The following is a 56,172-nucleotide window of genomic DNA, read 5'->3' as shown; positions in this document are numbered from 1 at the left end:
TCATTCATTTCTATCTTATAAAGGACATTCTGAAGATTGTCAAGTTTTAAGGTCAAGTGATACACATGCTGTGTATTATTATTTATACATACCTTTCAAGGCAGAGCTCTAGAAATCTCTAACCTAGATGCCATCTGGCCCAAGACTGAAGTTAAGTAGTAACATTTATCTATAGAAAATTTAGATTTAATGCTCCGAAGCCAGAATGTCCACAGCAACAGCACATTATTTCATGCAATCGTGACATGAAAAGAGGAACATATATTACCTATCTCCCACAATTATTAGTCTGTACTTAAGTCAAATTTTTTGACTACTCTAGTTTGTAACTTAACTTAACCACAGACTAGCCTGCTTCTATGTCTGTAGAAGCATCCCAGAGCCTAGTCTGCCTTCACTGTGCTCGGCCTCTGAGTCCCAACCAGTGACATCGCCAAAAATGAATGAGCAAATAACCTTAAGTGGGACAGTCTTTACAAGAGAAGTAGCAGTTAATATCACCTTGTTCAAGAGATGCTCCACAGCCAAAGAATTACACTGCTCAGAGCCAACAACTCCACAGCTGTCTTGCTCACCAAAGAGAGGCATTTATGTCGGTTGCAGACATAGTTGCACAGCCTGTGGAACAGCTGAGTAAGATTGGGAAATCAACAGATTAAGGCAAAAAAATGGTAAACAACACACTTGGACAAGATTAGCCTTTGAGAAGGGCTCTGACTGGGTTAACTGCTTAAGCTGTAGTCACTACTGACATCCCATTTAGAATAATCAGACCTTGTCTGTAAATAGAGACCTTGTCATATTTTACCATAGGGTAGCCTCATGGCTGAGATTTTTAATGTGTAAAGACAAGGGCTTTCCACCAAGCGACAAATGCAGGGGTTCATTCCTTAAGATGAACAGTTTGCATTCTCATAAAAGTTAGTGAAAGGTGATTGAGTTCCCTACCCTCTAATGGCTGTCCAGCTGGAAATCAAATATCCTATGTGCACTTTTCAAAGAGAATAGAGAGTAACATTCCAGTTCTCTTGGTGATGTTGATCTGATTGCCAAAGTGTACTATAGCACATTGGTGTAGCTGCCTATATAAAGTCATTGCACTATCAATATGTAAATGTGTTATTACTGTGAGGTGCCTGGAGTATGAAAAGTCCTATATTTGCTCCAAATTCTCTTCCAAATGGACCCTTCCATCATTTGGTAACACGTAGGTAGCTCAGATTCTCTCTTTTGCCAAAATTAGTATACATTCTATCAACTTTTATCATAAAATTCTGTTGCGCCCGTACAAATAGTGAAAGTATCGAAGTTTCAAACATTAATGGCATTTCTAAACCAGTTTCTCAAAACACAAAGGTACTTTTTCTCATTGGGGACTGAATCCAGGAAAAGTTATAAAGAAGCTGTTTGAATTACTCTAAATTATATATGCAGCAGTGAAATAGTTTTTCCATTATGAGATCAAACAGAATTTTACTCAAATGTAAAGAATCCCACACCCTTTTGTGAGACAGAATGAGAGATTATTGGAGAGGTGCAGAGTGAACCTGAACTGAATTCATGGTAAGTAGACATTACTCATTCTTGTGCAGTTCAAAAGGGGTTATATCCTGATCCAATGTTGTAGCATTCAGCTATCACTGTACTTTCAAAGTTGGCAAAGCTACATACGGAGAAAAAACATCTATGTAAGAGGTTCTGGCCTCTAGCCTCAGCAAGGACACAATGTCACTTCCTTTCCACCACCCAAAGGAGGATGCACAAACTGGAATAATTGAAGGATGGCCGATAGCTTTGTATTCAGTAATATGCACTATGCATGATGACACTAACAGGTTACATAGAGCCATGGAGTTTAAAGCCAGAAGGGACCATCCGATCATCTAATCTGACCTCCTGTATATCACAAGCCGCTAGCAACAATTTACAATGCTAAGGAACTAGAACAAGTGGGTTCAACTGTATATTTTCGCCTATTTCAAATGTAGGCAGTTTTCCAGAAAGGATGGTATTTTAAATCCTTCACACTCAAAATATTTGCATCTAGCACCATTGGTGTGCATCTCCCCTAGTAATGAAAAACAAAACAAAACACACCCCACACCAGAACAAAACAAAATAAACATAAAGCCCATTCTTCATAAGCCTTGAAGAACTGGTAGCTTTCTTGAACCATCCACACTTTACATTCTAGGAAGCATATTTTCCAATTCCATTAATACCTTATATGATAAGACTCAGTCAATACATGAAGGGAGAACCCATTTAGAATACATAAAAGAATGGACAACTGTTCAAATCAGTTGATGCATTTTTGAAAATTTAATTAATCAACTGGTTGATTAAGGGAATTTTAAGAGATTTTTTACTGACTGTGGGTAGGGCTCTGCAATAGGACAGCCCTGCCTTGCGCGCGCTCATGTCAGACCCTGCCATGACAGGTGTATCTGCCTTAGTTTCCCCTTGGTCCAGCCACAAAAGAAGCAGTCTCTCTCCATGTCCAATTCTAAAGCTTGCCTTTAGGGATGATTTATTCATTCCTCTGCCTGCTCAATAATCCATAGAACCCTTGTGATAAAACCATTCTCCTGAAATTCTGAGTAAAAAAGGCTCTAAATGGACCCTTTTCTGTTCTCCCACCTGCAGTGTCACTTACAACTCATCTTTTGCAGAGTCATTAACCCAGCGGTCCCCAGATTCTTTCTGTCCTAGTCCCAGGCCTCCACTCTCCAGGCCATTGCTGGAAAGCTCCCAGAGTCGCTTTGTCCTTGTGACACTTTTCCAGTAGCCCCAAGTCAGGTTTCCCATAAGAGAACTTTCCACAATGTACCACTTACCCAGGCCGCCCTGCCTGTGATTCCTTCCCCTGCTTTGGGAAGGGCCTCTTGTTCTGGGCTCCCATTCCCACAGTCCTCCACTCAGGCCTGCTGCAAGGAGACTTTTCACAGTGTTCCACTCATTCAGGCCTTCCTGCCTGTTGAGTCCTATGCAGCTCTTAGGATTCACCCTCCAGCTCCCCGCTCTTGTTTCAGGCTTGGCAGTTTCTAACCAGGTGGGGTCTTCCCCTTGTTCCTAGAGGCTTTTGCACAAGCTCTCCTGTAAACCAAGTCTGGGGAACCCCAGCTGAGAAGTCCTCATCAAAAATGTTCTTTACCTTTTGTTCTTCACAATGTCTTTCTATACTAGATCTCTGCTGATCCTGTTTCACCCTTTCCTCTTCAGGCAGCTCTCTCCTTCTCTTCCCTGTGTTTCTGCCCCTTTCCTGACTGAGTCTTTATATAGCCAGGTGCCTTCTTTTAATCCCAATTGGAAGGCAGCTAATCAATCACAGATGCACTGGACCTGCTTCCTCTGAAAGAGGCCAGTAGTCACCCTAGTCCAGAATCATCCTCAAAGGTATTTAACATACCTAAATACCTTTGAGGATCTGGGCCTCTGTGATAGGCTCATTTTGATGAATACATACTACTTATTTCAATTAAGGTGTTGATTTTAACCAATAAAGCCTCAAATGGGTGGGGTCCTGGTTTCTATATTTGCTTTTGTGGTAGCCATTGAGATGATGGAGCTAACCAGGGTCAGTTTAATTATGAGGGGAGAAGAAGCTGGACACTTTCTGTTGGTGTCCTCAGTTAATTTGTTTTCCTTAACAGTTTGCCAAAACCTAAATAACATCAGCTGACCTCCAGACCACGCTATAGTTCCTATTTAAACTCCTAAAATTTTCCCATGAAGGAGAAATAGGGGTTTGATGAGTGTCAGATTATAATCTACATCTACACATCTAGATTATAATCTACATATAGCATTCTAATCAACTATTGAAATAACCTCTGAATACTTCTTCCATAGAACCCATAAACAATGACTGATGGGAAACTCTGAATGATTTTTGGGATCAAACTCCTATAAATCCCAAAGAAGCTCAGACACTGCCAGGGCATATTCTCAAAAGAGAAGCCAGGATCTATCTAGGCACTGGTATAGCCCCTTTACCATAGAATAAGAGTGCCTCAGATAAGTTAATTGAATTTATGCTGACAGCACCCCGTGAGGCCTCATTTTGTAGAAGAGAAACTGAAAGAGTGACTTACCCAAATTACAAAGGCAGCCTGTGGATAAGCCAGGAGCTGAAGCCAGATCACCCGAGTTCTAAATGAATTTCTTTCATCACAAGACTACATCTTCCTCTCCAGTTGTGTGGTCAAAACTTTCTCTTTGTTCAAACAACTTTTCTGCTGGAGCTCCTGAAAAAGTAATCATCAACCATCTCAGGCATCCCAGAAGAGATGGTGGAGGGTGTCCTGCCAGCACCTGTGGAGGTCTAGGGAAAGAGATTAGCAGTTAATGGCATTAATGCTTCAGAGTCCTTCATTACTAGGAGATGCAGCATACTTTCCAAGTTCCTTGTACATACATGCTAGCTTAGATTTATACTTTCCACAAAGTCTATGATGGCATAAGCCCTCAAATGGAGAAGTCTGAGTTGCATTTCACAGAACTCCATCATACCCGTTACTGACTCAAAGTTGAGATTTTGTGTAATGTATATATAAAAAAGTGACTCCACTCCAATGATTAAGTGCAGAGACATGTGAACTCCTTCAGAGGTGTTTTCAGCGGCTGTCTAAATTAATGTTTACTATTTAAAAACTTTTCTGATTAAAGAGGAATCACAAAAGCTCCTCCTGACCAAAGAAGAAATACAGAAGAAAGTGTCTGTGTTTACTGCACTTCCCTGAAATTCATGACTGCTGTGTCAGGCTGGCCAAATTTACTAAATAAAATAAAGAGGCATCATCAATCTGTTTAGATCCCCAAATTATCCTCCTTCAAAAAGAAGGCAATTCCTATGCAGAATCTTTTGAAAATAAGTTTGTTATGCTTTTAGCTTCTGAAAGTGCCATTAAGCACTCTCCACTGTTGTGAGCAAGAGGTTTGAGACTCACTGACTAGGGACATATCCTAACTTATCTTTAGAAAATATATTTTTATGAAGAAAAAGCAAACGTTTAGCTTGACATTATAACTAAAATATGTATTCACATAGCGTAACACAATTCCCATGACCACAAATAGCACAAAGTTAAAAAGTAACTCAACAAAACCATTAAAACTTTTATTGTGATACCTCAAATACAATATAGTGAAACAACAAATGATATACAGTATTGCTAGGACAAAACAGCAAAGCAGCCTGTCATCTTTAAAAGAAAGCATTTTAAAGAGTTTAAGAAACAATATGAGGCACAACTCAGTTGCCATTTATGACTCATGCTTTAGGCCTTAAATGATTTATAACAGTCCTTCTCAAAATTACCTCTGAAATTCCTGTTCCTTTACAATAGATACTGCTGATTGGCTTACACTAGTGCTAAATGAAGTACAATACAATATCCTACAAGTTTAACAATAATTTGACGGCTTCCTTCCACTCTTGTCCCATTATCATACAACTGGCATGTTAAAATTTGTCTCTCTTTGTGGAACTCTGTTACCTCAATCTAGATACAGGTCTTGCAATCTGACTGTATGATCCTCTTATCTGGAAAAAAAAAATCTGAGAGAGCAATATATAAAGGAAAATGTTCAAGTCCATTGGAAATGGTACCAAGCACCCTACGTTAGCACAAACGTAGTTTACATTAGGGAGCAATATGGATATATTACTATTCCATAATCAAAGGATTAATTGCTTCTGTTTGTTACTTTGAGGTATCATTCACTTGAAATAAAATTAATTTCAATTCATGTCTTCCACAACCTGCTATAAGATTAGATGCATGAAAATTAAGCCAGTTACAGAGAGGCTGCTGATTATTTTTAAACTTGCCAAATATTTAGTTTGCAATAGGGCATCAGGACTTTATTAGTACCCTGTTACATTAGTACTGTTACAATTCAACCTACATCACTATATAGTTTATAGATAATGAAAAAGCTCACATATTCCAGCCGCATTGAACAACAGGCAGAAACTAGTCAGAAGAGGTTATGGATTGTTAGGAGGGTAATGAAATACTGTATATTAAAATGGCAACACAGTGAAAGAAAGAAAGAAAATCCAAAACAGCAAAAGTGGTAAGGCTGATGTGTCAGCAAGCCCTCCCTAATTCTGTCAGACAGTTTACAGGAACTTTTACAACTTAACATTTTGTAAATGACAGTATTGCCTTTCATTGGTTAAAAAGGTGTCCATAGTTATAAACCAAGGAAAGAATACTGGCATTTGAAGCGGACTCTCAATATTGTAACACCAGTGTTACAGCCACTATTTAGGGCCTAGACAATGAAGAATGTGTCACCAGATTCCAAAATCATGTCAAATTATGATGCTTAATTATTTTTGGACAGCCATTGCTTTTATGGGTTCAAAAGAAAATCCTTTCAATACATGTATATTTTTCGCTAGCATATTCTTATGTATCCCAATGAACATTCTTTCCAAGAAGCCAGCTCGTAGTTGGTTCATTTGGTCCAAGAAAGAGCTAGCATGAAACAAGAGTTCACAAAAGCTTTTTGTTACACTTTATAAAAAAAAAATACAAAATAAATGTTAAGACCAACAATAAAAATAACCAGTACAAGTAACAAAAGTGCTCAAGTGGGAGAGGAAGTAAACTTGCCCAGAATGAACACACAAAACCTTTAAATATAATCTTAATATATTAAAAAAAAATAAAGGTTAGAGGGAAAATGCTTTGTAGAATTCTCTTCAAGTAAGTTTTTCTTTTTAATGTACTGCTGGAAGGTTCAGTGACCAGACTGACCTCTTCACATCAACCAGCAGCCATTAATATCTGGAACCAACTTTCACCAAAACCATTAGGCGTAATTCTCCACATCTTTACAATGGGAGAATTGTTTCAAAGAATCACTGCTCAAGTCAAACAATAAGAAAAAAACGTTCACATACTCCCAGATATCACAGCAAGCATAAAGAATTATTACATAGTAGTGTGCAGTAGGAATTTTGTATTAGTTATAGCTCCTTCTCTACTGCCTCTTACGCCCCCCCCAAAAAGACTAATAAGAATATTGCTTTATTTGGTTCTCTTAAAAGCCATAACATTATACATAACTCACATCAACTCCTTATGCCAGTAGCTGAAGTTTTAGGTGCCAAGCACTTAATGAAATCCCAACCTTTGGCATCAAGGGTAATTAAGGTTTTGGTGAAAATGTCCAGTTTGAAATACAAATAAATAATGCACTGAAAAAAGAGGTTGAGCATCTAAATAAGAATATCTTTTCTAGTTTTTAAAAAAAAAAGCTCATTGATATGAAACATCCAAATCCACTATTTAAAATATTACTACAGATTGTTCTCTCTTGTAAAAAGAAAACATTAACCTTAAATTTGTACTCTCATTTTTATAGTGAAATGTCATGGTGTTTTTTCCTTCAACTCAGTGTAATTCTTCTTGAGTCTGTAGCCAGACAAAGAAAATATACATTTTCTATAGACATCTCCATGGGTGTTACATTTAGGCTTTGAAGCCAACACAAACCCCTTGTTGATGGCCGTTTCGGTGCTTTCATTGTTGGCAATGGACATTATACTAGAGGAAAATTGAAAAATAGCCCAAACAAAACAGAATTCCAGGTTCTTTCAGATTGAACAAATGGCAGCAACAGATGACCATCTTGTGCCAATGCCATTCAGATAAAGGGGACTCCTGGGTCCAATCTAATTCTTGATTATGGAGGAGCAATATAAGCCACCCCACAAAATCCATATTGGACCCAGTTTACTAGACCAGTTCTTTGGACTTAAGCCCAAGGGTTTTTCCTGTTTCTACTTTTTAAAATTTAACTTCTGTAGGTTCATTATCACAGCTCCTGATGGACAGCTTCTGTATCGCTCCTAGCCATTGGCATGCTTGTAAATGAATGATGTCTGGTAATAAAGTGCAGTAGAGTTTTGAAAGCCTGTCAGAAATTTACCCAAAATGTAACAGCAGCAGCAATGGCACACATTGCAAACTTCACAAATGCCATGTTAAAATAGTTATTAAAAGAAAACTAACCTCTATTCTATTGTAAGGCTTTCATATTGTTCATTCCATCATAGTACTTATGTAGTGTTAATGTAAAAGACGCTGCCAACCATTTTGTCCTCAAGCATTAAGGGAGCTAAGTACAAAAGGTCCTCCACAAATACTTTTCATTTGATAACAAAGTTAGCAATGAATACAAGACACAAGATTAATTTTTTTAAAAATTTCTCTGAAAGTGCATGCACAAAACCCAATAGTAAATTTTGTGGATACACATCTACAGAAGGCTTTCTTACTAAGTCACTCCAGTTAAGAAGCAGCTGGAAAAAAACAAAAAACAGAAAGGATGCGAGCTTTATATAAATTTTATTATGAAAATGTCTTTGGGGATGATTTATCCAGCAAACCAACAAACCCCTTTTTATTTTTTTTATTGTAAAAATTATCTTGCTATTCTATTTTATGAAGAAATGAAGTCAACTTCACACTTTCCTGCCCATCTACCAACCCCCACTCTTCTGCAGGTACTGTTACTAACTTCCATCTCATAAGCTCTGGCCTCTTGTCACACAAAAAATAACTATATTTTTGTTAAAGTGTAGCAAAAGCAGAATATTTCAATGAATTTTCTTTATAACAACCTCTTTGTCCAGTGCATTAGACTACACAGCTACATGGAACCAGCCATAAAACTTCACTGATGCACAAGTCCCTGTTACTGTTAAAAGGTGCAGTACCAAAAACTTGTTTACACTGACTAATTTTTTATAAATACAAGATGCATATATTTTTGTGCCCTTTGATCTTGCAGGCTGTAATTTTATCAACTTCTCCCTTCAAGACAAGTTTGCTGGGTAAGGAATGCAATTATGTTGATTAAATATATTCTACAGTATCACTGCCTTAGTATCCTTGTAAATGAGTTGCACTAAAAATATTGAACCATTAATGTATTCATTTTTGCAAAACTTAAGATCTACTAAATTGAGTCAGTGCAACTGAAAGATTTCTAAATGAGCACTGTATCTTTAATTTACTTGCCTGCAAGATGTACACAGATTATGGTACTCCCAAATTTTAAAAAGCAATTAATGAATACTTTAATACTGCATCCCTTTTACTGCCAGAGATCAGAAATTGCTACATATAAAAAGACACCCGCAGCCCATACATTCTTCAGGACTACTCATATCAGTCTTCTGCTAGATTTGGTGTAGGTGTTTAGGCAAGAAGCATGCACAGCAAAGGTAGCATTAAAGGCATAGGTCAAATAAAGATGTTAACCGGTAAAATTCATTTGCAGATAGTGAACTGTTTCTCTAGAACTTGAGAGTTTAGAAAAAGGTCATCCAAAATGTTCCAAAACAACTGTTCACACAAGAATACATATACAAAAAGAGGGAACTTACACAAGGAGAAAAAGGCAAACATGGCCTGAAAGAGCCACATAAACTACACTATTCATTTGTGAGGTTGCAAAGTTCAGTGATATTCTCAGAGCCACCTCAGCCAAAATCCTCCTTTCATTTGCATTAGTCTGTATAAAGCATGTTCCACAGAATATTGTCCAAACAGAGTGAAAAAATGCTTTTAATTTACTCCCAGCCATTGTCTTTGATCATATGGGCAAGTTCAATGATAAATTTTCCTTCTTTGTATTTCTGACTGCTCTCAAAAGCATGTTCCTAGAAACAAGAAAATAAAAATATTTAAAATACTGAGTTAGAGTTAGGTTTTCACATTATTTCATTACCAATTTTGACATGCAAATAAAAATGAATAGATAATTAACATCTGTAACATCTATTAAGGCTTTCTGGTGATATTTTATTTGTATGGATGTTTTCTCTTTCCTGCTTGAAATATCTAATTTTTAGCACATATGGTGTCCTTTACATAAAACCCACACTAAAATGTTAATATAAAATTGCACATGCCTATGCATAAAACTATAATTCAACATTTATAGTACATACATATATCTATTTACCTAGATATTACTATGACCTCCATCAGTACAATATCTTGAGCAGCTCTCAAGGTACATTAGACATTTAACATGACTGTCATTTCTATGGAATGCCAGGATTATCATGCTGATACTTTATTTCAGAGCCAAGACAGAGTGAGTGAGTGAGAGAGTGTCCGCGTGCGCACACCTGTTCTTTTACATATTGTCAACTACAGGTCTGCTAAGGCCAATCTTTCCTCAAACTACCCTTGGGATTGCTGGATTCAGACTATGATTTTTGCCATTTTTTTTGTATTTTGTTAAGCCACAGCTTAATTGTAGGTGATTTCCTAGAAGCAATTTAAAATTTTGGACAGGTGTTGTTTTTCATTACTTTAAAGAGTGTGGAGTGTGTTTATCAGAATATCTTAGGTTCTTCTGAGTTCCAAACCAGTCTTGCATGGTAAGAGAAGGAATGACAGAAACCAAAGTTAGTATCTGGAAATAAAACCTTCTAATGTAGCTGTTTGGTTTCTTTCATTCCATGACTGGACAAAGAAAATCGTCCTTTTACAACCTCAGCTCTGGATGTTCATTATTACTATGAGAGGGAACACATGCAGCTGTTTTCCAGAAGATTGTGAAATTCAGCTGAACCGAGTACATCCTACAAGTGGAAATATGTAAAGGTCACCTCAAAGAAGAATTTAACATTTTTACAGTGCGAAAACTGTAGCATGTTAGCAGTCTGGATTACTTTTCAGCCACAAAATGGAGTTAATTATTGTGATTATTTGTAGCATAGAGTACAATATATTCACCATTTATCACTGTAATTATCTGGCATTTTAAGAAAACAAAGAAGAAAATAAAGAAATCTGAAAACTTGACATCCAAAGTTTTAATACCAAAATGTGTGTGGCACTTAAATACCAAGGTAATAGGCACTATAGAAAAAAACCCCACACTACTATAATGGGGCCTACAGCTTATACTGGCTTTATTCTCAAAATGTGAGACATTGAACCTGCTATAACATTCAAGTAATATAGTTTTGTTTGTATTACACACACTAGTTATAAACGCAGTATTTTTTTTCTGCTAGATGTGGATATAATGGATTAAGAGTCACTCATTGTCACAATAATGAATGGTGCCTCAGTAGATTAAGGACAACTTCTATGGATTGCTACATATATGAATGTTTGATCAAGAAATAAATTATTATATACATTACTTACATATTTCCATCCAAGAGTGGTTTTACAGTTTTCACAATAGATATCTGCTACAGCATGTAAACCTGTCAAAAGAACTCTCTCCTCTGCTGGACCACAGCCCACATTTACCCTATAACAAACAACAGAAATAGTAGTATCTTAAACCACAAGACAGATTTTGCTTTTTGTTTGACAACATCCTACTTTCCTCCTGGAGATGAAATCTGAGACCAAGTCTCCAAGATATATATGCCACTATTTTTAGTCAAACATTTGTGAAATTAAGTTTTAGGGTTATATTTAAAGAGTCAAGAGGAAAAACGTGTAATCATTTTGTTTTTCATTTTCTACCATGAAATGGTGTCATTTGTAGCATGAGTTAACTATCACCCATGTCATCAAGTAACAAAACAAAGCACGATAAATGAGAAACTATTTAACAGTACTTAAAACAATATATTAATAAAAGTGACAGATGGCTAATAACTTAGGCCTTGCCTATGCTGGGAATTAGCTGCTTTCAAACAGGGGTAAGGTCCACCAGTGCCAATTACAGCTTTCCTTTTCTACGCTAGGGATTTGTAACAATGCGACTACATTAATGTAGGAAAGGCTTTAGCAATATTTCTATGCTATAGACCATAGGTTAAAATACAATAATCACTGACAGTGAATATTAAAAAACAATGGAATGCCTCTTGCATATCTAGCTATGGAGTACTGCTCCAAAAGGAAACTTTCCCAAGTAAAAACATATGCCTAAAAGACTAGTCAAATAGTCATTCTAGGAAAATCAGGCAACATTTGGTTAAAACTGTTATACTACCCAGATCAGTGGTACTCTTAACTATGCCTGGCATCTCAATTCTACATGAAGCAACTACAGATAAAAGAATAAAGATATCTGTAAAAGGTAGAGTCACATCTTTCAATCTTCACCATAATTACCTCGCCTATAAAAATAAAACAGACACATCTGACTTGCATTCTACTTATTAATTGCTCCGAGCAATTCAAATAGTTAAAAATAGAGATGCAATCCAATGACAGCATATTACAAAATCAAAATTAGTTCACAATCTATAAAAGCAAGGTAACAAGCATGTATGTAGGACTGCAGTGTTAAGGGGCTACTGCAAACATTGGACCCTCTTGAGATAAGTCTGGCTTCTTGCTTCTGACAAATCTGCAATTTTCAAGGCCAATATTCAAGCATCCTAAAGGTTAACCTGAAAAAATAATGGCTTTGCTTTGGGCTATAGTGATGATGTCCACCAGAGTAAAGTTACAGTAACATAATTTACTTGAATGTCAAACCTTACATGGTTTTCTGGAATAAAACAGTTTAGTGTCACTTGCCTCAATTCAGTTAGAATCAGATGCAGTTGAAAGTTTTATTTCTAATTAAGAGTTAAATGTGACTAATGATAGGATTTCCTAAATAACTGTAAGGAAGGCTCAGACTACGAGTTGCACAATAGTAACGTTCTCCTGAGAAAGGCCAGTTATTCCAGTCACACTTATCAACAGGGATTGCCAGTATAAGGCCATAGTCCATTAAGAAAAGAATTTGAAAGAGCAGATGAAAGTGACACTCTTACTAATGTTGAGTATTTTGCCCATTTGAGGAACATACCAAAAGATGATACTTCATAGAAAGTATGTAATTGTAGTCATACTTACACAGAATTAAAGAGGTAGGCTCTTCCCTGGCTTCCCTGAAAAGACTGTAAGAAAGAGAAAAATATAACTTTTAAAATAAAACAGTTTCAGAAGTGATGTATCATAAAATAATATAGTGTTGCCTTTAAAGACATTAAGGTTTATACAGAAATTACTTTTATTGCACAACAACTTTTAATCACATCTGTATGTAGTATGAAAATAATGAAATATTTTGTACCAGCAAAGAACAAGGAAACAAATAAAAAAGCTTTACCGTAAAGGCCTCAGTTTGAAAAACACAATTTTTTCTCCAAACTTCACATTTTCCATCTTACATTTTTTTAAAATTGAAAGGGTTGCATAATGTATTGGCTAGAAATCCCCTTAAATGTCCCCAAAATGTATTTAACCAAGTTCCATGGAGTGGGCCAAATTACAATTTTTGTTAGGGTCCATAGACTGGCCTATGTTAGGGCCATATGCTACACTTGACCCAAAGGAAATGTCTCACTGATGTCATCGTGAGTTTCCCATCAAAAGTGCAGAATATGACCCCTTAACCAGAAGGTAGAAAAGTCTAGCAGAAGCAGGTTTCCTTCCCCAACCATTCCTGGGTAGGGACTGTCAGAGGCTGAGAAATTTATCAGGCTAATCTCCATGTTATTCCCCAAGCATGCCTGTCACAGAAGAAATTCCTTCATAAAAACTATGTTAAGAAGATGTTAAGATTGCATGGTTAAGCCCTCAAAAGTCTAAAATTATCAGAATTAAGGTGGCACGCACAACCCTCAACTTTGTCCCCATGTGTGTATGCATGACAATTCAGTCTTTTGTTATGCAGTTACATGCCATTTCTCAACCATCATCATGTGATTTTGCAGTCTTTTCTACAGCCTTTTAAAGTACCTTTTACACAATGCGCAGTGAACAAGGTGCATCACACACACCCACACACACACCCACGCTTCATTGCTTCCCTTTGATATATAAAGTAATGGACTACACTGTACATTTGTATATCTGTTTGTAGGGAAAAACGTATGCAACACTATTTGAGAAACAGTATAAAATCCTACAAAGACTGTAGACACACTAAGAGGCATGCAAACTTAACAGGTTTTTGGATGTAATATATATTAGATATACCTTTATGGTCAGGTCACCTACTACTGAAGTGCAGCCACATTGGTCAAAGAATGAGACAGAGTTTAACAGCTACAGCAATGCTACTGCTCTGTTTAGATAAGGAACTGAAGAATATCATACTGAAGTGAAAGTATAGAGGGAATTTAGAATTGAGAATGTAATAATCCAGGTTGGATGTTATTATCCCCAATGTCCTGACCAAATTTCCTTTTCTTGGGAAAAAGGACAAAAATGACTACCGTACTCAGGATCTTGATTTTAAATCTCATAAAAAACAGTACTTCCAAAAGTACAGTGCACACATCCCTCTTACACTATTGTGGAACATCTATTCAGCACTCATTCTGTATCACCAGCACAGCCTTCTGGGTACTCTGTGTTTTCTTGGGGTCTAGCCAAAAAACAACCAACTCATCTCACCACTTTCTATTTCAAATGCAGGAAATAATTCTTTTGACTTTGCTCATATAAACCCATAGCACATCATACATACCAAATCCACCCCCACTCACTAACTTCAACAAAATTCCATATATAATTCCTATCCCTATCCCTCCAAGGGGGAGAAGAGAAAAAGAAGGAAAGAACCACAGGACAGATGCTATTCAGATCACTTACTGCACTTTGGGATAGTGCTCAGATACTACGGCGCTAATGCACTATAAAAACTTGAATAGAATAGATCCAACACTATGTAGTTCACAAGATTACAGCCCAAGATGGTATGGCTACAATCATTCCCCCCCCCCCCCCAACAACAACAAAAAAAGCATTCTCATGAAAGGTTTTACCTGAAAACTTGAGTACTTTTTATTATTCCTTGAAAACTGTTTTATGGCAACCCATCATTCAGTGTACAATGAAGTATTCAAAATGCTCAGATGGAAATGCATTTTTCCACTTTTTAAAACTGCTAAATCAATTACGTTATCAGGTTTTATGGGCCATCTTGAGAAATATGGATAGGGATAAATATTGTAATAGTAGAGATTTCATTAGTTATTGAAACAAGTTGGATATTTTTGTTAAATTATCCTCATTTTCCCTTACATATATTACTTCAAAAGAAAATGAATCATAATCATGCAAAAAAGGCAGTGCAATTTGTTTGCAGATTAAGGGAGGGATTTTTAAGAATACTCAGCACTGACTTAACTTTGCTCTGACTGAATCAATGGTGAAACTCCCACTGAACTCAGTGAGAGCAGAATTAGGTCAGAGTGCATTTGAAAAATCCCACTGTAAATATTTTCTTTGAAAGACTACGTTCATGTAGATTATACATAACACCATTGAAAGGATTTCCTGTTACACAGGATCTTTTCACAGAAATTTGCAGTACAGATTATTTACTTTTTATAATCTGAAACCATTTGAATTATAGGTATCACAGACAAGTCTCCCAGCCCCTCCCCCAACCCTAATAACTCATGGCATTTCTTGTAAAAAGAAAAGGAGTACTTGTGGCACCTTAGAGACTAACCAATTTATTTGAGCATGAGCTTTCGTGAGCTACAGCTCACTTCATCAGATGCATACCGTGGAAACTGCAGCAGACTTTATATATACACAGAGAATATGAAACAATACCTCCTCCCACCCCACTGTCCTGCTGGTAATAGCTTATCTAAAGTAATCGTCAGGTTAGGCCATTTCCAGCACAAATCCAGGTTTTCTCACCCTCCACCCCCCCACACAAATTCACTCTCCTGCTGGTGATAGCCCATCCAAAGTGACAACTCTTTACACAATGTGCATGATAATGAAGTTAGGCCATTTCCTGCACAAATCCAGGTTCTCTCACTCCCTCACCCCCCTCCAAAAACCCACCCACATACACACACAGACTCACTCTCCTGCTGGTAATAGCTCATCCAAACTGACCACTCTCCAAGTTTAAATCCAAGTTAAACCAGAACATCTGGGGGGAGGCGGGGGGTAGGAAAAAACAAGAGGAAATAGGCTACCTTGCATAATGACTTAGCCACTCCCAGTCTCTATTTAAGCCTAAATTAATAGTATCCAATTTGCAAATGAATTCCAATTCAGCAGTTTCTCGCTGGAGTCTGGATTTGAAGTTTTTTTGTTTTAAGATAGCGACCTTCATGTCTGTGATTGCGTGACCAGAGAGATTGAAGTGTTCTCCGACTGGTTTATGAATGTTATAATTCTTGACATCTGATTTGTGTCCATTTATTCTTTTACGTAGAGACTGTCCAGTCTGACCAATGTACATGGCAGAGGGGCATTGCTGGCACATGATGGCATAAATCACATTAAGGCTTAAGACAGAGAGTTTGTCATGAAAGTTCTAAATTATTTGCAGTAACGTTGAGACTTTTTCCATACAAATCGTTATGCACTCGATCTAAAGTTGACACCTCTATGTACTGTGAAAGAGCAGAAGCCAATGACTAAGTCAACGTAGTATATGTATGTTCTTACACACAGTCTGAAGATGACACAAAGCACTGATACTAGTATCAGCTTTGAAATAATCTTGCCTCATACATCCCATTAAAATACAGTTAGCAAACTAGGATGTCAGTCAAAGGAAAAGGTAAATGTGAATTATACCATTTTGACCAGGAACGGCCAGTGATTTGGGATGCAATTGTGGCCACCTAGCAATATGAAAGGAGAAATCTGCCACTTTGGAACACTATGGACAGTAGGCCTGTTTATACCTGCTCCCATGGTTGCAGGGACAGATTACAGAGCACATTAGAGAGGCAAGGAAGAGAAGCCATGTCAGAAAACAATCCATACTGAAGTAGATGTAAAACTAATCACAAAATACTGAAAGGAAATTAGATTTTAAAAATACTGTTTTTTAATATAAGGTGACTTTGGTAACAAAGGTTTGCTTACAAAACAAAAATCCTCCTATCCTTAGCAACTTTTTGCCATTTATTTAGATTTATACTGTCAATCAAAAGGAGCACCAAAGCAACTCCTTTTAGAAACATACAACTACATACAAGGAATAAAAAGGTTTCAGAGTAACAGCCGTGTTAGTCTGTATTCGCAAAAAGAAAAGGAGTACTTGTGGCACCTTAGAGACTAACCAATTTATTTGAGCATGAGCTTTCGTGAGCTACAGCTCACTTCATCGGATGCATACCGTGGAAACTGCAGCAGACTTTATATACACACAGAGAACATGAAACAATACCTCCTCCCACCCCACTGTCCTGCTGGTAATACCTGTTCTAGTCCATTTCATGAGGTATTCAGGAGGTATTGTTTCATGTTCTCTGTGTGTATATAAAGTCTGCTGCAGTTTCCACGGTATGCATCCGATGAAGTGAGCTGTAGCTCACGAAAGCTCATGCTCAAATAAATTGGTTAGTCTCTAAGGTGCCACAAGTACTCCTTTTCTTTTTAAGGAATAAAAAGGCTCATTTTATCCCAGACCACGAATACCAAAGATATGGAAAGAAAGATGAGCTCTCCAACAACAAAAAACATCTGAATACCCTGCCACTAGCCAGCATCACAAATCTCACCACTCCTCATGACAGAGAGGAGAGAGGCTGGGCCTTAGAGCATACAGTGAAGGTTAGCAAACTCAAGCCATTACATACCATGGAGAGGAGTGTTCCAAAAAGGTCTGGGGGCCTAACAGAGAGCTCTCCCTCTTTTGTACTAATTGGACTCCAACTTACTAGTTACCTCTGCTGACCACACCTACAGCAATATAGAAACAGAGAAGGGTTGTCTTTTTGTAATGGGGCATGATGATCCCAGCGCTTTTTAAGTTAAAACCAATACCTTACAACCCAGAAACAAAAAGTACGTAGTGAAGATAAAAGAGTATAACGTATTCACAAAAGGAAACAATACTTAAGAAATGGTTGCCAAATACTGTACCAGGTCTATTTAAAGTGCATTGCAGTACTCCAGTCCTAAAGTGACAAAAAACATGGCCAATAGTGGCAAGATCCACATCCAAAAGAAACAGTTATGAGCCCAGCTGTAAGTAGATTTAAAGAAATAACTACCTGGCTATTGCTGCTGTTTGATCTTCTAGTAGCAGCTGCAAGTTTAACCCCAAGTCAACCTACAGCAGTCACAAAGCCTCAGTCTGAGGAGGAAGACTATTATTAAATCACACCATGCAAAATAGTATTTTTTAAATTACCATGAAAGCATTTAAGAGCTAAGTACATTTTAAAAAATATCTCATATTAAAAAGGGAAAGCATTGCATGCATTTTCCCCCATTTTAAAAACTGCAGTTGTGCTTACAATTTTGTGATTTAGAATTGTGTGGAAAGTTCAACAAGAAATGCACAATGGATAATAATTCATTAAAAGGGTACTTTTTGTCTCTGAAAATTAGTTATTTTTCCTGCTTGCCCATAGTTGCCACTATACTTTGACAAACATAAGTACCACCTCAAGACATTGGAATGATTTTTAGCCGTATTGATGCAGCACTGGTACTAAGATGCTCTACTTCTGTACTTAGCTTCACAGTGAAATGGACTAGAACAGGTTGTGTGATTTGAGTAATTTTGACTACACCTCCTCCCATTCCTGGCTGTCTCTTCAGCATTCATGCATGTTTCAATATCCCTATCCTTCAAAAATGACCCTTGACTTCAGTAAGAACAGTCCCATCTCCGATCAGTAAGTTTCTTGAATCCTGTATACAACCATTGCTTCTACTTCTCCACTGGATTCTCTTTCCACTTAGCTTTCATTCTTTATGCTTCATCAAAACTGTCCTCACCAAGGCCTCCAATGACTCATCATAGACACATTTCAGGGCCTTTTCTCTAACCTCCTTGATCTTTTCCCCTTCTTTAACAGATTGTCTCATTCCCTCATCAACTCTGACCCTCCCTGGTTCTTTTCTTCCCTCCAACAAACCCTTCATTGTCTTTCAGTGGTCCCTCCTCCTTCCATCTCCATCAATGTTTCTCAAGGCTCTATCTTTGGTCTCTCTTTTCCTTGTAACCTAATAGCAGAACTTCTATCACCATTTTAGTCTGTTTCTAAAAATCTACCTCTTAATTATCACCTACTGTATTTCTGACACAGGATGCTGTATTGCTGTGTCACAGCTTAAGCTCGATATGGTGAAAACTAAGCTCTGCATCTTTCCTCTCAAAAACTTTATTCTTCCTCTCTTCACGCTGCTCCCTGTACCTTGCACTCATTCCTGTACCAGTCATCCCACAGGTCATTCAAATCTCTCTTTAAAAAACTAATTTCTTTTGTGAAGCCCACAAACATTAATCCAGGATGGCAAAACATAAGTGGGTTTCTAGCTAGCCCCATCTTCCAGATCTTCTAGTACATTTGTACTGGATATGTCTAGGCTATATTTCTCAGGGCATGACCATGTCCCCCTTCCTCCTAGATATGAGGGTAAGGCACAACTGACAGCAGCAGGGTGGATGGCAGCAGAGCCATACTGACCAGGCTGAGGGCAGGCATCCCCAGAGATGCTCCCCAAAGTTTAATGAGTGTTCTGGTGTTGGGACCCTATTACCACAGAGATCCTTAGACTCTTTAGTTTGAAGTAGCCTCTACTCTCCCTTATCCAAAAACCCTTTGTGTGGTAGTGGTAACTCAGAAGTTCTCGCCACTTTTCTACAGCAGGAAAGGATCTAGGATTTCTACAGGAGGAAAGGATCTAGGCACAATCTCCAAATGTGGGTTTCATAAATTCTGCTAATTTATCCTATATACTCAATCATGTGTCAGTCATTTTAAGGCTAAATTTCATAAGACTTTAGCAAGAAAGGTACAACTTAAGTAGATAAGTATTACTGCATCAAAGTCAAATAAATAGACTAACACTTGTATTTAAAAAGAATCCATTTATTGATAATCTCTAGCATTTACATAGTGCATTACAGCTTCAAAACAGCATGCAAACATTATGTAATTAAGCCTCACGATACCATGTTTGGCAGGTAAGACATTATTATATGGGTGAGGAAAGAAATGTCATTACTTACCCAAGCCACACAAAAAGACAATGGCAAAGCTGGGATTGGAACACATCAATTACTAACTTCTAGTTCCATGGCAAATTAACTAAACTATATCATCTTTTCCATGAACAGATTTTGCTGAAATTATTTTAAAAAATAACTAAGCTAGATTTAAACTGAAGGGGTGAAACAAGCAATTTCATATAAACATTGTTCAGGAAATTTTACCTATTCAGGAACTCACTCTTAAAGTTCCTGCTCTTCTCTTTCCTCCTTATAGCAGAGAAGTTCAGACAACTGAGATAAGCAGTTGTCAACCTCTTCATCCTATGATAGCAGTCTTTCTATCATCACCCTCAACCTGACTGCAATTAGGCCTTTTCCCCAGATGATGTAGCAGCTTTCTTGAGATCAAGACATGGCAACATTATGAACTACCTATGTGGCAAGTACTGTACCACAGACATAACTTGTAGATTGTTACTTGATTCTTAATGTTTGACTAGTTTTTAATAACCAGAGAATGGGAGTTGCAAGGTCCCTTAAAACAGTACTATCTTACAACTGATTTCCCAAAAGTAACAGCCTCAAACTACCATATATTTAAGAAATATTCTGCTGCAAAACTGTAAGCCCCATCAAAGTGCTTGGATATATTTTGAAAGCAGAGTTCCAGAAAATGAAGTTTACTTACCTACAACTGGAGTTCATTGAAAAGGACTCTGCATATTCCCACTCATTGGATGTGCCAGCACATGCAGCTCTGACAGTGAAATTTTCTCACAGCAATGCCTATGGGAGCACTCGTGCCCCTCCCTACTCTGCTGTCTCCCTGAAAATTGTGATGGCAAGGTTATAAAAGGGGTATCTGGCACTCCTGGTTGCTTTTGTTCCTTCCACTCTTTTCTCAGGCGTAGGATTTCATTAGGACTATGAGGAAGAAGGGAAGACTGGGTTGGGAGCATGAATGTGCAGAGTCCATCTTGAAAAATTCTGATTACAGGTAAGTACCCTTAATTCCTTTTCTCTTTTGTTTACTGCCACTCGTGGGATAGTTTGATAAGCAGTACCTTATGTAAAGAAGGTAGAGCTCAGAGTCCTGACTGAGTAAGGTTTGAATTATTGCTCTAGCAAACTGAGGGCCTGATCTGGACACTAGGTCTAGGGAGTAATGTTTTGTAAATGTACATATAGAGCTCCAAGTAGCAGCTCTACAGACTTCTAAAATAGGAAAATATCTAAAGTAGGCCTGTCAAGCGATCAAAAAATTAATTATGCTGTTAAACAATAATAGAATACCATTTATTTAAATATTTTTGGATGTTTTCTACATTTTCAAATATAGTGATTTCAATAACAGAATACAAAGTGTACAGTGCTCACTTTATATTTATTTTTGATTACAAATATTTGAACTGTAAAAATAGAAACAGTATTTTTCAGTTCACCAATACAAGTACTATAGTGCAATCTCTTTATCATGAAAGTTGAACTTACAAACGTAGAATTATGCACAAATATAACTGAATTCAAAAATAAAACAATGTAAAACTTTAGAGCCTACAAGTCCACTCAGCGCTACTTCTCGTTCAGCCAATCACTCAGACAAACAAGTTTGTTTGCATTTACAGGAGATAATGCTTCCCGCTTCTTGTTTACAATGTTACTTGAAAGTGAGAACAGGTGTTCGCATGGCACTGTTGTAGCTGGTGTCGCAAGATACTTAAGTGCCAGATGCGCTAAATATTCATTTGTCCCTTCATGCTTCAACCACCATTCCAGAGGACATGCGTCCATGCTGATGACAGCTTTTGCTCAATAACAATCCAAAGCAGTGTGGACTGATGCATGTTCATTTTCATCATCTGGGTCAGATGCCACCAGCAGAAGGTTGATTTTCTTTTTTGGTGGTTTGGGTTCTGTAGTTTCCGCACTGGAGTGTTGCTCTTTTAAGGCTTCTGAAAGCATGCTCCACACCTCGTCCCTCTCAGATTTTGGAAGGCACTTCAGATTCTAAAACCTGGGATTGAGTGATGTAGCTATCTTTAGAAATCGCACATTGGTACCTTCTTTGCGTTTTGTCAAATCTGCAGTGAAAGTATTCTTAAAACGAACAAGATGTGCTGGGTCATCATCTCAGACTGCTGTAACATGAAACATATGGCAGATTGCGGGTAAAACAGAGCAGGAGACATACAATTCTCTCCCAAGGAGTTCAATCACAAAATTTAATTAATCATCAGCGTGGAAGCATGTCTTCTGGAATGGTGGCCAAAGCATGAAGGGGCGTACAAATGTTTAGCATATCTGGCATGCAAATACCTTGCAATGCTGGCTACAAAAGTGCCATGCAAATGCTTGTTCTCACTTTCAGGTGACACTGTAAATAAGAAGCAGGCAGCATTATCTCCCATAAATGTAAACATACTTGTTTGTGTTAGCAATTGGCTGAACAAGAAATAGGACTGAGTGGACTTGTAGGCTCTAAAGTTTTCCATTTTGTTTGAGTGCAGCTATGTAACCAAAAAATAAATAAAAATCTACATTTGTAAATTGCACTTTCACAATAAAGAGATTGCACTACAGTACTTGTATGAGGTGAACTGAAAAAATACGGTTTCTTTTGTTTATCATTTTTATGGTGCAAATATTTGTAATAAAAAATAATATAAAATGAGCACAGTACACTTCATATTCTGTGTTGTAACTGAAATCAATATATTTGAAAATGTAGAAAAACATCCAAAAATATTTAATACATTTCAATTGTTTAACTGTGCAACTACAACGGCGATGAATCGTGATTCTTTTTTTGAGTTAATCGCGTGAGTTAACTGTGATTAATTGACAGCCCAAGTCTAAAGACATGCTGTGGAGTTGCCATTGATTTAACAGAGCATGACTTAACCCCTACAAGTTGTGGAATAAATGCTACTTTATAGCTTTCCTCTATGGCAGTGGTTCTCAAAGTCGGTCCGCCACTTGTTCAGGAGAAGTCCCATGGCAGGCCGGGCCTGTTTGTTTACCTGCCGCGTCCACAGGTTCGGCCAATCGCGGCTCCCACTGGCCGCGGTTCACCGCTCCAGGCCAATAGGGGCTGTGGGAACGGCGCCCAGCACGTTCCTCGGCCTGCGCCCCTTTCTGCAGTCCCCATTGGCCTGGAGCAGTGAATTGCGGCCAGTGGGAGCCGTGATCAGCCGAACCTGAGGAAGCGGCAGGTAAACAAACCGGCTTACCCCGCCAGGGGGCTTTCCCTGCACAAGCGGTGGACCGGCTTTGAGAACCTCTGCTCTATGGACCGTGTAACTCATCTAGAGAGCGTCTGTGCAGTGACTGTGTGTCCCTTATGGTTGTCTGAATATGAAATAAAGAGATTAGGAGACTTGCAACGTTCCTTGGTTCTGTTAGGATAGTGAGTGAGCCAAATCTCCTTTAACATTCATTTAAAGTATGCAGCTTTGACTCACCCATAAGAGCATGAGGTCTTGGGGAAAAATACTGGCAGATTAATAGTTTGATTAAGATTAAATCAGATACCATCTTGGGGAGGAATCTAGGATTAGGATGAAGCAGTACTTTATATTTGTGAAAGACATTGAATGAAGCATGAGCAATGAAGCATGTAATTCAGTCATTCATCTACTATGATGGCTATGATGAAAGCACTTTTAATAGACACGTAAAACAAAGAATACTCTCAAAGAGATTTCATTAACTACATAAAGGACTAAATTGAGATCTTGTGATGGTACTGGACCCTTTATCAGTGAATACATATTGACAAGTCCTTTAATAAATTTCTTTACTGTATCATGCACAAAGACTTGACTTATCTACCAATGCATAGTGTGCAGCAATAGCTGCTAGGTAGATTTTTCAAAGAGGAAATAGACATTTCTAATAGCTTTAACTGAAGTAAGTATTAAAGAATAGATTGAACTGGTACAAATGGTGGATCTATAAACATATCATTTGCCCACTTTACAAGGCCTACTCCATTTGAGATCATAGCACTTTCGAGTTGACTATTTTGTACAATTAATCAGTATTCGCTGCACTTCTAATAGGCAAGATTTCTCAAAATTACATCCAGATACCCCCACACAGTGAAGAGCTTGTCTATCACTGATTTCTTTAATGACCATTCATTCAGTTCTATTATATCCCTGCTATCAGGATCCTGGGTATGGGGCATGGGTAAAGGGTGGGATCTGAGTTGCAGGGGACTCAATGTAGTCTGAGTTCAGTCTAGATGGTCAAGACCAGAAGCAGCAGCCTATACTAGTGTCATGCAAGAGGATCAGGTCAGAGTGAAGGTCAATGAGCTGCATCAGAGTGGAGCCAAATTAATCAACCAAGGTAGGGTTAGTGGAAAAGAGACCAGGAGAGGTGTCAGGAGGAGAGTGGGGTCTAGGAAAACATGAACTGGGATCAGGAGCAAGGCAAGGTATCAGGAACAGGGCAGCAGGGTCCGTCTTCAGCAGCAAGCTGGGGATCTGCCTAACTGTACAGACAGCCTCCAGGTGATTTCCCTAGGCTTTAAATACAGTAGAATCTCAGAGTTACGGACACCTTGGGAATGAAGGTTGTTCGTCACTCTAAGCAAGTCATTATGGGATACTCCTCAGGTAGACTGCTCAGAGTGGGGCTCACAACTGTGCCTGCAAACCTTAGCATCTTCCCCTTCTACCTGATTGTGGCTGCCCAGCAAGTGGGGATGGGGACAGGCAGCCGGTTCTAGCCCCCTGGCTGCAAGGGTGATGAGTGAGGCACCCTGGGGCACTGCAGCGTCAGTGGTCGCACAGTGCAGGCTATAGCCCTTTAAAAATGAGCCACACCTCGAGAGCGCAATATACAGGCAGGAGCTCAAGCTCTGGCTCCAGCAGATCACGCTCCAGGCCAGGTTCCAATAGCAGCTCCCACCCCAGCTCTGGCAGCTTCCTTGCAGCATCAACAGCTGGGCTGGGGAAGTTTCTTTCCCGGACTCGGACTGAGCTTGTAAGCTTATCCCCTTCCCAGTGCAGGAAAGCGGCACAGACCCCAGTGCTGCTCCTGCTCAGGGGCTCACAGCTGTGCCTGTGAACCTCAGCATCATCACCTCCTACCTGTAAGTGGCTGCCCCACGAGTGGCAAGTAGAGGGTGGGGGTGAGGACAGGCAGCTCAGATGTGCCTACCTTTAAGATGCAAAACACATACAGTACAGTACTTGCTGGTTTTGGGTGGTTTTTTTTTTTCGTCTTTGCTGCTGCCTGATTGCCATGTGTCCAGTTGACCAGTCAGTCCGTAATTCTGGTGTTTGCATCTTAGAGGTTCTACTGTAGCATGAATGGGTTAAAAAACATTCATAAATGATCTGGAAAAAGGGGTAAAACAGTAAGGGGGCAAAATCTGCATATGATACAAAACTACATGGCAGCAGTCAAAAAAGCAAACAGAATGTTGGGAATCATTAAGAAAGAGGTAGATAAGACAGAAAACATCATATTGCATCTATATAAATCCCTGGTATGCCCACATCTTGAATAATACGTGCAGATGTGATTGCCCCATCTCAGAAGAGATATACTGGAATTGGAAAAGGTTCAGAAAAGGGCAACAAAAATGATTAGGGGTATGGAACAGCTGCCATATGAGGAGAGATTAATAAGACTGGGACTTTTCAGCTTGGAAAAGAGATGACTAAGGGGGGATATGATAGATGACTGGTATGGAGAAAGTAAATAAGGAAGTGTTATTTATGCCTTCTCATAACACATGATCTAGGGGGTCACCAAATGAAACGAATAGGCAGCAGGTTTAAAATCAAACAATAGGATGTATTTTTTCACACAACACACAGTCAACCTGTGGAACTTCTTGCCAAGACTATAAGACGGTTCAAAAAAGAACTAGGTAAGTTCATGGACGATAGGTCCATCAATGGCTATTAGCCAGGATGGGCAGGGATGGTGTCCCTAGCCTCTGTTTGCCAGAAGCTGGGAGTGGATGACAGGGGACAGATCATTTGATGATTATCTGTTCTCTTCATTCCCTCTGGGGCACCTGATATTGGCCACTGTTGGAAGACAGGATACTGGGCTAGATGGACCTTTGATTTGACCCAGTATGGCTGTTCTTATGTAATCAGAGAATGCAGTAGGGACCAGTTCATCATGATCTCCATGGGTAGGACACCCAGCATGCTTGAGCACACAAGGGGCACAGACCATTGTTTACCACTTCACCGGGGCTGTCAAGTGGCAATGCGGACCCAGGCTCCAGACCTATGGATCCTCACACTTGCTCAGCTGGTCCACCAGGCTGTTGTCTCAGGCACAGCTAGGAAGGGTCAATCTCTCCCTGTTTGTTCATGTAACATATTGCCATTATATTGTCTATGAAGATGTGCACTGCCTTATTTTGGATCTGAGGTAGAAAAGATTTGAGGGCACAATAGATTGCTTTCAACTCAAAGATATTTATATGCAGTAACTTTTCTTGAGAATTCCAATGGCTGGCTACAGCTGTTAATTTGTTGAAATGTGCGGCTATCTCTGGTTGAAAGCACCTGAGGCAATTTTCTAACGGGGATGGCGGGTTTAAAGCTACCCCTCTTAGACTGTTGCAACACCAAGTCTACCATGTCATGTCAAGAACAGAAATATCTTTTATGGGATGGTCAATGACGTATATATGTTGTCTGCGTTTGGTCTGTAATTTAATGCTGCGTTTGATCTGTAATTTAACGTTGAAGACTTCTCATCCTGAGCTGAGAGGAAGAAGTTATCACAAGTGATTGAAGCCATAAGGCCCATGAGAACTGTAAAAAAATAAAAAAAATAAAAATATTTTTTTTCGGAGTAGGATTCTGGTAATGCACTGCTATAATGCATTGAAGCTTCAGAAATTGGTCTTCTGGCAGAAAGGCTCTGCCTACCCTAGAACTGATCCTAGAAAGTGAATCCTTTGAGTAGGCAGCAGAATATTTTTTTTAAATAAGCTATTAACATCTTGAGGAGGGAACAGGTATAAGCTATGTGCTTGGAAAGGCCTTCTTCTGATTAGGCTTTGATCAGCCAGTTGTCTAAATAAGCATAAACAGATATACCCTGGCATCTTAAATGAGCTGCTACTATGGATAGGAACTTTGTAAATACCCAGCGAGCAGCAAAAATGTCAAAAGGAAATGCCTTTGTACTGGAAACGGTCTTGTTCAATCAGAAAATGAAGGTGCTTGTGGTGCCTGGGTCTGAAGGAGATATGGAAGTATGCATCTTTCAGCTCACAAGCTGAAAACAATCTTGGGTAGTTAGCGAAAGTATAATGGATACTAGTGTCAACATTCAGAATTGGTACTTTCTGATAAAGAAAATGTGCTTCTATAGATCTAATATGGGATAAAGCCCTCCAAATATTTTCTGATATGGAAGAATGAATTTTGACCTCTGAATTCCCTTGGCACTTTCTCTATGCCTCCTGCTTCCAAAAGGGAGTGAACCTCCAATCTTAAAAAGGTCTTGTGAGAGGGGAAGGAGGAGGGTTAGGTGGAGGAGAGAACTGAATTGAATGACATATCCATCTTTTATTAGCACCAGAATCTATTTGTCTGATGTAGTTCAGAAACGCCAAGTGTTGACAAAGTGGGAAAGGTGGAGACGAGGGTTAGCTAAAGCTCCCCAACCTCACATAAAACTTGGGGGTTGACATTCAATCCTGAAGACTAAGCTGAAAGTTCCTTCCCTTTCATTCTGGGTTTAAAATACTTTCTCCTCTTCTGTGGCTGTGAAGAAGGTGGTTACTGTTGTTGAAACTCATGCCTTTGGGAGAAGTGAGACAAGGAATCATAAGGATCTATTATGATATCTGAAGACAGATCCTGAGGTCCTTCTTCTTGCGGGTTGGGAGACACCTAATGATCTTGCATCTTTAGTTTTCCATCTGTTTTATTACTAAACAAGCCATCACCATTAGAAGGGTGATGGACAAGAGGCGCACCTCTTGAAATCAGGTCTTTTAGCTATCTTATCCTACCATGGATCTGGGGAGCGGAACCAAAGATATGAACTAAAATATTAAACTTTTAGAAACAAACAAGAAATAGACTAACTAACCTTAACACAAGAACTAACACCTAAGAATATTAAGCTATGGCAATGGTTCTCTCTTAGAGAGAAGATCTAGATCTGATGGATCTAGTCCAGTTTATGGCCATCTGCTGCTGCTGGAAAGAACTGAGGCAGCTGGGGTACTTTTATAGCCTCACACTAAGAATATTCAGGACCTGAGAGGTAAAGTGTGGGAGGGGCACACAATACTCCAACAACCATCGCTACGAGATGGCTCCATCATCAGAGCTGCACCTCCCAGCACATCCCAGGAGTGGGAATATGCAGAGGACACTCAAAGAGCAACTTATTTTAGCACTGAAACTGCAGATAAATTACAACTTTAGCAATTAGTGTGTTTGCTCACAGGTAGTAATTTCATTATGCCTAACACCATTAATTTTATTCTCTATTGTGTTATCTTTTTTCATGTTTCTATTTCAAATATACAACAATTTTACAGACTGGGAAGCTGAGATGGCGGGAACTGAAGTAACTTGCCCATGGAGAGAGAAATGACACTTCAGTGGCAGAACTAAATCTATACCTGTAAATGACTAATCAGTATATAAACCTCACTCTATGCAGGATATTGTATCAGTGCACTGTAAACATATAGTCCGTAATGCTTGTTCAGCACTTTCAAGATGTTAAGTACCATACATATGCTATTTTAAACAACTACAGTATCTCCTGTTCAGAATGGTCATGTTGGCATGTTCAGCTTCTGATTTATTCAGAAAAGATGGATTATAAGTGGCAGAAATAGATGGGAGCAGAGATTCATGATAAAGTGTGCCATCAATTATGAGATAGTACTCAAAATCCTGCCAAAGAAGTCAGCTATTTTACTTTGCAGCTGGGAAACTGTTTTTATTTAAACATTACTGAAGGTTACCGTGTAAACGTATTGCAACACTGCTTTCTGATGGTCCTAGACAATGACAACCAAATTTATAGTTGGAGTACTTCCAAAGGAGATTGTGGAATACCCGTTATTGTAGATTTTTAAGAGCAGGTTAGATAAACATCTATCCTGGATGGTCCAGGTGTACTTGGTTCTGCCTCAGTGCAGGGGGATGACCTCTTAAGGTCCCTTCCAGGCCTTCATTTCTATGATTCTATACTGCCAAAGCTTTTTCATGTTTTGTAGAAAGTCAACAAGAGCACATTTCCACACACAGTAACTCCATTCAGTTCCCTCTCTCTTCCTGTTTCATAGTATTTGGAAGGCCTAAGATATGTCCATTAAAAATAAATGTTCAATCAATAGTAAGATTTTTAAAATATATTTAGCAAGCCTACTACAGTCTAATATAACTGCTTGTTGTAGCCATGTCATACAACTGGTAAGTACTGCACTACATAGTCAGTACGTTATAAAGCAGTTCTAAATGTTTTCACTCTTTAAGAAGGGTAGGTACATACCTTCAACTGAAGCTCTTTGAATGCAGAATTAGGTATGAGATGCACTCCTAAGTCACATAACCTCTGTTGTAGCATCAGGTTAACTATTTTTGCCCAGGAGAAAAGGAAATTGCAGTTAAGCAAACAATTTTATGTACACCCCTCAAGGCAGGCCAAGTGGCTTTATCCTGATGCAAAAAGCATATCAAGCTAGTTATTGCTCCACAGACAACACACACTAGACTAGGTCATGTGACTAGAGAGTTTGGCTGCACAGAAAATGACTTTAGGGGAATGACAGATGCCGACCAGGTCCTACCAAGGACTACTGCAGGCATTATGAACAATTCTGAAGTTTGACAGAGGAAGTCATTAAACATAGTGGCACTATCTGATAACAGTGTACTGTTAGTTATTCATACGTACATGTTCCTCAATTGTTATGCAGAATTGTAAAGAACAGGCAGATAAGAAATGCAAAATTTTAATCTGTCACATTATTTTAGGTGGTGATCCACTAAACTAGGCAGAGTCAATGTTCTGATACAACACAATCCAGAGAAAAAGCATGTGTTGCAAGAAATGAAACTTGATAATTCAGTGGGTGGTACTCTTCCCTTTGAGTCAGCACTGGACCAATAACTGACTGATCCTAGAAGCAGTATCTTCTGGGTAAGCTGTAAAACAGAGGTCTTTATCACTTTTGGATATTAAAGATTCCTTGGCACTTCACAGAAGTAGTGAAAACTACTCAGAGGATTAAAAGTATTAAAAGTCTATAAATCAAGTTGTTTGAGTTATATGGGGAAAGGAAAATGTGTCATACTGGTTAATTTATTCTCTTATAAAGATTAGTTGCTAGTACTCTCTAGATATAACTCTTTCTTCATACTATATCGAGGCAAGTGGAGATAGCTCTGTTCTAGCTGCTTTTCAGGGCAGATTCACCACAGGACTTCATATCAAATGGATATACTCCAAAGATTAATGATTGCTTAACAGAACAGTAGATGGAATTACACTGAGAACTAAAAAAGTCTAATGAAAAGCTGATTTTGCAAAAATGAATTTTAGAAGAGGTCCACCCTTAAAAACTATCAGTGTACACAGGGTTGGCAGACAGTATTTCTAGAAGTAGGCAAATTGATAGGCAAGACAAAATTTTCTTAGGCTAAAACATGTTGGCGTCTTCAGAATTAGCTATGACAACTCTCCCTCGAACCTTCAAAAAAAAAAATCCTTGAAGAAATAAACCAAAGATTGATCTGGGGATTTAAAGTCATGCCTCTGACAAACAGCGGTCTCCCTTTCCCCCAAAAAAGTGCATCCGGGGAGAAAACTCCAGTTTAGAACGTTCTGAATGAGCCCTTTATGGATTTTTTCAGTAGGTGCAAAAGGTCTTTTCAGCCCACAAGGTGACCAATTATCTTTTAGAATATTCCTTATACCATAAAGGAGGGGGACAGATAAACTTCCTGGCTTGGAACATTCTAAAATGTCACATTTACTTTGTAATAGTAGAATTGGGAAAATTCTCCTCCCACCCCCACCAGCCAAAATGCAAAGGATGAAGAAAGCAGCCTTTTAAAATAACTTGGGATAAAACTGTTTTCCTGATATCCAGTTTATGCCAAGACTTCTCCTTCTCATGAGCCATAGTAGGGTAGAAGTACTAATTCCTTGGAAGAACTGAATTCTGTATTCACATTGGGATAAAATCCAGGGGCTCTATTTTCCCAACACAAGATGCAAGTAACTTCCACTGAAGTAAATTAAATGTGTACTGATTCCTGGAAATGTACATATCACTGTCTTGTCGTCGTGTCTTATGCAACAATGATGTTCAACCAACTGCAAAGAGCAAAGCATACCTGAGCAAAAAGAGAATCATAAAGGGCAGTTTGGATAGTCAGATGATAAAGTAAAACTGAGCTGATCAGCTCAAACTGATACAATTAGGAGGATTAAAAACAAAAATTAAGCTTCCAAGCAGAGTACTCAAAAAAGCTTTTGAAGGCTTTTATACTTAGTCTTTCAGCAATGCTTCACATGGGGATCTTTGCTTAACTTTGTTGGTCTTGAACAGAAAAGGAAAACATTCAACCCATAGCAGAACAGTATTGAGGCCCCATTTGAATCATGTAAAATTATCAGCCTGATAACTGATCTGTCAGCAATCAGGCTTGTCTTTATGGCAGAAAAACAAAATCTCCAAATCTTAGTATACTCTGGCATTGTAGATGATTTTCTAGAAACAAAGTTATTGTCTATTATGTAATCAGAATAATCTTGCTTTTCCCCGCCCCCACTGTCTCTCTTTCAACAACCATGCAATCATTTTGAGAAAGATTAGCTTCTGATGAAGTACTAGGTCTTCCATGAGTAGATTTCATCTGTCAGTCATCCTGAACAGCTTTACTAAAAAAAGTCCTATTTTCCCAGAAAGCCTTATCTTTTAAGCAAGTGGAAATCTATTGTTACCCTCAGCTCCTTCTTCCTGGATGAATGAAAAAGCATACATAAGTTGACATGACCTTTTCAGTGATAACTTGTCCTTAAAAAACTCATCACATTTTCATTTTAATCAAACAAGTCTACCTAAGGTTTCTCCTACAGATAACTATCTGATTTAATAGTGGTCTGTTGGGACATTTCCCTTACATTATAGTCCTCCTCCTTAACCAGTCTGCTACTACGTTGGTCTTCCCTTACATGTGTACTGCCCTTATGGATGAATTTTATTGCTGCCTATTTAATTAGAACACTTGCCACCTTCAGTAGACAAATGCGCTAAGGCCCAGATCCTCAAGGGTCCTAACTCCTATTGATTTCAACAGAAGTTTGGAGTCTAAATACCTTGAGGATCTAGGGCCAAATACTTCCTACTGGACAGTACATCCAGTGTCGTATGTGAATGGATATCATCATTATAGGTTTTTGGTTTTTTAAACCATAATGGACGGTCATAAAAATTACCATGAATTATTGATTTTGTTTCAAGGAAATAGACACTTGCTATCTTCTGGACAGCTCTTTCAATGAGCTTCCTCACCCTATAAGAATGCACTGGTTGAGCTAATGATCCTTGCTTTGATCTACAACAGGAGAACTCTCCAGAATACTCCCCTTAATATATCCAAGAGAGCACATAGATGACCTGTTCTATAATAGCAACAGTTTATGAAAGGTCCACGAAATTATCTATAGCCCCATAATGATCACTCTCAGAAACCTTATGAAAGGCCAAATTAAGGCTCTAGGAGACTGACTGGTCTTGTAGATTCCTTCAGCTCCTGTTCTTTCTATTGATAGGAAGGCCCTTCCCCTCTCCGAAATGTATCAATATTCCAAGCTAAAAGTATAGGTTACGGTTACGGAGCTTTTTTTCCAAATTCAGAACAAATACTGGAACTGTTTTCTATGATCTTTGCTTAGGGGACCAATAAGTGTCTGCTACGATTATGGACCGATAGAGATGAGGGAGACAGACTGTAGGATGACTGAAGGGGTGTTAATAGGCCACTTCACCTTGAACAAGCCCTTGAAATATGTGCTACTTATACTAAACAATCTGTTCCACCTTACATTTACGAGTGACAGTCTGAGTACGTTTCTGAGACCTGAAGAAGAACTGTTTAAGCTCGAATGTTTGTCTTTCACCAACAAAAGTTGGTCAAATAAAAGATATTACTTCACCCACCTTGTCTCTCAAAATTTTCATCAGGAATTTGTACCTCTTCGTGCTTCTAGTGAGCCTTCCACTTTTGTTTGTGCATGTGTGAAATCCAAATCACTTGTGAAATTCCAAAAAAAGAGTATGACCCCACAGAATTTCTTATTCTTGTGCCCTCCATCAGCAAAGATTTTAAAGTGTTTTACAAAGGTGGGAAAAGAAATTGGAGATTCCAGGAACTTCATTCTTGGAGGATTAATCATTACAAAACATTAACGTAAGCTTTTACATCCAGTATCTGTTAGTCTGATGTAATTTAATTCACTGTGCAAGTTAATCAGATAGCTCAGCTCCTACAGCTACAGATTGAAAGCCAAGGACAGCCCAATTAGTCTCTTGTCTTCCTACTGAAGTGGTTAGAAGAGTGCTTGAAAAACCTTTAGTCACTTCTGTTCTCCAGGTAGCTTGTGGTAATTTGTTTGCCACACTGGCTGACAGGAAGATCTGAGCTAGGTGTATGGTTTGATTACTCCATTTGATGATGGCGAGACATGCTTACCTAAATTTCATCTAGGTTTTCACCAAAGTTCTGCCTACTATAATCTTAGCTCATGCTAGAAGCCATTCTGTGCAGTCATCAGCTTTTCAAAGCCACACCAATAAGAAAGTTCCTCAATAAAGCTTTATACAAAGCATCTTTGCACTCAGTCACCTTTCCTCAATTGTCTGCAAAATGGCATTTAGGTACTGATCTCCACATTTAGTTTAAATCACTAGACAAGATGAGATGGTCTGTAACTAATCTTGTGGAAGCCACTGAAGTTTAAAAATCTACAGCTGAAGCTTAAAGTTTTGAAAGACCTCTCTATTGTGTCAGTCTAGTCTTTTGGAAGATTATCCCTGGAGAAGATCAGCATGTCCTTGACCGAAAAAGCAAGTCAGTCATATCTACATTACCTAGAATGTGGTCTAACTTGTTTTTAGATTTCTTTGGCTTTGCAGAGATTTTCCTTGTTTCCAACACCCACAGTATAGCGAAAGGACACATGACTGTAGGAAGGGAAAGTGTTTAGGTCTTTTAGCTTTTCTATCACAGTGGGGCTGAATTTAAAAACAAAAAACCAAAACTACAACCACCACCAACATGGCACTCTAACACCTTAGAGTAGGGATCCCTAGTTGTTTCATAGCATGGACCACCTTCCCTCCCATTTTGTATGAAGAAGCATAACTGTGGAAGCTATAACAATTGATTACCCAGGAAAGAGTAAGAGGAAATTAACTATAGCTGTCTTTAATCTATTTGATTTTTTAAAAAGAACAAGACATTTCACAATCTCCTCTCACAAGTATTTCTCTCTGCTGGAAACAAGAGCCACCAGCACCACATAGCAGTTTAGAAATTACTGTGTTTTGATTATCAAGTCTCGCTTGTCCTGTTTTCACTGAGGAAGCCTTGGAAAACTAGTGATGTGGAGTAGGATTGTGTAGCCCCCAAAAGAAGCACCAGGGAGACAGAATCTCTTGCTAGGCTAGCTTTTCTCTAAAAGTTAAAAATAAGTCTCAAAAGAAAAAAAAAAAGAAAAAAGTTCAGCTATTTATCTTCTCCCCACCACCAATTTCCTTGTTTCAGTCTCTTGAAGCATCATAATCCCATGAGTTCTAGTACTTAAGGAAGAACAGAAAGTCACAACCAGAAAATTTCAACACCAAAAAAAACAGCAGGGGAGGGTTTACAAGGTTTCATTTACAGTCTTTTTTTAATACATCCTAAGACAGCACAAATATCTATATGTTTCCCATGGATCACCTTTAAAATATGTTCTCAGAAATGTTAGAGTAGACAATATAAGGGTTAAACTACTATTCCTTCTACCTAAACAGTCTAACATCTCTTATGTTATATCCACAACTGAGTAGTATTCATAAAATGATAGCTTACATTTAGTTTTCTATGAATGAGGAAGTGACAATTTTAATGGTTGGCCTTTAAGTCATGCACTCTTTTCTTAGAATTTCAATCAAAGTACTATTCTTCAAGGCAATTCATAGTCTGCAGTACAGCATATTTATTTATTGCAAGTGTATACAATCAAGGTCAAATGTATACCAACAGCCTCTGGAGTACAGTGTCACCCCTGTTAACTTTTTGTTTAAAATATCTTCACTGTTGCCACACATACCAGATATATTCATGTTCCCATTATTTTAATGAATACATGTTTTAAGAGGGACTACATTGGAGAGGAGGGACGGTTTGTAAGAATGACAGAAGAAAATTCAGAATTACAACTATCAATTATGTTTGGGTATAATTCTAAATACAGTGCCTTAATATATAATTCAAGTATGTTAACAGTCTGTTTTAAGATAGCATCGAAGGTTTAAAATTCTAATAGTACAATTACAGGGGTTTTTGTTTGTTTGTTTTTGTTTTTTAAAGTTAGTAGTGAACTCTTCATTTTCCTAGTGGGTGCACTGTGTGTCGTAGAGGCTTACAGGTAGGTTACAAGATTCCACATTAGGAATTAACCCCCCACCCCAAATGTAGAAGCGTTCTCATAACATTATATTTGTCTATGCACTCTTACAAAGTCTCTCTCTCACACATGCTGAGCTTTAAATAATTGAACGTTTTCCCTTTCATTTGCCTTTATTGCCCAGGTCCCAACTATAGCAGTACAGTAGGTCAGAAAGCAGTAAAGACTCAAGTACATTTTTATTTACAAGCAAAAATACACCTCACATTTAATGCATTTCTAGATTGGACACACAACATTTACCAACAGATTATGACAACATAAAGGCAGGAAACTCAGAGTTCACAGAATGTTGGCCATAAATGTGATTTTGCTGACTTGCCAATCTGCAAACATTTGAAAGTTTGGTAGCTTGTTTTATGAGAAACCTTCACTGGAGAATAAGAAACCAGTATTAAACAAGAGACTTTATATTATATACCCGAATCCTTCCTGGCTGGAAGACATTGCTTAGGCTAAATTTATTTGAACACATGGGACTTAGATCTTTTATTAAAAAAAAAATCTCTATACACTCAATAACCCCTCTTCAAAGTTTTACGGTCTCAGGTTTTTAATCCTTTCTAGACAATTTAAAGTTGTAGTACGAACCTATGATCCAACTGGAGCATATATTCAAGAGATATTCTTATTATCTAGACCTCTTTCAAAACCTTTATACATATCTGCCTGTCTGGGAATTATGGTAAACCTTAATACTGTCAAACTAAAGAGCTTCTTGTATCACATTTAGATGACTCTAGAAAAGTCTACTGGATGAGAAGTTAGATACCAACCACATGTGGGGGATCTCATTTTTTTCTTGAAAGTTCAGTGTTCTAGCTTTCTTTCTGAACTTTTCTGGTAAAGTTTGCCATATTCCTCCTCCATTTGTTTAGTATGAAATACGATTCCCAGTAACTCCATAGGTCTGGAAAACATTCCCCCGCTCAATTATTCAAATCTAACCTTCCACTTACTTAGAGTGTGTGTTGAATAATGAAGTCATGTCTCCTTCTTGAAATTTATAGTGGAGTGTTGCTGAAGAAAAGGTGATTCTTACCTTAATATTTTTCTTTGTGATTAAAAGAAATTTGAATCACATTTCTGCCTGTATTTTCCTACAGTTTTTTTTAAACCAATATTTATGATTACTAGAACTAAAGAGCTTGCATCTTTTCTGAATTTAATAAACGTATGCTTTTGACAGCACTTTGTATATAGTCAGTTTCAATGTTTTGCATTTGATCAGTCACACTTCCTGCTTTGTGCATTAGCACAGCACATCACTCACCCTCTTTTGTTTTGGTTTATTTTTTGGGGGGGAGGGCGGAGGAGAGGAGAAGAACAGGAGGAAGGGAAGAGAAGAATAGGCCTGCAAGAAGATATCTACAAGCAATACTGCAGCAAAACTGCCGACATTTGTGTGTGGTGCCAGAAGTGTCATCTCCTCCCAGGAGATGTACATGGAGATGAGGAGTACAAAAGGTTGAGGTGGAAGTTAAGGGGTGTGTGGCCCAAGGAACCTCCTTCACTCCCCAGGCCTCTGCACAGGACTAGAGAACAATGAAGGTACTTAAAAGGAGTGGCTTCTTTACTTCCTGGGACTCCTCAAGGAAGCAGCTTTACTTCAATGCTGCTAAAGATACCAGCAGGCAGGAGCAACAGAGGGTGATGGCAGGGAACAGAGAAGATGGAAATAAATAAGGGATGGCCCCAAGAAAGCTGTTCTCTGGCTCATCCACTCTACCCCCATCCCCAACACACACCACCATTAAAAACAAAAAACACCAAAGTTTGAAAATTGAATTGCATTTTTTCTTTAGAAAATATTTACAGGGTGCTCCATCAGAAACCTAATTTGACTTAAAGCACCAACTGTCACTTTATATTTTCCCCTGGATATTAAATTTTACTAAATGATTATGGAGTCTTAGTTTCTTTCCACAACTGATATAAAAGGACAGGGCTAGATCATTTCAAAAGCTTCAGAATTTCTTTTTGAAATTTAAACTTGAGACTGCTTGAACATTCCTCAGAGTAATCCATTTTTTAAGCTCCACAAATTAACCAGATGGTATATAATAATGAGAGCGAAGAAAGGGTTTAGATAACGTAGTGATGGACTTCATGTTGATCCACTGGATTGTGTAATACAAGCTAATTTTGTGACCTCTACTAGATTAATCTTTTTAATCAATTTAACAAGAATAATTTCCCAATCCTGAGCTCTGTACTTCCCTCAGACAGTTTCCTTCCTTAGCAAACTTATCACATCTAATCCTGGTCTGATAAAGACCAGGCACATCTCAAAAGTAGCACCTACCTGTTATTCGTGGGGGGTTACGAAGATGGGGCTTTACACGAAGTTTCCAGAAAACATCCATTCCTCTGTGCACCTATGACCCAAGAATGGAGCTCTTGGGAAGATACTTTGAAGTATGCATCAGATTTATACCACTTATGTACTGGAAGTACTGACAACAATTTTGGTTAAAAAACCCCACATGAAGTCTCTAAACAAATCACTTGCCTTGGAAATCAATTCATCATGATTGGCTAGGTGGGCTCTGCAGTGGATACAGCTGTAGGTTCGGTGACAGTTCGGCAGGTAAGCCTGGAACGTTTTTGATTTTGTCATTTTTACCATCTCTGCTGGTGGCTCCTCACTCAGCTCAGGGCTGGCACTTGAAGAATTACAACTTTGCTGAACTCGCTGACAAAAAAAACACTGGAAAATGCAAGCAAAAGCCGTTGTTGTTCTGGAGCGTGTGTGGCACTTTCCACACAGATGCCACAAGAGAAACAGTCACAACCTGCAAGTAAACAGAGAAGACAACTTTTAAAAAGCCAGGAATACAGTACATTCAACTATTCTCTTGGATTTCAGAACTTTAACCTCCCTTCATCTCCCCTTCAAAAAACTCCACAACCCATTAACACAATGGACATCTTTGTTTAGCAGCCTCAGCAGAAAGGCAAAATATTAAAAGGAATGGAGACTGAACTAGCTTTTCAACAACTTTGGTAGACACTAAAATAAGAAGTGGAAATAGTGTGGGAAACCTGCACTTGCTAAACTCATAAACCCATGCTAAACTCCAGAACACACAGGAAGTGGGGAGTTGTGTCTATTTTTCAATTTCCAGGGCATTTCACAAGCACTGGACTTGAAGTCAAATGTGATACATACACAAAACAAAATCTTGACCAAAAATTTGCACTATTTTGAGATCAGACTATTTCCCAGCTATAAAGTTCAAGCTTTTTAGACCAGTCTCCTGTCCACTCCGACTATTCAGTTCTTTCAGCTATTTTTCCCCCCTTACTCTACCAAAATAATCTTAATATCTAACAAATTTCAGTAGAGGAGAACAGATTCTACAACCTACACATAAATATTAAGAATTCTGTTTTCTATGTTCAAAATGCTGTACACATTCTTGATCCTCAGATCTCCTTAGAGGAAATAACATATTACATACACTGTGACATTTTATATAAATATACAAAAAATGAAGGCTATACTTTTCTATCATCTTCTACCTTGAAAGTCAAATTTGCACCTGCACGCTACAGATCTGTTTACTAAAACATTACTTAATAGATTACGTGACTCAAAGCAACTGAACAATCCAAGCATGAAGACTACTACAGTAATTCAGTGATACTGTACAAAAGATCACCTATTATGCCACCAATCATTATGCGGCTGGTATGGTGGATCAATAACAGAAGTATTGAAAGAAAAGTGCCAATGTAATAGTTCACTGTATTTCTGGTCTTTTCTATTGGCTTTATGAAAAGTGAGAATAAAAAGCACAGGTACGGTTTACTAGCTAGATAATATGAGAGTTAAAGAAAAAAAAAGTCTACTCTTTCCTGTTACGCAGTAGCCTATGTATAGCTGGTAACTAAAATTAATTTGTTCATCTGAGTTGATGAACCAAAAAAACCCAAACAAAAAGTTTAATGCTGCTATATGGAAGAAATAATCAACCACCACCTAGAACTCAAACTATTTTTGTATAGGTTTAAATGAAATTTGGTTTGACAAAACAATGAAACAAAAGATATCAAGCATAAATCATGTGTGACCACCATGACAACGTGCTTTCCATTTAAAGCCACCCACCCTTACATAACTTTGCATTTTATTTTCCAACTGCTTTATTCAACAGTTGGAAAAAAGAGGCACCACCTGAAGTATTGTTAACACTTCAAAATGCAGAAAGGTGATTTACTTCTCATATTGCCACAGAATATAAGTTTAGCTATGAGTTTACACTCCTGAATTACATGGATTCCACTGACTGCTTTGAGGAAGCAATTTATAAATAAATCATCACAAATCAGACTGTCTTGAGAAACAACCATATGAACATATAATGCCTGCTTCAGGAGGCATAAAGACCACATGCATCAGCTGTTTTTGAATTTTTACCTCAAGCTAATAAAAGGATGGGTGCATACTTTATAAAAATTAAAGAACTTCAGTGAATTCTATTTGTATAGTACATAATTAACTGTAAGGAAACAGTCCTCAACTAAAACTTAGAGGGATGTGTACATTAAAAAAAGTAAGTAAGTAATGGGAACATGTTGCCAATAAGGGCACATCCTCTGTTCATAACAAGGCCTACCTGCTTTCCCCAAGAGTTTTTAAGGGGGGTCAGGAGTGGAGAAAGATGAAGTATGAAGAATGGAAAGGATCTGGCAGGTAACTAATTTCACAGTTTTTGAATGTTCACCTAATATGCACGGATTTTAGAGTGAACATGCATCCAGAGCCCAAGATGGGTACATTTGAAATAAATCTAGACAAATAAGACACATGGATAAACACCAATATTGTAGACCTAACCCCAATGTAAAATGTTTTACTATAAACCTATTAAGTTGTCATACATTTTTATATTTCCTTTCCCCATCCTTGCCAGCAACAAGGATGTGTGTCAAAAAATTCTTTATTGTAGGCTGCTACTCCTGTCAGTTTCAATACAGGATGAATTACAATGCACATCACTATGGCATCATTATATTCTCTTGGCATAGCCATCATGAAATATCATTGCATTTTAAGATCTAAGGATAGTATTAGAAGTATAAAACTACTATGGAGAAATGCAATGTATATGCAAAGAAAGAAACCACCCCTCAAAAATCCATCAGGGCTTGAAAAATCCACTACTCAGGTAGCAGGGAGAGGACCAAGCCAATTTCTGCAGATTTGGTAACCTGCAAATGGAGGGCAGGGGGGCTTCTGCTCTCTCATTTCTCTATGACCTCTTAAGAAACCCTGAAAGTTGTCCATATCCCTACCCCCTCAGATTTGGAGACTTTAGACCTAATCCAAAACCACTGTCTGGGCTTTGTATCAGGTCCCAAATCTCCAAGACTAAACAGGATCTTAGTTTCTAAAGTAAAAAATACACACAGAAATTGTAGGGCTTTGGATCAGGCCTCTTAGGATGATGACTGAAGAACTAGTGAAATAATGACATTACAAGAGGTAATCGAGTGAAAGTTAACCAATTTAAAATATCCCTTCTACTCTAAAGTCAGATTGTTTAAAACTCTAGTTTGAGTTTCATTTAAATCCAAGTGATGGAAACTTGAGTAAAGGAAGTCTTTTGTTAAAGACTTGACATTTTTACCCCTTCAATTAAAAAGTGTTGACCTCAAACATTCCCAAGACCTCCCAGAGCTCCTTTGGCAAAGCCACATTCTCCTCATCTCCAAGGAGAGAGGCCCCACAGGTTTTTGCACATCATAAAGCAGTCCTTCCTATGTTGCTTCAAAACAAAAAGGGGGGGGGGGAGGAGGGAGGCAAGCAAGCTTCCAAACCTGAACTAAGTCAATGCAATTTTCTCTCCCTAAGCCTGCAGATAAAAAGTGCCAGATAAAAAGCACTACTGCCCATAACTGTGCTAAGAAGTAAAAAAACCAAACATGTCTAGGGTCAGTTTCCAGAGCTGCTTCCCACAGGGCTCTGAACTGCAGTGACTGTCAAGAACCATGACAATTGCATATTATTGCTACTTAGACCACAAATGTCTAGCCAAGACCATGACCCACAGGTTACCCTGAAAATCTGAATTTACACAGAATTCTGAAGTCAAAAAATGAGAAGTTTTACACAGATTCCAAATTGTGCAATTCAAGATACAAGCCTCTATGTGCCCTTCCCTTCAGCAATATGAGTTTAGGGAAGGAATAGCAGGAACTTCTGATGGAAAGGCTTGCTACTTGCAGGCCTCTGGGAAGCAGGAGCTGCAGCAATACATTTTCAGTTACTGGACAGCAGTGATGTCATCAGATCTGCACTTTCAGTCTCTTCTGACTGGCTGTTTGCCTTCTCCTCCTTCCAACTCCTCCCTCACTATCTCTCTATTAACAGCCTTATTTCCCCTGCCATCCTTCTTTCTCTCTCCATAACACCACACTCTCCTCCTCTTCACCCTCAAGAGTGTTGTTGATCTATTTCCCTCATCCATTCTCCCTCACTCTAACACATAAAAGTAGCAAAGGCACGTAAACTATCATGATACAGCCTGAACCTCCTCCCTCCCCCCAACAATTTATCTGGTCTTGTGGCTTTTAGGCTTTATGCCCTTCCAGGCAGGAATGGTCTTCTTGAATGTTAGTACAATTCATGACCCAGTGCTCCCCACATCCTGACTGGGGCCTTAGGGCACTCATTCAATATGTGATTAGTAAAGAATACCATTTGCTCCTGATTTATTTTGGGTTTCCTCATTAAAAAAATTATACACAGCTCATAACTTCAGTGTTAGGTGGAATTAATTTTTTTTAAATGGGCAGATTCCTTTTATAAGATGTGTCATAAAAGAACTTTACCAACTCAAGCTCCTTTAGCTGTTGTCCAAAAGGGAACCAAATATTAGGTTACAGGCTTACTATCTGTATCCCTGAAGGCATTAACTGAGTGACTTAGAAAGTTCTGAATTTTACTATCACTAGTTTTCAAAATATAAATCATGTTGGGAAAAGATGGAGAGTTAAATAATAATCCTCAGAGCAAAGACTTTTATTTGCTAGTTAAAATAGAAATTGTTTCTCTGATGCCAAGATGCAGAAACCACATGACTTCAGTGTATTTTTTCCCTGTTGAAATAACTCAACACACTCTATTTCACTGCTGTCAAAAAGAAAAAAGCCACTAAATAATAATGAGAAAATATAAAATTGTATCCATGACACATAATGAAAATTAGAAAAAACAGCTCCCAGTCCCCCAAAAAGCACATAATCCAAGAACATATTGGAGTACTTAACCTCTTTTCTTGATTGGAAAGCAAGAGATTTCATGTATTATGCTTGTGGTTATTCTGTAAATAAGTCTGCAAATATGTACAGTCTAACCATCTTTTAAACTATGGCATATATGACTCAAGAAGTACTAGCCTTAAAGATACTCCAAGTTAGTTGCTTATTCTAGGTTACTAATAATTATATTTATAAAATTCATCAGGATCAAAGATGTTCAGCATTTTACCTTCCTCCTTGCAGTGTCAAAAGTTACAGCTCTTAGATACCATGCATAAACTAGCTTCGTGTTGAGCACATAGAAACACCATGACAAAATCTAGCAGTCAAACAATCTCAACAGTATCCAAATTTACTTTAAATGTCTACTTATGGGTTAATATCTCAACTCTGCACAATCATCTGGCAACAGAAATAAGAGGGCCAGTTGCAAAAGGGTTCAGAGTTAAGAGGAATGATTCTTACTATTCAAAAGTATTAAAAACAAAATAAATTTCCGTATTAGAGTGCATGTTGGAGGGTGTGGTATAGGAGATGGAGCTTCAGAAACTAACATTTTAAAGATAATTCTCAGTTTCACCTTGGTACACTGCTTCTTGATCCCTCCATTATTGGAGGCTGACAACGTTTACAATTCTTAAAACATGCTAACTATTTGAACAAAGAAACTTAGCATTTAAATCTGAACTTACAATTCATAGATTTCATCCTGTAATTTCAGTTCTGCTGCCATCTAGCAGCATGACATCACTGAATGGGATGTCCAAATATGGTAGCCAAGTATCAGCCAATCCTAATGAAGTGGGCAGTCCCCAACCATGCTCCCGGATGTGTAAACAAACAATGAGAGGAAGCATGTTAAAGCAGATGTAGTCTAAGGACAGTACGATTATCCACCAGGTAACCGACATTAGTACTGGAATTTCAGATCTATGTAACTGAACATTTTAGTCTATCTTGTTTAAGAAGGATAGCAGCTGACTTGTAGCTCAAAGCTTTTAATATTTAATAAACATGCCATCTTCGTAACATTTCTCATTGTTATTCCTAACAGCTTATTTTTTGGAGAGGTTACCTTATAGAGTTGTGTGTAAACCTTTGACTCCCTTTTCATGATTTAAAACAAGAGACTTCTCAAACCTATTCCTGATTTGAAATGTATTTAAGTTTGGCACCTAACTCAGCAACAAGGCAACTACAGACTAAAATTCACAGTCCTTAAGAAATTCATAGCTAAGTTAGATATATTAATTCAACCAAAATATATCGGTTTCTTGACAACTTAGTAGTTAATTCAGTTGAATGACTGTCTAGGCTGTTTTCGCACCACTCTTAGTAAGCTCAATTCAAGACTCATACCGGGAATTGTAATGACAAAAATAAAATAAAGTAGAAAATAGTTAACTCAAGGCTCCTGACTATTTAAGGGGCCTCTCTCCTAATCCATTCAATACAAAAATGCGGGAAGGGGGGAAATGAACGTTTTGCCTGGCACCAACAAGCCCGACAGGGTTTTTTGTTTTAAATGCACAAAATGCCATTCGAGTACACTTCCTTTTTAAAAAAGAAACGCACGAAAGTCAATTTAATCACATACGGTTCCATGTTTTCAGCTCAAGCAAAACACACTGCAATACATCATATCGACAATTATTAAATCTCATTCCTGATTTTTAGTAGCCAGTGTATAGATAAATTAAAACAAACACAATTAAGCTGAAAGTTACCTCCACAGATCGATCTTGGTTTCCCCCCTGGAAAGTTTTAAATAGTAAGCGATTATTCTTCTGTTCCCATTTCAAGCTCGTTTGGCAAATGAGTTTTCAGCCTCAGTATCAGCGCGCAAAGTTACCTGTGTAAATGGTGCTGCTTTTCGTTTGCAACAGTATCTACGAGGCTTACAGGACAATGTAACTTTTCATAAAAGCCGCAGCAGCGAAGAAGGCAACAGAGATCAGTCCCTTCAGCCTGCCCGCGCCTCAGCCCTGGGCACGGTTGTGCAGCAGCAGCAGCCGGGGGAGGGGGAGATTTCACAGGGCTTTGCATGCAAGGTGGGGGGGACCGTGATCCGTCAGGGCTCTGCAGTCCGGCCAAGCGACCTCTGGCCCCAGCAGCGATCCCTGCAGCCTCTGTGCGCCGCGGCCTGCCCCGGATTGCACCGCAGGACCTCGGAAAGGGCTCGCAGCGTCCCCACTGTTTACAAACAAAGCCCCGCGCCTGGCAGGCGCCTGCCCGCGGGGGCTGGCCGAGTTAGCCCGCTCCAGCCGGGGAGGCGGGTCGGGCGCTGCGCTGGGACAGCTAGAGGCGAACTATCGGGAATCCGCCGGGCTAGGAAGGGGCGAGCCGCCCTCTGGAGCCGCGGCGCCCTCTGGTCTGCTACCCCCGCAGCAATGCAAAGCCTCACAATCCGCCCGGTAACACGGCGGCTGCAGCCGGTCGGGCAGCTCTGCCGTCACTTCCAGGCGCTATAAATAGAGCCCGAGCCCGCCGGGCCAAGCCAGGAAAGTTGCCTCGGTTTCCCGCCTCACCAAAAGCCGCCGCCGGGTCCTTGAGGCGCGGGGAGGCAAGGCCACGGCTGGCTACGGACCGGGGCGGCGGGTCCCTCGGGTTGGGGGAGCGGTTGCCGGGTTCGCTGCGCGGGCTGGGTACTCACCGGCGGCTCGGCTGCCCGGGCCGGACCCCCGCGGGCTCCGCGCAGCTGTGGGTCCCCCCGTTCCCTCCCTCCGCGGGGGGCTGGCTTGGCGCGGGGAAGGCGCAGCCTCCGTCGCTGGGGCCAGGGGCGGGTCTAGTGTCACTGGCCCCTCATGCCCCGCTCAGGTGGCGGCTCTGCGTGCGCCGCGGGGGGGGTCCGTCCCCCTCCCCAGGCTCAGGGGCGTCTTCCCCGCGGCGGCGGCTGCAGCGCCCAGGGTCATCAGGGGAGCCGGGGGCCGGGCCCGAGTCTCCTCCCCTCGGGACCGAGAGGCGGCCGAGGCATCCCGCGCTCGCTAGGCTCCTTTGTTTTGTTTTCCTCTCCCTGAGCCTCGCTGCCGGGCTGCTGCAGTTAAACCGTCTCCGAAGAACGGTGGCTGCGGCCAATCAGAACGCGCGTGCCGGGAGGGGGAGAGCGTGAGAGCCAGCGCGCTCCACCAGTCAGCCCCCGGGAAAGCGCGCGACGCCAAATCCCTCTTCCTCCTCCTCTTTCGGGGGGTGGGGGGGGAGGAAGGGGAGAGCGCGAGACAAGGGAACGCGTGGTCGAGCCGTTTGCGACCTGCGTTCCCTACGTGCAAAGAAGTGGAACGCTGTGGGTGTCCAATGGGAATGGAGGCCTCGCGCCAGAGCGAGGCTGCTGCGCGCAGTCTGGCCCGGGAGACGGGGATTATAAATAATAGGCGGCGCGTGCGGGGTCCTCCGGCGACCGCGAGCCCCGCCCGGGGACTCCGCCTCGCTACACTGTGTCCCCCTCAGCTCGCGCCCCCGAGCCACTTCATTCGCGGAGCGGCGGCGGGGTTGGCGGTGCGCGCAGAGCCACGCTGCCGGGCTGGGACTGGGGGCAGACAGAGCCTGGGGCCCTGGGCCATTGCCACGGAGGGCGGTCTTGGCCCAGGCTCAAGGAGAACGTAACCGCCGCAAACCCCCGTCCGCCCAGGGAGATCCCGCAGAGGGCCAGTGGTAGCAGGCTCGGCTCGCCAGGGGGACGGTGGCGACCAGGACCCATGGCCGCAGCCCGACAGTGAAAGCCGCGCTCTCCGGGACACGGCGGAGAAGTGGGCTCAGTGAAAGAGGGCGAACACAAGAGCTGCCCAACAGGGCCCCCTGCCACGCAGCGACTCCTCCCTGGGGAGCCTCTCGCCGGCTCTCTACAATACTAATGGTTGTTTCCACAAAGCCCCAAAATACATCCTCCCCCATACTAACACTTGTTAAAACTTCCAGATTCAATAAGATGAGGGGTAGGTTGGGGATAAGAGTACATCGGGGCCCCTTGAACTTCTTGGGGACAGAAGCATTCTGCCACCGCTAGTGCCAGGAAAAGGGGATCTTAGCCCCCTTCATTTCTCATTTCCCTTGGTGCTTGCCATGGCCTGACCCCTGAATTATCGTTTCTGGGGACAGCTCCACCTCACTCCAGCTGACACCCTGCACGCTTTCTCGCAGGCAGGATTTTTTTTAATCTTTCCTTTTCCTGTCTTGTTTTTGTTTCTGATTAGTACACACTATTGTTTAAAGGAGACAAAGGAAAACAATTACATTTCAATAGACAGCGAGAGATAAGAAAAAGGCAAGGTAATCAGTAGTCCAAATTCTAATTCTAAGGTGGCCCCAATAATTATGATGCTAATTACAACATTTTGCATAGAGAAAAATGGGTGGGAACAGAGAAGTTTGTTTTGACACAGGAAAGAAAAAGCAGCAATGACTTATGGTTGATTTTTTTTTTCAGAGCAGTCTGAGGGATTTAGATACACATCTTCCATTAATTTTAATGGAAGATTTGTCTAAAATGCCCTGTGCTATTTTGAAAGTTTAAACCTATTCCTCCTCTTTGTAAATTGCTTTGAGATCTAGAGCTGGAAAGTGCTCTAAAAGAGTTAGGTATGATTTTTATCATTATTTATTTTTGCCTTCGATCTTCTCTTTCAAGAGACAAAATAAATACCAAGGCTGGTTTGCTTTGGTTCTGCACTCTTAACTCCTGAGGCCAGCAGGAGCTGGGAGGCGTGTACTCAGACTAGGAGGAGCACTTCACCATAACAAGCTAAGACTGACCAGAATCCCTCATTCTGCCATTCATGGCTTTAACCCTGAGTCCCAACCTATGTTACATAGATACTTCACAATAGTATTTGCCCCCCTCACCTCATTTATTCCTAACCAATACTGAGTCATTTGTTTCTTAGGACCTCCTACTGTACATCTTTAATTCTTACTGACTTCAGTGGGAGGTAAGGGGGGCAGTAGAGTTTACGAATTAGAATAACATAATTCACTTTTATAGTTGCCCTTGAGATGATGGGTTGTAATCAATAAATCATGTGTGAGTTGTGGTTAGTCATAGTTCCACATTTCAATATCCAGAAAACTAGTGTGCATTTTTCCTGTTGTATATTTCCACCTCCTCAGTGCTGATTTAAGTGTTATTCTCAGCTAGTTGTAAGTACAAGGAAAAAATCAAATTTCCATGATAAAAAGTTAATGCAATGAGAAAAACACTAGGAAACAGCCCTTTGTAAACATTTATGGGGCCAATACAGTAGATTTTTTTTGCCAAACATTTCCTATTCTTGATATAGTAATTTCAGCTCCATCATTGGTAGCAGTGGTGAAAATTTCAGCGTAACAGCCATGTTAGTCTGTATTCGCAAAAAGAAAAGGAGTAATTGTGGCACCTTAGAGACTAACCAATTTATTTGAGCATGAGCTTTCGTGAGCTACAGCTCACTTCATCGGATGCATGCTGTGGAAACTGCAGAAGACATTATATACACAGAGACCATGAAACAATACCTCCTCCCACCCCACTCTCCTGCTGGTAATAGCTTATCTAAAGTGATCATCAAGTTGGGCCATTTCCAGCACAAATCCAGGTTTTCTCACCCTCCGCCCCCCCCGCCCCAACTCACTCTACTGCTGCTAATAGCCCATCCAAAGTGACCACTCTCTTTAAAATGTGTATGATAATCAAGGTGGGCCATTTCCAGCACAAATACAGGTTTTCTCACCCAAATGTTAGGATTGACAGGGCACAGATGGTTACTTTTTATTTAAGCGTCTTGATGTCTATCCTCTGCCACAGTGCCCCAAACCAAGCACCCTAATCCTGTCGTCAGAGGAATCAAATAAGAGAGGAGAAAGGTAACAAAAAAGAGGGGATAAAAGAGTGATATATAAAATGAATGGGACAAAGAAGGTAATTTCGGTGTGGCTCTTTAACAAGAACAAGAGGACAGCTGATTAACTTAAAGGCAGAAAATTTAAGAGATAAAAAGGAAATACTTTTTTTACACAATGCATAATTAACCTAGATAACTCATTGCCTCTAGATACCATTAGCTAGAATGTAGCAGGATTTTTTTTAAATGGAGATTTTATATATATATATATATATATATATATATATATATATATATATATATATATATAAAATCTCCATTTAAATTTATTTTTTTTTAAATGGACATTATATATGGAGAATAAAAATCATAAGGTATAAATCCTCATGCTTCAGGTCTAACTGAACCAGTAGAAAGAAATTTCCTCCCACGGGATGGTTATTGTAAATTGTCCATGTCGTGTTTCTTGCACTTTACTCTGACATATCTGATACTGGCCACTGTCAGCCCGATAGATGTCATAGATTTTCTGGTTGTCATAGTAACTGTCAGATACTGGATGAGCTGGATCACTGCTCTAATAGGTTATGGCTGATCTATGTTCCATCCACTCAAACTCAACTGCCACTCTGAACTACCCAAAACCAACTGCCATGGAAAGTTTATATTCCAACATTTGCCCAAAACATCTTGTTGAGTGAAAAAATATCCCTCCGTGTGTACTCCATACATGCACATTACTCAGCAGTGACCTCTCTGCCTGTTAATACTACTAAACACTTACGTTGTGCTTTACCTGTTCAAAGCACTCTACCAATCTTGAGTCATTAATCCTTAAAACACTTCTCTGTGAGATAAGAATTTTGCAGATTGGGAAACCAAGGCAGAGACATCAAGTGACTTGTCCAAGATTACGCAGCAAGTAAGTACAACACTGATCAATAGTTCTGAAGCAAGTCCCATCCAGCCCTCATCTTGGAGAATATGGTTCTGATGCTAGGTATTGAGGGTTTGTTTCAAATGTCAAGTTCCATCAGGAGGCTGAAGACACACACCCCAGAAAAAATACCAATTGCAATGAATCTCTCTCTCTTTTGTCTCCATCTCTTCATGTAATTGTTGTGATCTGGATGGGAGAACAATTAGTCACAGGGGACTTCATCGTATGCTCATTGAAAGGAGCAGCCAAGCTCCCATTGACTTTGACAGTACAGGATCACGGGCCATAATTTAAGGACAAGGCACAATATTTCATACATACTTGAGTTAGAACGATAATCTTGCACTTACATAGTACCTTTCATTGACAGCAAGTACACAGTGTCCCAATTTTGCATCTCATTTGAAATATGGCATCTCCAACATTACAACATCTCCCCTCCTAACATCCAGCTGATGCATGTTTCCAATACTGACTCACAGGGACGAATAACACATACTGAATCACCACCAACTCCTGAGCCCTTTTTATATAGCATAAAGAAGCAAAAGAGGGCACAAGCCCAATTTCTTCCCTTTGCAGGTCACCTTTAAAAGTTCCTTTGTATCCCTTACTGCCCACCATGCACTCATTTTAAGTCCAACTCCTCTTTACCGGTGTCCAAAAATACTTATTAGCTTCGGCCCTGATTAATATGAGACATTTACCGTGACCACAGTTTGGGGGCGTTGGAATTCATTGGAAGATGGGTGCATTGCACACTGCCCAAGGATTAGAAAATATCAATGGTTCTCCTCTGAATACATAACTGAGTGGCTTTCCTTATGAGTGACAACATGATGGGGAGAAAGATATGTCTGTCATCCAGTGAGGACAGCACACAGTCCTGAAGGCAGAACAATGTCTCCATTATTTTAACACAGGCCCTGTTTCCAGCTGAAAAAAATCTAAATGACAAGAACACTGAGGGTTCCTTTATTTTTGCTGTTTGTTTCCCTGGTAACACAGACATGCTTCCCTGGTGGATAGCCATCCATTCCCCTTTGTTTTAAGATGTGGACAGGTCAAGGATGCATTCAGTTTTTCCCTTCAATGGTAAGTTAAGGCTTTTACGAATGGACCTGCATTTCTGTACTGATACATTACTTGGTTGAAAATACTGTGGATTTTCTAATGAGACTTTGGCAATGAACAGGAAATAGTCTGAATAAATGGAAAACAGGGAAGAGACCAAACTCGAAGTAGTATTCATTTCTATACTAGTTAGACTATGAGTGCTTTAGGGCAAGGTCTGTCTCTTACTATGTTTTTGTACAGTGCCTAGCACAATGGGACCCTGATCTTGAGTGGAGACAGTAGGTGCTACTGCCAAAAACCAAAAATAATAAACTCCGGTGGTAATGCTCTAGATATACCACAGCCACCTATTATCTTTGCTATGATAATACTCAGTGTTTTAATGACAAATATTGATTTCTAGAGTGCGGCAGCTCCTGCCTCTATATTTATTATGGACTCTGCATTGTGAGAGAACTTGTTAAAGGTAAGTTTAGAGAAGGAGGGTCTCTTATTTTTACTGGACTCTCATCAGTGCAGTAGGGTGTGGTTTACAGCCTTGAAATTCAGTGGGTGCAGGACTTGGAGAGATGCCATGCAGTCATTACACTGCAGTGCGGATAACGCTTTAGAAGTAGCACTAGTTTGTGATTTATAGCCAAAAGCATAGAAAGTCCTTCTATAAACAAGAATAATAATAAATAGAATGTGGTGAGGAGGAGGGATGTAAAGGAACTTTAAAGATGGCCTACAAGGGGAAGAGAATTGGGCTTGTACCCTCTGTTGCTTCTTTATGATATGTGAAGGCGTCTCAGAAATATTGGGATTTTTAAAAGTTCTACTTTTTTTTTTTTAACTTTACAAATATAAAATTTTGTCTACCCTGTTTTGGGTAGAGGACTCTTTGAAGGACTAAAGAATTCGAGTAAGAGCTTTCTTAGCCCACTGTTGAAAAAGGAGGGAGAGTTTGTTTGAATGTTTAACAAAAAGAACTTTTCTCCAAATGTTAGTCAATCATTAGTGTTAAATAGGTGTTAACAAAAACAAAGCATCTGCCTAAAAAATCCCATGCTCACTTGCTCAAATTTATGATGCCATAATCTCACTAGTTCATATTGTTCATGGAGTATTTCAACAAAAAAAAGTCCCTTGAGAAGCAATATGAGGGGAGTCAGTGCACAACAAGCCACGTGCATAGTGTTTGTTTCTAAAGTGGGTGTGCGGAACAAAACCAACTGGTTCTTCACAGTGGCAGTAGTCATAGAGGGAAGGAAGCTAATGAGTTATCAAACTGTTTATTACATCACAAAGAGAAAATGGCTTTGTACATTAATTGTAAATCTGTTTATTCTCCCTTGAAGCGGATAAATGAAAAAAATGAACTGAAATGTCACTTCTCACATTTTATTCAGTTGAAAATGTGTGTAAAGTAATGTTAAGGGTGACTCAGTAGATCAACATTTTAGCACGTTAGATAGCAATGATTTTTTAACAAGTTCTTCCTCAGCTTGATGTATCAGGAAAAGAAATCTTAAAATGCACCATATAATACTGAATGAAGACTTTACATACCCCAACCAACACAATGGTGCCATTACATATGGGGAATATGACCAGAACATAATGCAACATTAAATGTCATTCTAATCTGTCCTGAAAACATGATGGGTTCTCACAGCTATCCTGAAATGGGGTAGTGAAATATTTGCAGAGAAATCCATTTGCTGTCTATAAGAGTAGCAAATGAATGTTGTAAGGTGACTTTTAAATGGGCACACATACATATCTGCCCTTACACCCACACTATATATACTAAAATGCTGGTGAATGTTGACTGAATATTTTGCTTGTCATTCAATGAAGTGACTCTTTGGTAACTTTACTTTTATCTCTGTCTGAGGCTATGCAGTACCAAGAACATATTTTAAACTGTACTTTCTTGATATTCAAATTGACAAATACATGCAAACTTAAAATAATTTTGGCAAGGGAAAATGTCCCACCTAATGCAAAGAAGTTCTCCAGAGTTAACCAGCCCTGTACACAGAGATGTGTTGACAGCTTAAAGGCTTCTTAACTATAATTTTTTCCATACATCAACTAATTTGGCTCTTGAATTTGTTTTTGTAGCACTTACCAAATGTCTAGTTTAACTAGAAAAATCTAGACATTGCACTGACCGATAATGGTAACAACTTATTAGAGCTGAATGTTTGTTATATACAGTGGGATATGTCAGCTTCCTGCAATATTTTTGGGAGACCTTGGTGAATTAAATTTAAGTATCTTTGGGGTCCATTGTATTAAATGAATTGTTTATATATTATTGTGGGCTAGCATTGTATGTAACCTCCAAGGGGGGGGGGGGGAGAGATGTGACAGATGTGAGACCTGGGGGGTTCAAAGGACTATATTGAACAACGTGCCAGCTAAGAATGGACTTTTGGAACAAAAAGTGTTAAGTGGCTTTCATGGGAAATATCTATGGGGTGATGAATGAAAACCTAGACTTTTGAAGCTACACCCTGAGGAATGGGCCTTTGTCTGCTGATCACAAAGCTAAGATCAAAGACCCAAGCTGTATAAAGGAAAGACTAAACTATTCATGGCTGTTCTGGTTCTGAATATGAGATAGTTGTGAACTTGGTAAAAATCCATTTGTGGGTTTTGAAGGACTGACATCTACCAGAGCTCATGGTTGGAGGTGGAGTGACTTCTAGTAAGATTTTTAACATGCAGATAGGTTCTTTAAACGTTTTTAATATGTTTTCTCTATAATGCTTTCACCTTAAGAATAAGTGTGCTTGCTTATTAAGAACGAGGTGCTAACTTTTAACTATGGGATATTTATGCTATTCATAGTCTCTGGAGAGAAAGCAAAGCACAGGTGCTTGCCTTTTAAGTGGTCTGGCTTTCGGAGGATATCACAGTGTAGGCAAGGAAGGCTCCTGGTGAAGAGGGAGTCAGACAGTGGTCTCTGCCTAAAACAGTAATAGCTGAAGATCAAAGAATCAAGATTGCCCTTGAAGAATCACAGAGGAGAAATCCAGGTGCAGTTACCCTGAACTGTGACACATACTGTAGTTGCCTTTCTGTAAAAAAACAAAAACAAAAACAAAACCACAAAACAAACCCTTTATATCTGCAATAATTGTCTCCCTGTGTCTTTTTGATCTAATACATTAATGAGGGGGTACTATCATTAGGACAGGTGACAGCCTTAGTTCCTAGAGTTCATCTGCAAGGTGTGGGCACTTGCCTCTTTTAATATCTGATCTTTGGAAAGAATGAGATAAATGGATCCATAAAGATCTAATTGTCCTTAAAACCCGGGACAGGTGCAGAAGCCACAAGCAGCTGGCTGGCTGAGCAGAAGTGGGAAGCCCTGCAGTTGATCATTTGTCTGCCCTCCCTGGTGGTTGACATTGGCATGCCAGACATTCTTTCGAGGGACACAGGAATAATTCAGACATTACTTAACGAAAGAAAGCTATCAGCAATTGTTTTCCTAGAAGAGAAGCTATGACAGGACTTCGCTTGTGTCATATGTATCCCATAACTTTGTATGATTAAAACCCACGTGTACTGTAGGATTCACTTTCATAGAAGACAAAAAGCTAGGATAAAAATGTTAAGTCATAATAAAGGTAAAGGCCAAAAGTTAAAAAGTTCTAATACACTTCAGAATGCTAGCAAATAAGATACAGGAACAAAAATAGTTGTCAAAGCAATAATTAAGAGTTGACAAGCTTTTCAATCTTAATTGGCGTTATAGATTTAGAACGAGATCTAGTCTGAACATAGAACTCCGGAGTTCCTGACTCCCAGTCCTAATCCTGACTATCCTTGAGCAAATCACTCACATTCTCTGCCTGGATTTCCCCCTCCATAAATTGAGAATAAAAATATTTATCTACCAAATACATGTTTGTTGTGAAGATTAGTTAGGGTTTTTTTTTAAAAGCATATTAAACATGGACAGCATCATGTAAGTGCTAAGCATTTTTAACACATTTTCTGTGGTCTTAATTTCAGAATTCAGCATTTGGAAGTAAATATTTTAATTGTGAATGTGGGTTAGTACAACACTGGAATTGGAGCAAATTTGTGTTTAAAATGGAGGTCCTCTCTCATAAAGAAAGGAGGTGGACTAACTAAAAGGTGTACTAGTGGCACCTTAGAGACTGACCAATTTACTTGAGCATAAGCTTCCGTGAGCTACAGCTCACTTCATCGAATACAGACTAACACGGCTGCTACTCTGAAACCTAACTAAAAGGTGCAGATTTGGTTAATCTGTCAGAGGGGGGAGGGATAGCTCAGTGGTCTGAGCATTGGCCTACTAAACGCAGGGTTATGAGCTCAATCCTTGAGGGGGCCATTTAGGGATCTGGGGCAAAAATTGGGGATTGGTCCTGCTTTGAGCAGGGGGTTAGACTAGATGATCTTCTGAATTCCCTTCCAACCCTGATCTTCTGTGTGTGTGAGCTAGAGCCCAAGTCTTGCAGTTCAGGGAATTTCCCTTGCAATGGTTGTGTGCTCTCTCACCTGGAGAAGTAGCTGACTTCATGCAGAACTTGAGGATGTTGTTCCCAGCTGCAGTGTTGCTTGGAAGCCGTGGGAGTGGCTGTGTAACTTCAGAATGAGGAAGGAGATTTTTTCTGTAACCCTATGATAAGCTAACCCTGACACTGCAAGGATCAGAACTCACTTCACCTTGACAAGAATGGACAAAATCTCACCAGTTTTCCAATTATTCCCTTATAGAGTGTAATTTCACTGTACAAAAGAGCATTTGGACCTCAATATAGCGTGCAAATAACTGAGTGACAACATGCAATTAACTAGAGCAACAACATGTGCACACTAATTGGGCCGTAGCAGGACCATGATATTTAATGCACATAAACAGATTACAGCATGCACTGTATTAAAACTAACAATGTATTTAGTAATCATAAAGCAGAAACCAAGCACTTTAGTTCAAAAGAAAAAGGAAAAAAACCCAGCATATACAATAGACACATGCCCATTATATAATCAATATTACACTTTATAGGGACTTGCTCTTCTTTCTCCAGCTATAGCCTGCCATTGCTTGCTAAGAGTTAGGCTTGCAGTTTGAGAGACATGGAACAAAACTGGTATTCATTTTCTGTTGACATGTGTCTTGTATAAACGTGCCTCAAGTATATGTGCACAGGTAGATATCTGGTATACGTAGCAACAGGCTAAAGGCAGGGGAGTCAAGTTTTGTTCAATAGTTATTCAGAAAAAGGTGTGTTTCTTGGTCATTTTAAAACCTAGAACAAAAACTTGTTACCTTTCCCGACATCCTGTCCTGGCCAGGAGGAAGCGCTGAAGTATTTTACGTGAAACTCATATTATAAGAGTTGAATATTTTCATCTTCCTGTCTTTATGTCTGAGCAAAGAGACCTCCAAAGTTAAAGGATTGGAGA

General features: G+C 39.4%; 1 protein-coding gene across 2 annotated transcripts; it reads right to left on the bottom strand.

The window, feature by feature from the left end:
- Positions 1–5,098: 5,098 nt before the first annotated feature.
- YPEL1 (yippee like 1) lies at positions 5,099–45,948 on the bottom strand. Of its 2 annotated transcripts, XM_077835095.1 has the most exons (6): positions 45,560–45,948; positions 37,943–38,432; positions 29,446–29,528; positions 12,855–12,898; positions 11,193–11,301; positions 5,099–9,685 (listed from the first exon to the last, which is right to left on the bottom strand). In XM_077835095.1, exons 2-6 carry the CDS (start codon positions 38,001–38,003, stop codon positions 9,596–9,598), a joined length of 387 nt encoding a protein of 128 aa, XP_077691221.1. In that variant the 5' UTR covers positions 38,004–38,432; positions 45,560–45,948; the 3' UTR covers positions 5,099–9,595. The 2 variants fall into 2 exon arrangements, 1 of the variants encoding a protein (XP_077691221.1); XR_013348061.1 differs by lacking the exons at positions 5,099–9,685; positions 11,193–11,301; positions 12,855–12,898; positions 29,446–29,528 and adding an exon at positions 34,839–36,010.
- Positions 45,949–56,172: the final 10,224 nt, after the last annotated feature.

The sequence above is a fragment of the Eretmochelys imbricata genome, chromosome 15, assembly GCF_965152235.1.
Source record: "Eretmochelys imbricata isolate rEreImb1 chromosome 15, rEreImb1.hap1, whole genome shotgun sequence".
Taxonomy (NCBI): Eukaryota; Metazoa; Chordata; order Testudines; family Cheloniidae; genus Eretmochelys; species Eretmochelys imbricata.
The sequence above is the reverse complement of the archived record's forward strand: the minus strand, read 5'-3'. Positions and strand labels throughout refer to the sequence as shown.

What these genes read in the sequence shown, in the direction of transcription:
- YPEL1 (XM_077835095.1), bottom strand. Translation starts at nt 38,003, where the DNA reads ATGGATGTTTTCTGGAAACTTCGTGTAAAGCCCCATCTTCGTAACCCC. An exon ending in TCAAAGAGCTTCAGTTGAAG is followed by an intron (nt 12,899 to 29,445) that starts GTATGTACCTAC and finishes TCTTTCTTACAG; the next exon opens with TCTTTTCAGGGAAGCCAGGG. An exon ending in GCCTACCTCTTTAATTCTGT is followed by an intron (nt 11,302 to 12,854) that starts GTAAGTATGACT and finishes TGTTTGTTATAG; the next exon opens with GGTAAATGTGGGCTGTGGTC.